At 39.1% G+C, this 69,810-nt stretch overlaps 3 long non-coding RNA genes across 4 annotated transcripts; 1 reads left to right on the top strand and 2 right to left on the bottom strand.

Annotated features, from left to right (window-relative positions):
- Positions 1 to 9,178: 9,178 nt before the first annotated feature.
- Positions 9,179 to 17,773, top strand: LOC115927257. The gene is made up of 4 exons (XR_004065527.1): positions 9,179 to 9,279; positions 11,521 to 11,627; positions 16,451 to 16,522; positions 16,863 to 17,773. It is a non-coding gene; the product is annotated as an uncharacterized LOC115927257 (long non-coding RNA).
- Positions 17,774 to 20,496: 2,723 nt separating this feature from the next.
- On the bottom strand, positions 20,497 to 22,860 carry LOC115927258. Its single transcript, XR_004065528.1, has 2 exons — positions 22,714 to 22,860; positions 20,497 to 21,344 (listed from the first exon to the last, which is right to left on the bottom strand). It is a non-coding gene; the product is annotated as an uncharacterized LOC115927258 (long non-coding RNA).
- Positions 22,861 to 49,218: 26,358 nt separating this feature from the next.
- Positions 49,219 to 54,334, bottom strand: LOC115927256. 2 transcript variants are annotated; one of them, XR_004065526.1, is made up of 5 exons: positions 54,244 to 54,334; positions 52,125 to 52,227; positions 51,485 to 51,579; positions 50,586 to 50,711; positions 49,219 to 49,759 (listed from the first exon to the last, which is right to left on the bottom strand). It is a non-coding gene; the product is annotated as an uncharacterized LOC115927256 (long non-coding RNA). The 2 variants fall into 2 exon arrangements; XR_004065525.1 differs by having other exon boundaries at positions 50,608 to 50,711.
- Between the last annotated feature and the right edge of the window lie 15,476 nt (positions 54,335 to 69,810).

Below are 69,810 nucleotides of genomic sequence, written 5' to 3'. Positions count from 1 at the left end.
GGGGGGGGAATTCATTCAGACAAGGGTTAACAGTCGAGAGCGGTACAATAAATCGTCTTATTTTCCTAATAATTTAAGGAAACGTCTATGCTTCCGCGCTTCACGCGGTAGGCCTATCACCCACACCCCCTATTGAGCGCGCTTCGCGCGCCCTTTGAGTGATTCGCCTGCTCACTACCGCCCCTCCCTAAAATGAGATCCTAGCTCCACGCCTGCATTAAAATATATATAGCTATGATGCTGACTAAGTTGACGAAATATTTCGTTTATTTATGTCGTCGCAAGTACTATAGATAGTCCGTAGGAAAAACAATTTAGCCTTCGGCCCCGGGTATATAGGGTTAAATTTGTAAATATTGGGACAATTTATTTTGCCGGTAATTGGGGGCTATTTTTGTCGGTAATCGTTGGCCTCTACACCCCCCCCCCCCACTAAAAAAAGGTCTAGCTACGCCCCTGACCATTATGGCTTTCATCGAAAGGGTGCGGTGCGGCGCGGCGCGGTGTGGTGTGCTCAACGCACCCATTCGATAAAAGAGGGGGGGGGGCTTTTCTCGAAAGGGTGCGTTGAGAGCCGAGTACCGTTTTAACACACCCTTTCGATAAAAGAGGGGGGGGGGGGGTTTCTCTAAAGGGTGCGTCGACTAGTCTTTCGCATCAGTCGTTTAAAATGAGGATCTCGGACAAAAGGTAATAGTTGCCAATTTAAGTATATCGAAAATGTATTAAATAAAATGGAATGGTCTTGATTACAGAGTGGTCTCTTTCGTTATTACTATGTTGATGGGGGAGACAGAGAGAAGGAAAAAAGGGAAAGGGAAAGGTGAGATAAAAGGAAAGAATAAGAAGAAAAGAGGGAAACTGGGGGGGGGGGGGGCGAAGGGCTCTTGCCTCCTCACCCCCCCCCCCCCCCGCCAAAAAATAAATAAGAGAGAGAGAGAGAAGGGAAAGGGAAAGAAAATATAAAAGGAAAGAAAGAAGAGGAAGAAGAAAAGAGGGAAACGGGGGAAGGGCGAAAGGCTCTTACCTCCACCCCCCCCGCCAAAAAAATAAATAAGAGAGAGAGAGAGAGAGAGAGAGAGAGAGAGAAGGGAAAGGGAAAGAAAGAAGAATAAGAAGGAAAGGGGGAAACGGGGGAAGGGCGAAGGGCTCTAATTGCCTCCTCCCTCCCCACCCCCCCGCCAAAAAATAAATAAGAGATAGAGAGAGAAGGGAAAGGGAAAGAAAATATAAAAGGAAAGAAAGAAGAGGAAGAAGAAGAAGAAGAAAAGAGGTAAACGGGGGCGAAGGGCTCTTGCATCCCCCCGCCAAAAAATAAATAAGAGAGAGAAGGGAAAGGGACAGGTAAAGAGAAGATAAAAGGAAAGAAAGTAGAGGAAGAAGAAGGAAACGGGGGCGAAGGGCTCTTGCCTCCTCCCCCCTCCCGCCGAATAATAAATAAGAGAGAGAGAGAGAAGGGAAAGGGAAAGAAAATATAAAAGGAAAGACAGAAGAGGAAAAAGAATAAGAAAAGAGGGAAACGGGGGCAAAGGGCTCTTGCCTCCTCCCTCCCCCCCCCCGCCAAAAAATAAATAAGAGAGAGAGAGAGAAGGGAAAGGGAAAGAAAATATAAAAGGAAAGAAAGAAGAGGAAGAAGAAAAGATGGAAACGGGGGAAGGGCGAAAGGCTCTTACCTCCCCCCCCCGCCAAAAAAATAAATAAGAGAGAGAGAGAGAGAGAGAGAGAGAGAGAGAGAGGGAAAAGGAAAGAAAGAAGAATAATAAGAAGGAAAGGGGGAAACGGGGGAAGGGCGAAGGGCTCTAATTGCCTCCTCCCTCCCCACCCCCCGCCAAAAAATAAATAAGAGATAGAGAGAGAAGGGAAAGGGAAAGAAAATATAAAAGGAAAGAAAGAAGAGGAAGAAGAAGAAGAAAAGAGGTAAACGGGGGCGAAGGGCTCTTGCATCCCCCCGCCAAAAAATAAATAAGAGAGAGAAGGGAAAGGGACAGGTAAAGAGAAGATAAAAGGAAAGAAAGTAGAGGAAGAAGAAGGAAACGGGGGCGAAGGGCTCTTGCCTCCTCCCCCCCCTCCCGCCAAAAAATAAATAAGAGAGAGAGAGAGAGAAGGGAAAGGGAAAGGGAAAGAAAGAAGAGGAAAAAGAATAAGAAAAGAGGGAAACGGGGGCGAAGGGCTCTTGCCTCCTCCCTCCCCCCCGCCAAAAATAAATAAGAGAGAGAGAGAGAGAAGGAAAGGGAAAGAGAAGATAAAAGGAAAGAAAGAAGAGGAAGAAGAAGAAAAGAGGGAAACGGGGGCAAAGGGCTCTTGCCTCCTTTCTTTTCTTTCTTTTCCTTTCTTTCCTATTCTCCCTCTTTTTCGTTTTCCTCTTTCTTTCTTCTCTTTTCTTTCCTTTCTTTTCTTTTTTCTTTCCTTTTTCTTTTTTTTCTTTTCTTTCCCTTTTCCTCTCTTTTTTCCCCTCCCCCTTTTCTCATTTTTCCCGCCGGCAGCGCAATTTTACCGACAATATCCTGACAGGTGGGGGGGGGGGTGTCGCACCCCCACACCCCCCTTTGGAGACGCCCCTGCCTACGCCACTGTTGGCGACCACAAGGCTATCAATACAAATTAAGACATATTAATGAAGATCCTTTTTTAATGTTGCAGAGAGATAAGTATTTTCTCTATGAACTTGTTTAATGGACAATAAATAATATTAAAAACATGAATACTATAGCGGTATAATGATGAGAGAGATGATTTAAGTCAAACTTTTTTTCAATGTGATTGGAGTAGACTTGAGGGTGGGGGGCCGGGGGGGGGGGGAGGGGGCCCCCCCCTAAGATCTCGGCCGTTTCACAGCCGATCGCCGCGAAAATGAATATTTATGGTAATTTATGCAAACAAGGTCAGAGAATTCACATTTTTACCCATAAATCATATATAATTCATATTCAAGCGTTCTTTTTCACTACATATATTCGTTAGAATAATAATACGACAACAAAGTTGGAAGAGCCAGTTTATCCCTATGTTATCTCTTGTTTTGATAATTTGTATTTATGTATTATATTATTTTTGTTGTTTTATTTCATTTCTAACCACAATTTAACTATTTTGACCCAAAATCAAACACATTAATTTGAAACAAGACCAAATAACCAATGTTTTCTCTTTTTAAAAAAGAATAAATGGTATTTCCATATGTTTGGTACATAAATCACAAAAATGAGCGATTTTAGGGCTGACATGCAAAAACAAAAGGTCACGTGACTCCGCAACTATACGTCCGATTTTCAACAAAAAAATGTTTCACAAGATGCGTAAGACTCGAAAGAAAAAAGTCATGAAAGAAAAACTTTATATCTGCCGCGGTTCCGGAGTAGTCGCAAAATTACTAGAGAGCACTAATCTTTTTTGGGGCCCTCGAAAATTTGAAAAAATCGTACCCCCCCCTTGAACGCCAGGGGGGGGGGGCTATCTCCCAAAAACGGTAAATTAACGTGTGTTTTTTTTTACACGTTTTTTTCACAGGGCGGAGCCCTCAGAAGCTCAGGGGTATTAAACATCAAAATTAACGTCGGATGAGCATAATTTTATACCTTATTTGTGACAGTGGCAGGACACAATTTGGTGTTGTGTCCAGGGGGCGGAGCCCCCAGAAGCTCAGGAGTTTTGTACATTAAATTATTATCATTTTATACCTTATTTGTGACACAGGGGTCACGAATTGGCGTGGGGTCCAGGGGGTGAAGCCCCCGGAAGCTCAGGGGTTTGGGGCAATAAATAACGGTCAGATGAGCATATTTTTTATATCTATTTGTGACACTGGCAGGACACAAATTGGTGTTGGATCCAAGGGGCGGAGCCCCAAGAAGGTGAGGGGTTTTATACATCAAATTATCGTCAGATGAGCATATTTATATATCTATTTGTGACACTGGCAGAACACAAATTCTTCTTCCTCTTCCTCTTCTTTCTTTCCTTTTATCTTCTCTTTCCCTCTCCTTCTCCAACATAAGATGCAAGACGGATATAATTATATCGACTCACCTTCTTTCCAAGAACCATACGGGCCTGAAATTCCCCCCCCCCCCCCAGCATCTTTGCCTGCGACGCAGTCGAAACCTTCAAAGCCAGACTCTGGGAAGCCATCCAAGGGGGTAATATAATCATAGTCCCACCCCACAACTGCAATGTGGTGGGACTTAATTCTAAAATGTTCTAGAAGCAACAAACACTCTCTCTCGAACAATAACGTTCTTATTGGTCATCTTTATATCCCTCTTGAGGATCAGGACCAGGATCAGAACAGATTCTCTCTCTCTCTCTATTATCGTTTTTTTTTGGCGGGGAGGGGGGGGGGGGGGGGGAGGGAGGAGGCAAGAGCCCTTCGCCCCCGTTTCCCTCTTTTCTTATTCTTTTTCCTCTTCTTTCTTTCCTTTTATATTTTCTTTCCCTTTCCCTTCTCTCTCTCTCTCTTATTTATTTTTTGGCGAGGGGAGGCAATAGCCCTTCGCCCTTCCCCCGTTTCCCTCTTTTATTCTTCTTCCTCTTCTTTCTTTCCTTTTATATTTTCTTTTCCTTTCCCTTCTCTCTCTCTCTCTCTTATTTATTTTGTTGGCGGGGGGGGGGGGGGGGGGGAGGCAAGAGCCCTTCGCCCTTTGCCCTTCCCCCGTTTCCCTCTTTCCTTCTTATTCTTTTTCCTCTTCTTTCTTTCCTTTTATATTTTCTTTCCCTCTCCCTTCTCTCTCTTTCTCTTATTTATTTTTTGGCGAGGGGAGGCAAGAGCCGTTCGCCCTTCCCCGGTTTCCTTCTTTTATTGTTCTTCCTCTTCTTTCTTTCCTTTTATCTTTTCTTTCCCTTTCCCCTTCCCTTCTCTCTCTCTCTTATTTTTTTTTTGGCGGGGGGGGGGGGGGGCGGGGGTGGAGGCAAAAGCCCTTTGCCCTCGTTTCCCTCTTTTCTTCTTCTTCCTCTTCTTTCTTTCCTTTTATCTTCCCTTTCCCTTTCCCTGCTCTCTCTCTCTGATTTATTTTTTGGTGGGGGGGGGGGGGGGGCAATTAGAGTCCTTCGCCCTTCCCCCGTTTCCCTCTTTTCTTCTTCTTCCTCTTCTCCCATTCCTTTTATATTTTCTTTCCCTTTCCTTTTCCCTTCTCTCTCTCTCTTATTTATTTTTTGGCGGGAGGGGGGGGGGGGAGGTAAGAGCCTTTCGCCCTTCCCCGTTTCCCTCTTTCCTTCTTCTTCTTCTTTCTTTCCTTTTATATTTTCTTTCCCTTTCCCTTTCCCTTCTCTCTCTCTCTCTTATTTATTTTTTGGCGGGGGGGGGGGGGTGAGGAGGCAAGAGCCCTTCGCCCCCCAGTTTCCCTCTTTCCTTCTTATTCCTCTTCTTTCTTTCCTTTTATAATTTCTTTCCCTTTCCCTTCTCTCTCTCTCTCTCTCTCTCTCTTATTTATTTTAGGAGGCAAGAGCCCTTCGCCCTTCCCCCGTTTCCCTCTTTCCTTCTTATTCCTCTTCTTTCTTTCCCTTTCCCTTCTCTCTCTTTCTCTCTCTTATTTATTTTTTTGGCGGGGGGGGGGGGGGGAGGTAAGAGCCTTTCGCCCTTCCCCCGTTTCCCTCTTTCCTTCTTCCTCTTCTTTCTTTCCTTTTATATTTTCTTTCCCTTTCCCTTTCCCTTCTCTCTCTCTCTCTTATTTATTTTTTGGGGGGGGGGGGGGGGGGTGAGGAGGCAAGAGCCCTTCGCCCCCCCCCCCAGTTTCCCTCTTTTCTTCTTATTCTTTCCTTTTATCTCACCTTTCCCTTTCCCTTTTTTCCTTCTCTCTGTCTCCCCCATCAACATAGTAATAACAAAAGAGACCACTCTGTAATCAAGACCATTCCATTTTATTTAATACATTTTCGATATACTTAAATTGGCAACTATTACCTTTTGTCCGAGATCCTCATTTTAAACGACTGATGCGAAAGACTAGTCGACGCACCCTTTAGAGAAAAGCCCCCCCCCCCTCTTTTATCGAAAGGGTGTGTTAAAACGGTACTCCGCTCTCAACGCACCCTTTCGAGAAAAGCCCCCCCTCTTTTATCGAATGGGTGCGTTGAGCACACCACACCGCGCCGCGCCGCACCGCACCCTTTCGATGAAAGCCGACCATTATACATCATTTTCTAAGCGATGGGACTCAAAATAAAGAGTTCGCATCTTCCTGACGAAATACTCAATCTTTATGTTACTACTTGAAAGTGTGTCGTCTTATTTCTGAGTTCATTATAATAAAACACTACAGTTTGCAGTTGTCAGTATTTCGAAATATGTCAAATTATTTTACTTTATGGTTGTCAAATTTGGCATGTGCGTGCATGTATGTATGCATGTATAAATTTATGTACATGTGTTTGGGTATGTGTGTGTTTGTTGTTTGTTCGTGTGTGGGTGCGGGTGTGTGTATGTGTGTGTGTTGTGTGCTTGCGTAAATTAGTGTGGGCGTGTGCTCGTGCTAGTATGTGATGGCTATCGCCGATCATCCCCCACTCCTCGGTACGGATTTACGCCCCTGCCTGTAACTCTCTAGTGGACAAACTGTAGGCCTAACAACTTTATAGCAGCTTGCTTGGTCTGTCAGTCTCTGAACAGAATTTTGTAGTGCTTGCGGCTTCGGAAGCGATCAATCAAGTAAAAGTATGCATCTTATTTTTACGGAATAGACGCACGGCGTGATCAAATCAAGGCTACATGTACTATCGTAAAGAACTCGGAAATTAAGACCGTAACAGAAGTTCGGAACACGATCAAGATGACACACGCCGCGGGTACAATATAAAAAAAAGAAATAGAATAGACAAAAGAACGATTTATTTTCAATTGTGAGCAGCAAAATTGGATCATTAGGCCTATATAGGCATTACGAACAACAGATTAAAGCATAATAGATAGCGATAAAGGTATTGGAAGGGATTGAAACCCCCTCATCCTTTGTATACTGATGCGCTCTGCATGTGAATACTGATTGATATTTTCCTTCTAAGTTCTGTGAAACTGAAATTGAACTCATTTTCTGGGCCCCAGGAAACCACTCTTTTACTTTCGTTTCTACGGGATACTGACAGGCAACATCGATCGACGTAATGACGGGACAGCGCCCAAGAGAGAGACTGGCTTTCGCGATGGTGGTGATAATTGCATTGAATTTGTGTAATCCTGCACAACCGAAGGGTAATTATAACGTCTTATTTACGTCTTGTATTACGTCTTACTTTACGTCAAAAGACGTAAACATGCCCCGGCGTACGACGTCGTGAGGACAGAGGCGTCAATCATTGTTATCCTTTTTGTATAGTTACAGGTCAATAGTAGTTCCAAAAGAAAAAGGGCAAGAATGATAAAATATATTTATGGGGTTTTCGGTGTCAGAGAATATTATCATAATGTCCTTTTGTCGATTTGAGGTCTCCTTTGGGCTGTCATACTAGTCATATTGGACAAATCTAAAATGGCCGCAATTTGAGTTAAAGGTCAAGGGTAGTTTCAGAAGAAAAAGAGTAAGAAAAGTAAAAGTTTTTAGAAATATGGCCGTTTCAGGGTCAGCAAATCTGATTATGATGGTCTGTAATTGATGTGAGGTCTCTGTTAGGTTGTTACAATGGTCAAGTCCAATATGGTTGCCATACGGGCAATTGCTATGTGCTTACTTAGAGTTTCTTCTCGTTTGTGGGATATAATGTTGGGATTAAAATAATTTTATGGTTATATCAGTGGTTAACATGCACACTTTACATACCGACATTCATTAGTTAACCCCCACATATACACAAACACCGCACAAACACCACCCACACACACACGCACACACACACGCACACGCACACGCGCACACATACAAGCCATCATACGATTTAGTCTGTCAGTTCTGTTTATCGTAAGGAAATAATATTCTTGTCAATTTTGATCGTAAGAAGTTAAAACATGGTGGACATGGCTTCACCAATAATTATTTCGTGGTATAAATATTGTTGCTTTGTTTATGACCTGACGTTATAAATTCTTTAATTGTCAGGGTATATTTCTCAATTACTTATTTCACGTGAGTTGTAATTCTACTTCTTTCTCAGTTGTTATATAATACAGTTCCTTATATGTCATTTTACCTGGATTTTATTGTGTTTTCCATACATAATCCTGTTTTCCATACATAATCCTAGAATGGATGTTAAAAAAAAAAACCTTTAGAGTACTGTCATCTGACAGGCTCTTTTATTTATGGTCTGCGTGAGTCACGGTATCCCTCCAAAAGAATCATAAAACAAATGGCGACTGGCTGAACAACACACGTGCTTCTTAACCTCTCCAAAAGATATATTTGTATACACTCTAGATAACATCTTCAAACAATCCACAAGTGGCAATTATTCCTGAAAGGTTTACTTCTCAATTGGAACATGTTAGTTTTCCATCATGACCCGCCGTAGCCAGAAAGAAGGAGCAAAGAAAGCCAACAAGAATGAGGGAGCAAACTTCTCCATCTTAGACGATGAGCTGGATGGTGCTGCTGCCGCTCCTGACGGGCCAGCTGAAACCTCAAATCCCGTAGAGGAAGATGACTTGGGCTCTGTCACCCCGTCTGCACTAGCTGAATATATTAAAGGTGCATCATGCAACTTCGAACAGATGATGAACAAGGCTATGAAAAATATGTTGGAAAGTCTTCAGAAAGTGGAAAAGGCCCTTGAATTTGAGGGTCTCCGGATCAATGATCTAGAACAGAAGAACAAGGAGCTGAAAAGCAGACTAGGAAAGATGGAGAAAGCTTATAATGATCTGGAACAGAGAGTTAGTAATCAAGATCGTGAAGCCAACAAGGCTGAACGATTCTATCGGAGAAATAATCTGCGGATCGTCGGGATTGAGGAATCAACAGGCGATCAAACAGAGGATTGTGTCGTGAAAGTGGAAGACATCTATGGTGGCCCTGAAGGGACATCGCGAATAGACTAAATCGCGAAAAATTGGCGATAAAATTCACGATTTCGTCAATTTTATCGCCAATTTTTCACGACGAAATTCACGAAATTCACGATATCGTGAACTTTATCGTGAACTTTTCACGATAAAATTGACGATATCGTATATTTTATCGTGAAAAGTATACGATAAAGTTCACGATAAAATTGACGATATCGTATATTTCATCGTGAATTATTTTCTCCTGGCCTGGGCGGTTCGTAAACAAAACCAGCTAGGCCTAGATCTATAGCTTGATTGAAGACGATTATTATGACGAGACATTTTTAAGATGATCGATTTCTGTGAAAATGGTAGGTTTAACTTCATATTATGCTCTATTTGTATTTTATTTTTGACAAGATAGGGATAAAAGTAATTGCACAGCGGAAAAATTATCCGGTATGCAATTAATGGTCTAGAGATGCACTCAATGCATTTTCCCATAGGCCATACATTCATTTCCATGTTGTAGAGGTCTAATAGGTCTAACGTTAGACCTAGTATTGAGTAATGTATTAAATTGATCTCGATCTAGGCCTACTTTTATTAGTAGGCCTACGAACTAGCACACTCAATTTCTCAAACTGAGTCAACAAAGACTGACAGAGTGATTGCAATAGCACACTCGTAATCGTCGACTAGATCTAGACGCAAACTGAGCTGAGCTGAGCTGATTCAATTCGATGTAGGCAAGCACCAGATCTATAGATCTACAAATCATGATAGATATATACAAGGGATCGTTTAACAATGTTAAGTCTGACTCTGAGATGCAATCATGCCATGGCCCTAGATCTATGTGTTATTTATAATATTATTATGTCTGTGATACAGTGTAATATCATTATTTTATGTCATGATTATACTAAGGGGCGCTGGTCCGAGAATGAGGATCGTCTGCATAAACAAGGATATCCTAGTCGTAAAAACTGACAAATTGCGTTCGTGAACGTCTTTTTTTATCGGCACTCTGCAGGTTTCAGGTTCCCAGCGCGGGCATCGGGGCATGCAAAAAAACAGATTCCTTGTAAGAAAATAACCCCAGTCTCCTTGGCACTTGTTCAGAAACGTGACCCGTAACTCCGGCGTGGAGATACCCTACTATAACATACCCAAATTAAAGTAAATATTCATTAAATGTCCAAATAAGATCATGAGTTAAAAGTCGCTATGTTTATTACCTGTTTCGTGTCAATTTTTTTGTCATTTTTGGAGTATTTTTTTGAAAAACAATGATATTACTATACACTTTTTCTCAGGTTTCATGGCAAACCGCTGCACAATACAAGTGCATATCGATGGTGAGTTGCGGGCGGCGCACGCCTGTGTGAAGTTATCTACCATAATGAGGATCCAAGACATTACTTCACACAGGCGCGCATCTGCCCGCAACCCACCATCGGTTTGCACTTGTATTGTGCAGCGGTTTGCCGTGAAAAAGTGTAGGTATACTGATATCATCGTTTTTCCGAAAAATACTCCAAAAATAACAAGATTTCTAAACAAGCGCCATCTTCTTTTATGGGTTGTCCGTCTTCTCGAGGATTTATCGCCCCTTACATGTATGTGAAAGTCTCTGTACAAACTTAAGTCAATGTAAAATGCATCGATAAAAACATCGCGGAATCCGTTTTTCGCATCACCAACGCGCGGATTGGAAATTGGAAACGTCTGCGAAAATGCAGACGATCCTTATTCTTGTACCAGCTTCCCTACTGAATATTGAAGCCCTAATCAAATTTCGCTTCAAAATGATCATGAAGTGGCTCAAAAAAGTAATAATCTTTGAGTGACCGGTTTTACCATACTTATTTTCCTGAATAGACTAGGCTTAGGCCCTAGTTTATAAAAACCATTAAGAAAACGCAAAGTTTAATTTCGATTTCCAATCATAAATAACTTGATAATCAGACAGACGATTGGTTTGTAAAAGTCACGGGATTCCTGACCGACCTTACAGAGGCTAAGCTAAAGGTTTAAAGGTTTAAAATTATGATTGCAGCATGAGCTAAATCCATGATTTTGTTTCAGAATCTGAGGCAATGTTACCGAGTCACTTTAAGTTAGATCTATATTACTATTAGGTATTTACTAGTCTATTTAGTGAATTTCGGCTAGCACCCAGGCCAGGGGCCCGTTTCTCGAAACCGTCATAAGTCTAACTTCTTGACCAAATCAGCTTTAGTAAGCTACTTGTCCGCTACATGTTTAACTAAGATCTCTTTGCCAAGATTAAGGACAACATCCTGACTAAGTACTACCGTATGTATTTATGACGCCTCTGACACGGTTATATATCTGTCATAAACTTGATAAAAACATAAAACTCATAACTTTTTAGTTGATGGGCAGCGAACTCGTAGAGTCCTACGATGCATGAAGTCTAACCGTAAACGCTAAAGGGTAATCCAATCACAGTGTGATTATCTTACAAAAATTCATCTCTTGGAGTAAAAAAAAAGTGTTATGATGTTTTTCTTTTTGTTTTATAATGTGCAAAGTTTATCACTAGATTTTGTTTGCATATGTTTCTTTTATTATTCATTCAACAGATTACCTGGTTGGCATTCATGCAAGCAAGCCCTACAACTTGTAGTACAACTGCCATGTATCAACACTCCATACAAACCAGCTCAGGATGATGGGAACTAAGCTGAATGTATCCTTATTGAGTGTATGCGTTTAAATGATAACAAAATAAAAATTATCTTAGATAATGATGGGTTATAGATTGCTAAGCTGCTGTTACAGACACTGATGTTGTTTCCCTTCATATCCCTCGCATTCCCTTCTCTTTAACAACCCCTGGGGGCTGGCCTAAGATGTTGTTTTCTTTAAGAAGGAGTGTTACTACAGTCGAACGGCTTGTAATGCTTTTTTTTTAATTGTCCTTGCTAAAAACCTAGTTGATACATATGATAATATAGTTGGGAGAATTCCGGAATTAAGCAGATCATTTTCTATGCCTCCGCTACAAAGTAGCCGGAGGCATTATGTTTTCTGGTTGTCCGTCCGTCCGTACGTCCGTCCGTACGTCCCGTTCTCGTGATCGCGTGATCGCGTGATCTCAAGAACCTATTGATGGATTCCCTCCAAACTTGGATCATGTATGTATCTAACAGAGCCAATGAACTGATTAGATTTTGGGGTCACGAGGTCGAAGGTCAAAGGTCACAGGGCTCATTATGTACCGGTATACAAAAATAGCTCGTGATCGCGTTATCTCAAGAACCGATCGATGGATTCATGCCAAACTTGGGTCATGTATGTATCTAGCAGAGCCAATGAACTGATTAGATTTCGGGGTCACAAGATCGAAGGTCAAAGGTCACAGGGCTCATTATGTATACAAAAATAGCTCGTGATCGCGTTATCTCAAGAACCGGTCAATGAATTCCTGCCAAACTTGGGTCATGTATGTATCTAACAGAGCCAATGAACTGATTAGATTTTGGGGTCACGAGGTCGAAGGTCAAAGGTCACAGGGCTCATTATGTACCGGTATACAAAAATAGCTCGTGATCGCGTTATCTCAAGAACCGATCGATGGATTCCTGCCAAACTTGGGTCATGTATGTATCTAGCAGAGCCAATGAACTGATTAGATTTCGGGGTCACAAGATCGAAGGTCAAAGGTCACAGGGCTCATTATGTATACATAAATAGCTTGTGAATGCATTATCATTAAAACCGACAGATGGATTACAATCAAACTTGAATTTTAAAAATTGCTTCCGTTTTGGTTTGTAAAATTGCTCTATGGCGGAGGCATCATTTTTGACTGCGCGCAGTCAAAATTCCATCTAGTTCAAATTTTGATCATTAATGATAGCCTGTTTTCACTCAAACTTTCAGATTATCTTTAAATGTATATTGAGCATTGAAGTCACTACCTTATCACCATTTTCTCTCATCTGAACAATGTTAACAAGAACCTTAAATGAAGCTTGCACAAGAAATACTTTTATTTGTAAAGGTATGAACTAGAAATGTCCAATAGACACCAGTTTAAATATAAAAAGGACTACTTTATTTTTAAGACCTGTTAGAATTGTCAATGGAGAATTGGGCAGTTACCCTTTTTGTTTAAAAGTTGAAATGCAGTGTACATACCACATGTATGCTCATCTAAAGGTCTGTTAAAATGAGATCTGCTTACTATTCATAAGGACCGCTATTCATAAGGACCGCTTTCATAAGGACCGCCATTCATAAGGACCACTATTCATAATTTGAGAAAAGGGTCATTGTTCATTAGGGTCATTATTCATACATGTAAGAACCGCTATTCATAATCGAATAGGAGGGTTGCTTTTCATAATGTGAGAAGAGGGTGGCTATTCATGATGCGGAATGAGGGTCGCTATTCAAAATACGAGAAAAGGGTCATTATTCATAAGGACCGCTTTCATAAGAACCGCTATTCATAAGGACCACTATTCATAATTTGAGAAAAGGGTCACTATACATTAGGGTCATTATTCATACATGTAAGAACCGCTATTCATAATCAAAGAAGGGGGTCGCTATTCATAATACGAGAAGAGGGTGGCTATTCATAATACGAGAAGAGGGTGGCTATTCATAATACAATAAGAGGGTTCGCTATTCATAATACAGAAAGGGTCGCTATTCATAGAAATTAAATAAGCAAACAAAATTATATTAAAGGTAATACAAAGTTTTGGTATGGGGTCATGAATTTGGTTCAAATGAACATATTGGAAGCATATGCGATCCTACAGTATTCAGTGATCGTTGTCGCGGTTGAAATCAAGTTTAAAGAAGAAATTGTAAATAATTAACTCTTTATGTTGTATAGCTCCCTCTAAAGGTCAAGATATTAATTTAGCATTAAAACAATGTTTCTTGACTAAAATCGACCGATTGGCTATTCCCGTTTGGAAAATATATATCACAACTGCATATTCTGAGATGTTCATTTTAGCAGCTACCATTGGATGGCCGTATAGGCATTGATATTCAAATTTTCTCGAAAGCAGAAGTGTAGTGCTTGTAATGCATCCTTAGGGCATCCAAATATATCAACATTTTCAAGAATCGCTATCCGGCCATTTTCAAAATTCCCAAAACTTTGTATTACCTTTAAGAAAGGGGGGAGGGGGGGGGGGGGGAATTACACCGGTGAATAGGATTATATGTGTGTTGGGTTTTACTGTATTTTTTGTCACCACAGGAGCGGGGCAGATTCATAAGCTACATGAAGGTAATGGGGATGTCTCTATATAATCATCAAAGATAAAAGGTACAATATACTTTAAAAAAAGACATACCGGTAATACAGGGTACGCCATCGTTCGCATAACGCCTAATGGTCACAATATCATATCTTAATGGCTTCAAATCTTGAAAATCTAACTTCCTTACTTATATGGAAAATATATCTTGCTATATTGTGTATAATTTATGAAAGGATGGTATATAACCAGGCGCGGATCCAGGGGGGGGGCCAGCAGGCCCTGCCCCCCCCCCCCCCCAAAAAAAAAAAAGAGAGAGAGAGAGAGAGAGAGAGAAGGAAAAGAAGGGAAAGAGGGGAGAAAGGGAAAGAAAGAAGAAGAAGAAGAGTTGCAATTTTCCCGCCAACAAGTTGTAGTTCAGGGGGGGGGGCAAAAAGCCCTTGCCTCCCCCCTTTCCCCCACCCCCTAAAACAGGGGGAAAGAAGGGAAAGGGAAATAGGAGAGCTAAAAGGAACAAAAAAGAGGAAGAAAAAAAGAAGGGGAGAACAGTTACGATTTTTCCCGCCAATAAGGTGTAGATCAGGGGGGGGGGGGGGGGCTTGGTTTATTTCTAATTCGATAGCGGTGATTTACAAATGCTGCTGAAATGACATAATTTTCAGAGATTTTTTCCTCAATGTTTAGTAAATTATACTTTTTTATGTGTTTGTTGGAAAATGGCGAATTCATGAAGAAAGTAAGAAAGAATAGTGAATTAAATGCCTAAAACCCTTGAGCTTCGGTGGCTCCACCCATCGACCCCACCAGGGCCCTAAGGCAGGCCCCTGCATGCTTATGTGACCGTTATAAAATGCCTAAAACCCCTGAACTTCCGGGGGCACCGCCCCCTGGATCCCACGCCAATTCGTGACCTGTCAGTGTCACAAATAAGGTATCAAAATATGTTCAGTTGACTGTTATTAAATGCCTATACCCCCTGAGCTTCTGGGGCTCCACCCCCCGGAACCCACACCAATTCTTAACATGCCAGTGTCACAAATAAGGTATACAAATATGCTCACCTGACTGTAATTATTGCCCAAAGCCCCTGAGCTTCAGGGGCTCTGCCCCCTGGAGCTAACCTAATTTGTGTCCCGTCAATGTCACAAATAAGGTATGAAAAGATGCTAATCTGATCGTAATTTATTGCCCAAAACCTCTTGAGCTTCTGGGGGCTCCGCCTGTGGACCCCACGCCAATTTGTGACCTGTCAGTGTCACAAATAGGGTATAAAAGTATGCTCATCGATGGTAATTTAATGTATAAAACTCCTGAACTTCTAGGGGCTCCACCCCTTGACCCCCGCAGGGGCTTCCCCCAAGACCCCACACCAATTTATGCAATGCTCTACCTAATCGTACATACCTACCCCCCCCCCTCCCTCACCTACTTTAGAAACGTTCAGCAGGGCCTGCATGTAAGAGTGGGGTGGTGCGGATCTTTTTTGTCTATCCCCTTGACGAAAATTGTTGGTAATATGTACTTGTCCTAAGGGAATGCTGCAGGGAGGGTGGGCCGAACGGCGCAGCGTGGTCGGACTGATTGTGGGTAGGGGTGATGTACATTATTGTAGCACGCCTTTTTTCTTTATTTCTTAAAAAAAAAAAATTGTTTTTAATAAATGTTTTCGACAAATATTCAAGGCCATGTATCATCCCCCCCCATCGCTATGCCACAGCCATGGGAGTGGGGGTGTCCCCTTTTCAAAATTCCCCTTTCTTGTTATTATTTTGTTTGCTTATTTAATTTTTATGAATAACGACCCTCATTCCGTATTATGAATAGCGACCCTCTTCCCGTATCATGAATAGCAACCTTCTCCCCGTATTATGAATAGTGATCCTCATTCCGCATTATGAATCGAGCAAGGTTACCATTTCTATAATATTGGCATCAAGAGAACTGTACTGGTACATTGGTATGCTTACGAGTCTTAATGTTCTTTTAATCAGGAACAATGTCACAGACCTAAATGTATGACCTTTGAAATATTTCAAGTCATACATATTTTCAAGTCATTGTAAATGTGCAATTCATTTGATTTCAACCCTAAAAGTGTTCAGCAATACTTCACTTTATGTGTAAACCATTGGTAGGATCTTAACACATGAGTAACTAGTATTCCAAAGCTAACCACTTGATATAATAGATGTTAAAACAGTTATTTAGTGTATATGTGGATGCTTTTCTAAGTTTAAACAAAAATTGTTTTGCTCCTTGATTTCACAAATTCTATAACGCACAGTACTTTACCAGATTGCCTCTTACGGTAGCAGGGTATTCATGGAGCATTATCGAGATGGTATCAGGAAGAGAGGTATGAACTATGAAACAATTTTTTTATACGTGATGTTTTTGTATTTTTTATAATTTTATTCATGGATGTACCTAACCCGAAATATAAATCTTTCAAAAACCTGGAACATTTCTTAATAACATAAAACCAACCTTCATGTATCATTGCTTTGAATGGCATGCTTATAAAATATCTGATAATGCTATTGCATAATTTTAAATCAACTGTTGGGGGCTCCTGTTTATGTATCATTATATGATTGTTTTGCACATGTAAGCGTTGCTGGGTGGAATATTATTATAGTATATATTTAATTGTATTTAGGTTTTAAACTGTGATATATTTATCTTTCCCTTTATAGTGTTCGGCAGGTGAAGCGCCACTGCCCAGAATCATCTGAGCAGGACATTGCCCGAGCTATTTGTCCGATGCCCTCTCGCCTTATCCTTGCTGATCACACTGTCCAACACTACAATGTCATCAAGCTGCTCGGAGTGTTTATGCAGTCCAATATCAAATTGTGTCCTTGTAATGCCCTTATTTAACTGTTTAGCAGCTCAATAAATAGTGTACATTCAGAGCTTCTTACTAAAGGTATTACAAAGTTTTGGTAAGGGGTCTTGAATTTGGTTCAAATAAACATATTGGAAGCATATACTATCCTACAATAATCAGTGATCGTTGTCGCGGTTGAAATCGATTCTAAAGTTATGAAATTGTAAATAATTAACTTTTTATGTTGTATAGCTCCCTCTCAAAGTCAATATATTAATTAAGCTATAAAACAATGTTTCTTGACTAAAATCGACCAATTAGCTATTCCGGTTTGGAAATTATATATCACAACTACATATTCTAAGATTTTTATGGTCGCAGTTACCATTGTAAGGTTAATTGTTCAATTTTTCTTTGAAAAAATACATCAGTACAACAGAATTTAATCAAATTTGGCAGGGATTATTCATGAGAAATTATAGGTTGTTGAGGTACCTTGCCCCTCAACGGAACCCCCGAAAATGTCCATACATGTATATAGCAATTTCTTTACTTTGACTCTAAAACTTAATGCTGGCACTCAATAAAATTTGACATTTGAGAGGGGATCTGAATTTGTTTGTATCGATTACCTTGCCCCTCATGAGGACTCAGGGGCAGTGCTCCCCTAAGGGTCTCTTGTACGTAGTGTTGCCAGATGTTTATGCATGAGGGGGGGGGGGTATATTAAAAAAATAATCATCTGTGGTACATTTTCGATGTAGGTACCCAAGGGCACAAGTGATAATATAGTAATATAATATAGTAAGTGATGTGGCCACTAATTTTACAGGCTCTGTTAAACACAAGGTACATTGATCTCTTGTTATACATGTATGTTGTAATGAAGGTATTGAAATGATATTGATATGTAATTATGGTTCAAGGGGAAAAAATATTTGCGTTCATTCCAAAGTTTTCTCTCCACTATTTATACATGTAAATTGTTTAGCAATTGTTCAGCTCTCACATTGCTGAAGCAAATGGTTATTTGATGCCAAATAAGATACTCATATGTTTGCAATTTTCCATTCTCAAATAAGCAGGGGCGGCGATCCCGGGGGGGGGGGGGGGGACGGGGGGGACACGTCCCCCCTCAATTTTTTTTAGGGGGGGGATCTTCCCCCCCTGAAAAATTGAAAAAGTGAGAAAAAAGTGTATAGCAAATACTGACTAAAGACTGCAACAAACTTTTATGCTCTGGAGGGCCCTAGAGTGCAGCGTTTAGACAAATAAAAGTGCAAAATTCTTCCCGCATAATATTCTTCGAAGTGTACAGTAAATATTCTAGAAAAGTGAAGTGTGAAAAAGGTATATTGCTTGTTTTTATACTATTCTTTTGCTAATTAAAGTATGTAATTTGTTAATACAACAAAACTTCAAAAACCTGTGAGGGGATGGTCACTTCCGTAACCTCTACCCCTCTCGTTCTCTTTGCTCCCTCGCCTTGGTCTTATGATGAGGGGGGGGGGGGCTTGGGGTCAGTTGCCCCCCTAATAAAATTCAAACTTGATTTATTTCTAACTCGATACCAGTGATTTACAAATGTTGCTGAAATGGCATGGTTTTTCCCTTAGCTTCTGGGGGCTCTGCCCCCTGGACCCCACCAAGGGCCCTATGGCTGGCCCCTGTTTGCTCATCTGACTGTGATTGAATGCGTAAAACCCTGAGCTTCCGGGGGGTCTGCCCCCTGGACCCCACCAGGGGCTCTAAGACGAGCCCCTGGATGCTCATCTGACCGTTATTAAATGCCTAAAACCCCTGAGCTTCATGGGCCTACGCCCCTGGACCACACCCCAATTGACGCTCCACTTGTTATGCTCGCTTTGCTCTACCTAATAAAATACTTTAGCCTCCCCCTCTATGATAAACGTTCCACGAGGCCTGCATGTACAATGTTAGAGTGGGGATGCAGATTTTTTTCTCCCCCCCCATCCCCCAACGTTTTTGTTCAATATACGCCACTGCTCCCCCGTCCCTCGCATTTCGTCCCCCCGGTCATGAAAAGAAATCGCCACCCCTGCAAATAAGCATTACCGCCAATTATGTTATTAAATGTACTTCTTCTGTTTTGTCTTTCACATTTTTAAGCACATTTTTTAAATGTTCTTGAAAATCTATTACAAAAGCTGTGTGTATCAACTACAGATCTATTTTCCTATGTTCATACTTGGTTATACAGTTTATATTAAAATAACCTAACAAAATTAATGTTACCATAATCATGTTTGGTGTTGGTTATTACTTCATGTGTCAACAAACACTACACGTTTCAAGTGTAATCAGTTTTTGAGAGGTTTCAAGAAATGTAAAGTGTTAGCAGCCCAAATTTTGTGGCAAAAATTAACACACACTTCTGCAAATATTTGTAAAACAAATATGTTTGAAGATTAATATTGATGACAGAATGCCCTATTTGAGTTTACTGTTGTAGGCAGAAAACCCCAATTTCAGTTTCTTAAATTTTGCAGCAGTTTTTGTTTCAATATCACTTTATTAACAATCATGATTATAGTACATACAGTTGTATAGATACTACAAGTAGAAAAGAGAAGAAGCCCAGGTCATGTTTTATTATTAACAATGCAGGGCTAATACTTCATATTATTCATACTGAAATTTGTGATGCATAATGTCAAAGTAATACAGATCAATGCCACTGTGGCTCCAAACAGACAATGTTACATGCATTCAAAATGAATATATAGAATTTAGAAACAATATATGTGACTGATATGTGTAAATTACATTATAGAGAGAGAAACAAATTAATTTTATCTGAACTCTACATTCATAAAAAAGCTGTAGAACAAGTATGAATGATGAATCAAGCATAACAAGAAACGGGACCAAGACGAATGATAGGAAGCAGAAGGAGAAGAAGAAAAAAAGAATGAGAGAGGAAAAGGAGTAGGGGTAGGAGAGAGAAAGAGGGGCAGAAGAAGAAAGAGAAGAAGAAAAATAGACAGAAAGAGAATAAAAAGAAGGGAGAAAAGAGAAGAAAGGAAGAAAAGGAGGGGATCAAGAAACAGGAAGAAAAAGAGTAAGAATGTGGAATATGCATTTTTAAGACTACAGAAGGCTGTGGCCCTCCCAACATGGCTTATCCTTAGAGCAGTATATTGAAAAGGAAGAAGTTACTGCAATCTTTGATACGGTGTAAAATACGTTCAGAAATTATACAGACGTGTCCTTGTAACAAACACAATCGAACAAGATCAAATAATTGGATCAAATTACCATACAAACTGAGTGCTTCAGAGCATGTTTATGGCTTTTTGAAATGATGTTGCTGCATATAGAGTTTTGGCAAGAACTGGATTAGGAGTTGAATGATCATGATCAGTGATCGTAACTTGGTCAACATCCCAATTAATTCCTAATTTAATTCTTCCTTTTCTTTCTACTGTGATTCACGAGAGACCAGACAGCTATAGTAAAAAAATAGTGGACACAAGATATATCATTTAAACCATGAGCGTTTATTCAAATCCGTGCTAAAATCTAGCCGGGATATTCCAATAACAATTAAGGTAGTCTATTTATAAAGCGAAAGACTGCCGCTTTTCAAATTACACTACATTATCATCAAACTTGTCAAATGTGTTGATGTTATTGTCAATGATGATCGATGAACCGACGATGTCAAAGAAACAATTAGGGTCTATTGTGTCGATGACGACAAAGGTAGAGTTTCTGATGATCTCGAAGAAACAAGATTTGACGATGTGGAAAAGAAGACCCAAGTTTCTGACGATGTCGAAGAAACAAAAAGAGACGATGTGGAAAAGAATAGCAGAGTTTCTGACGATGTGGAAGGTAAGCGTAAATCCTGACCTTCAAACAAAGAACGGAAATTGACGGTGTAAATATACAAACTGGGGTTTGTATACTGTCAAACAGAAAGATGGCGTGGTCTTCATACACAGAAACGATGTCGATGATGGCAGAGTAAAGTTATCATGATGATTATGAACGAAGAAACGAATGGTCGATGTCAAAGGTAGAGTTCTGATGATGAATGAAGACGGAAGGTCAATGTTGACGATAAAAAAGGAAAATGGCGACCTTCAAACAACCAAAATAAGGTTTTCAGCACAAAAGTGATGATGCAGGCAAGTCGGTCAAACTGTTGCTTTATTGATATATTGCCGAAACAACACAATACAAAAGAAATATCACTGGATACTGAATGGTGCCAAATAAGCAAAGGTCCTCCCGTTACCACTTTCTCCCATTGCCAAACAGTACTGTTGATCGATTAAATCCAATTGCGTCACATCTATTTCATGCTTGTAGTCAGTAGCTCCTGCAATAATAACATAAAGAATACATTTTTGATTACCGGTACACAGAGAAACAGAATTTAGACAATTATTTGGCAGAGAGATTTTCAGGATTAAATACAAGTTTGATTTTGCTCCAGAAGTTTAGATCTATCACTGCATCAGTGTCACAAATTATCAATTATCTCCAAGCTCTGATACAGTTTTACATATTGTTAGTGTTACCACGGTTAACAGTCCGTGTCTGCATGCATGGGCCTGGCCATGTACAATTTTTAGTTTATTTCTTAAATAAATATCTTTCAAACCCTAGCTGCTCTGCAGTTGCAGTAGCATCACTCTGGAAACAATATCTGACCTAGGCCACACATAGCAGCATTAGTGTACTTTTTTGTATTACCTCTATGAAAATTCAAATCGAGAGTCTACTGTCAAACTTGCTGATCATTTCAGTCGCTTCATACTCATTGTGTTCACGAGTGTGTAACTGTGTGCGATCGATTGCCCTCTCAGAGAGGTCAATACGCGTTAGCATTGTCTACTCGAGTGACCTAGGCTAGGCCCTTGCTTAATGAATAATTCATGTTGTTGCAAGCATTGAAACAAATATTAAAAATAAAATGTCTAGCAATGCAATAATCACTGAAGCCATAGAGCCTACGACTAAATCATCTTCAATACAATTCATACAATCATGCATTATTCTATAGACTCCATCTATACTAGGTACTAGCTAGCCTAGGCCTAGACCGAATTTTCCGTCTCTTTCGTTCGTTAGCCTCTTATTGGGGTAGGGTCGGCCGGCTCTCTCTTTAGAGACGGAAACCGTCTATACACATTCCCTTGATAACGCCACGGCCATTTCAGGTCGTAGCGTTTTGCCCCCCAAATCCCCCAAAATATCATTTTATCTCGTGCATGTTACATTGTAAATTAGGCCAGGTCTAGTGGAGCCAGACGTAGTCTCAGTGGAACAACCGACGATTATAGAGACTGAAGCTTTCGGTCTAGCCTAGGCCTTGGTCTGCAGCTGCATGCAGCTAGTGCACTAGAATGCTACTTATATTCTGCTAGCCGCTGCTACCCATTACTTATTAGTATTAGTTCTACATCGACTCTGTCAGTCTTTGTTGACTCAGTTTGAGAAATTGAGTGTGCTTGTACGTAGATCTAGGCCTACTAATAAAAGTAGGCCTAGACAATTACATTACTCAATAGATATTACAACATGGAAATGAATGTATGGGAAAATGCATTGCCATTGAGTGCATCTAGGTCTAACAGTTAGACCATTAATTGCATACCGGGTAATTCTTCCGCTGTGCAATTACTTTTATCCCTATCTTGTCAAAGATAAAATACAAATAGAGCATAATATGAAGTTAAACCTACCATTTTCACAGAAATCATCGTAAAAACGTCTCGTCATAATAATCGTCTTCAATCAAGCTAGCTAGGGCTGGTTTTGTTTACGAACCGCCCAGGCCAGGAGAAAATAATTCACGATAAAATATACGATATCGTCAATTTTATCGTGAACTTTATCGTATACTTTTCACGATAAAATATACGATATCGTCAATTTTATCGTGAAAAGTTCACGATAAAGTTCACGATATCGTGAATTTCGTGAATTTCGTCGTGAAAAATTGGCGATAAAATTGACGAAATCGTGAATTTTATCGCATTTTTTTCACGATTTAGTCTATTCGCGATGTCCCTTCAGGGCCACCATAGACATCCTCAGTACGAAATTTAACATGAACATCAAGGTTGAGCGTGCTCATCGTGATGGGAAGAAAGGAGATAAGCCACGACACATTTTGGTCAAGACATTGTCAATACGTGAGAAGGTCGACATCATGAAGAAGTCAAGGGAGGCCCTAAATAAGGAGAAATACTACATTGTCGATGATCTGACGCTGGCAGACCTTACAGAAAAAAAGAAGTACAAAAAACAAGTACAAGATCTGTTCATGAAGGGAACTAAACTACGCTTTTATGCAGGAGTTTGGAGGGGTGATGGAGGTGTTCCTTATTTCTCTGCTTAAATTTAGTTTTACTATAGTGCGACTTTAACTGACCACCCACTAGCTGGCTCAAGGACACAACTTTCGGTTTTATTTGATTTATGGCTTACTTCTCAGAAATGAGTCATGGCTTCTTGCATGTTATCAGCACATGTGTGCTCTTGCTCTCTTCTTCATTTTACCTCCTCTATTCCATTGCTACTAAAATTCTTCATGTGATTTGTGTTAGCTGTATTTTCACATTTTAATGTTTTTAGGAGTTACTTTTACTACTGTTAACATTAATTTCTCTTAACATATAGTTGCAATGACGAACCTTCGTCATTGCCTTGTTTTCGTTCACATTCTGCCCCATTAATATTTTCCTCCTTATATTCCTCGTCAGAAAATCGCATTCGTTTTGCACATGATGCTTGTTATTCCTAGTTAGGTGCTTTCCTCATGTCCTTTTCCTTTCAAATTTCGTAGGCATCATCTCTAGCATCTCATCAAGGTCACCTACTTTTTCGATTTTCGAAATCACTCATGCATGACCGTCCAGGCGCCATTTTGTCCGTTTCTGGTCCATTTTAAGGCCTTTCTTTCTTCCTTCCTATCTCCACTATCACAGATCCTACAAACTTCTAACAAATTCCTCTAGATAGTCTGAGAGATGTTCTTTCATCTGCGACACATGACTTGACCTTCAAAATGCCATCTTCATACTCGAAATTCAAATCTAAAACCGACTCCGTCAAAAATCTCTCAAGTTCTTGAAAAATGGACCCCTAAATAATCTAAAACTGCCATAACTTTCTCATATAAATTCCGTTTTGTATTTAAATCTTACAGTATCTTTATCTCATAATTGCACATAGCCATGCCAAATTTCACGCTCCAATGGCTTTGCATAACATAAATAGCGCCCTCTAAAGTTCTGGGAATTGGCTTTCTCTCTGTGGCCGTATCTCCATAATGGCTTGGCAAACCCGTACCCTTTTTTGGATTTACATACTTGAAGATATGCCCTTTCCAGCCATATACAAAATTATATACCCTATCACTGACCAAATTTGAGAAAATTGCCCTCCAAATTCGCCATTTTCAAGAAAATTGAGAAATAACTTCAACTTGCTCTAAAATGGCGATCGTTATACCTACATCAATGAAACTTTGCAGACATATGTATCCATATACGTGACAACTGTTTACCAAGTTTGGTAACATTCGAATATGTCAGCGCAAAGTTATCGCCCAAAATGATGAATTTACTATGGATTACGTAATAGCGCGTTCAATGCGCGCAATACATTGAGCGCAGTTAACAATGGTGTCAAACTGACCGCAATGAAGAGCCCTTTCGGATGATACCAAGTATTATATATGTTCACACAGAAAATTGTGAGTAAATCGCATTTGAACAAAGATCACTACACGAATTCCGCCGAGTTTCCGCCCGAACCTAACACGTTTCGGCTATGACGTCATTTTTTCAGACTGCTTTTCGCCCCTTAAACGTCCTTTTTTTTCCTTGAAAATTAGCAGTGACATGGCGAGTTCCAATACGCAGGGCACCTCTTGGCCGGATTTTTGAAATTGGTCAAGGGGGCCATTTAAGACGCCATTTTGTCCTATACATCTATTTTACATCACGTGTTTCGATAGGATTATCATAGAAAAAAAAGAGAGTGGTTTACAATAACAACCATGAAATTCTCTTTCTAATGATACCAAATACGGCCAATAAAGAGACGTAAAGAGAGAGAGAAAAAACAATTTAACTCCGGCCATAGTACAGATCCTGCACGTTTTCCGCCCATTCATTACACGCATTGTCTATGGGGCATATCGGGTTCACGCTTTTGGCCCCCACAACGAACTTGATTGCAATGTCAAACATGCACCAAATCCCATTGGTTTGTGCACGCAGTGCTTGCGAGCCCTTTCTAGGTTCTTTCCCCTATCCCAATTTCTTTCAAACTTCGTAGGCATAGTACCATCCCATCAAGGTCACTGTTGATGCCTTTCTTTCGCCCTACCTATCTCCAATATCACAGAAGCTACAGACTTCGTGCAAATTGCTCTGGATAGTCCGAGAGAAGCTCTTTCGTTTGACATGTAGAAACACGGCGTCATTGCACGCACATCGTTGTGACACGATTGCATTTCTAGTTTCAATTATGTTTGTATTTAATTATATTTTATTTTTTAAGACTTGCACCCATTCCCCGACCCCCTTTTCCTGCTATCATGCATTTTGTAGACACATTTTTGTTATTATGTCATGGACAATATATTCTTTGATGTTTCATGTAACTATATATTATGTTCAATATTGATGAATTGAATGAATCATTGGATGACAAAGTGGATTGTAAATATTATCTTCCTCATGAATTTAATTCAAGATTTGAGAGTGAAAATAATTCCTTTAGCTTATTACATACAAATGCACGAAGTCTTGTTAAAAATTATGAATATCTGAACATTCTGCTGTCGGCCCTCACCAAACCGTTTTCAGTCATAGGAGTCACAGAAACGTGGCTTAATGATACATCTCCATCTACTTTATGTAATATTGACAATTATTCGATTGTACGTTCTGATAGAAAAACCGGAAGGGGTGGTGGAGCTGCTATGTTTATCTCAAACTTGTTAACATACAAAATTAGATCTGACCTTAGTTTGAAGAGTGATGGTACTGACTCGATATGCATTGTCAATATGGCTCAAAGGAAAAACATCTTGATATATACAATATATAGGCCTCCGCATACAAATGTTGAATTATTTTTGGATGAGTTTGATAGGATGCTGCATAAGGTCAATCTAGAAAATAAGGATGTTTACTTGATGGGTGATTTTAATATTGATCTTTTCCAGGAAGATAATACTTTTCATAATATGTTACGATCAAATTCATTCAATGCCATGATTGATAAACCAAACAGATTGGCAAATAACTCTTCTACATTGATAGATAACATTTTTACAAATGTCACCAATAACTATATAGGCTCTGGCCTCTTGTATAGTGAAATCTCTGACCACCTTCCAATTTTCCTGATTTGTAATCATGTTCGCAATTATCCTGAGGACGAAAAGAATCAAGCTATGATACGTAAAATCACAGCTGAAAAAATAGCCATGTTTAATGACGAACTACTCAAAGTAACATGGAATGACGTGGTCGCATGTACTGACACCAATAAGGCATATGCACTTTTTTGGAACTTGTTCTCCTCTCTTTTAAATAAACATATCCCAATGACTAAAAAAAGATCGGCAAGAAATAGAATCAAGCAGCCATGGATAACTAAAGGTATCTTTTGCTCTATTAAAAAACGGAATAGATTATATAAATATAGTCTTCGACACCCAGGAGAGGAAAGCTTGAATAATTACAAATCATATAGGAACAAACTAACCACCATTATTAGACAGTCTCGACAAATGTATTTTGCCAAGCAGTTTGAAAATGCAAATGGAAATGCGTCATCAACGTGGAATGTGATCAATCAAGCCCTCAAAAAACAAAAGAGTAAATCAAAGTGTCATATTACCAAAGATAATAATACAATGGTTGATTCAAAAGAAATAGCAAATTGCTTCAATGCTTACTTTGTTGGGGTTGGCCCCAATCAGGCCAATACAATAGCTTCGAACGGAGTCGACTTCTCACAATTTCTTCAAACTCCCTGCAACAAGTCATTATTTCTCAAACCAACAAACTTGATTGAAATCTTGAATATTGCACGTTCTCTTAAAATAAGCTATGCTAACGGTCATGATGGGATAAGCACATATCTTTTGAAACAAGTTATAGGAAATATAATAACCCCACTAGTGCATATTTTTAATCTCTCTCTGACGACAGGTACATTTCCAGAAGCATTTAAGATTGCTAAGGTTGTTCCGATATACAAAAAGGATGACTCTTCCCAAGTCTCAAACTATCGCCTTGTTTCTATTCTCTCGAGTTTGTCCAAAGTATTGGAAAGACTTATATACAATAGGCTATATTGTTTTCTAACAGAAAATGACTTACTGAATCAGGATCAATATGGTTTCAGGAAATACCACTCAACCGATTTAGCCCTTGCACAATTATATGATAAGGTTTCGAATGCTTTGGCGTCTCGAAAGCATGTTATTGGTGTATTCATGGACTTAAGCAAAGCATTTGACACTCTTGATCACAAGGTACTATCAAGCAAACTTCATTATTACGGAGTAAGAGGAGTTGCTCTTGACTGGTTTAATGATTATTTGTCAGGTAGAAAGCAATATGTAAGCTACGAATCTGTAGATTCATCATTATTGCCTATGAAATGTGGTGTCCCACAAGGATCGATACTCGGTCCTTTATTGTTTCTACTGTATGTTAATGATATCTCGAACTCAACTACATCATTACAATATATTATATTTGCTGATGATACTAATGTGTTTTGCTCCAATTCCGATTTTCGATCACTTCAGAGAATTCTGAACACCGAGCTACCTAAGCTGTCTTTGTGGTTTAGGAGCAATAAATTGTCTCTGAATCTGAAAAAAACTAATTATATCCATTTTCAAAGCAGGAAAAATGCAACTGATAAACCTATACCAGAAATAGTCTTGGATGGTGAATATTTGGAGAAAAAACAAAATACCAAATTTCTTGGAACTATCATCAATGAAAATCTGAAATGGAGTGATCATGTACATTACGTTTCAAAGAGAGTGTCACGCACTGTTGGTTTACTGTATAAGTTAAAACATTATGTGCCTTTGAATATTCTATATATGCTATACAATTCCTTGATTCTTCCTTACATGTCTTATTGCAATATACTGTGGGCAGACTCAAAAGTATATACTGATAAAATGCTACTTTTACAAAAGAAAGCGATTCGTGTGTGTACCAATTCTGGATATCGCGATCACACTGATCCCCTATTCGCGAGGTTAAAAACTCTGAAAGTAACTGATATTAACTTTTTACAAAAAGCACTGTTCATGTTCCGTCTACATAATGATTCCCTACCTTCCCACTTCCCACCAATGTTTTGTTTGAATAGAAATATTCATACAATCAAATAAATACCATTTATGTAATCCTAAAACAACAATGGCTATGAAATCTATAAGACATTCTGGTCCGGATATTTGGAACTCACTGTCCGTTGACATCCGTAACTTGAAGTCAGTATATACTTTCAAGAAAAGTGTGAAATCAATTTTATTGAGCAAATATTGACAAATCTCTTAAATTAACACATGATATCATATATGTTTGTCAGCATTTCCTTGATATAGCAGGAAAATCCCCCTCCCATGCACCCTCTATCCCATTTTTTTTTGGTTGCAAGTCACTGTTTATTTTTTGTTATTTTCCCCCAATTATGTTTTGTAATTTACTTTACTTTACAATCGTTATGATTTTAAATGTTTCTGGGCTGCAAGCGTATCGAGCTGTCACGCTTAGGCTGTAGCCCTTCTGTATCATCACCTCTTCGAGCGTATGTATCTATGATTTACTGAATGTGGAAATGTAATTTAACTTATGTTTTATACTCATGTAAAGACATTGTCACATTATTGTTATAACCTATGATGATTCAGTAACCAATAAATATTTCAACTATTTCAACTAAATATTTCAACTATTTCAACTATTTCAACTAAATATTTCAACTAATATGTTTGATTTGTCTATTCCATATTGTTCATCTATTCCTATGTTAGGTGAAAATAGTTACAGTTAAACAGTTGTGTTTAAAGAGACAAATACAAAAGCAAGGAAGGCTTTTCAATATTAAATCTTTGGTCAGAAGTGATACTGTCATGGTTTGTGTACAGTTATATAATCAGTAAGTTCAACTAGGCACAACAAATAAATGTAGAAAGGCAAGGCGGATTTCCAATATGGAATCTTTGGTTAGAAGTGATTACTGTCATAGTTTGTATCCAGTTATACAGTCAGTACGTTCAACTGGGCACAACAGTGCTCTCGATATATGACTGTATAAATCTTGGCCTGCGCCCATACATTTCAGCTTTATGTTCTACTAGTCGTTCCTGTCAAATGTTGTTGCTACATCCGCCCTCTCATTTGCAAACCATCGTTTCACTGGCGACCCATACGTGATCTAAACCCGACCAACCTGCTGAGTGGCAGACACCCTTCATCAAAACTGTTTCAATTACTGTCTCCCTTTCCTTCATATTTCTACGCACGTCTTATCTTTCAACTGTCATCATGACTACTGACGATCACACCCATACTCAACTTCTTCAACTTCTGCTTGCCTTTCATCTATGATGATCTGTCTCCAATGTTCACCTCAAATTTCCTCCTTTCTGGCATAATGATCCTACTATTTGGTTTGCCCAAGTCCAGGCACAATTCATGACCCGAGGCATCACCGAACAGAAAACAAAGTTTGTCTACGTCGTCGCCTCCTTGCAGCCGGAATATGCCCAGGAAATCCGGGACTAACTGACCTACCTTCCTCAGGAACTGCCCAACGTTAAACTGAAAGCATAATATTGATACAGACGAACTCCGCCTCTGGGCGAAACCGCCTTGGTCGGCCGGTGCTGATTTAAGAGGAGTTTGAGAGATCGCTAACCCTCCCAGTTATTTCGCAAGATTAAAAAACTGCTGGGGCAAACAAGTTGGAGGAGAACATTCTGAAACAGCTATTTCTCCAGAGGCTGCCCAATGCCCACACAATTACGTTCAGCTTCTTCTAGAATCAACTGGGGACTCAATGGAGATCGATAAACTCGCTGATTTGGCCCATAAGATCGTCGAGACAAATTCTCCATCTAATTTTCATCCTATCTGTCTTCGTCCTAGTCTTCTTCTTCTTCTTCTTCTCCTTCTTTTTGTGTCTTCTTCTTCTTCACACCCTACTCCTTTCCTGGAAGTGCAGGGAATGAAAGCGCAAATATCACATCAGAAGCAAGACCGTCAAGAGCGAAGCCCCAGCTCACAATGCCATGCTGGAGGGGAATGCTATTATATTATCACTTTCGTTTTGTTAGCGAGCCAAGAAATGTATTCATCCCTGCACTTTCAAATCAACTTTTACAAACCAGGGAAACGACCCAGCCAGCAACTAGCATCGACAAATCCCACTGGCACCAGCCAAAAAATATCACCTTTTCGACATTACGGATTGGAAACGGGAATTAGATTTCTCGTAGACACTGGAACTGAATAGCGATCTTCCTTCATCCGAATCCGAGAAACATATGCACCCTTCTTCGGTATTTCCCCTGCAAGCAGTTAATCGCTCAAGTATTACTACTTACGGAGAGCGAAGCCTGACTCTCGACGTCGGGCTACGTCGAGCTTCCAGGTGGATTTTAATCATTGCCGACATTATCCTGCCACTCCTATCGTCGGGGAAGACTTTCTCCATCACTTTGGTTTTCTGGTAGATGTGCGCAATCTCAAGATTTTCGATTCTACTACTAATCTATTTGTAAGAGGCATCCTTTCTTTTCTCCTTCTATCAGCCCTATGTTTGTCAAGGCAGGCGGTCAAGCTGCTTACAAATCTCTTCTTGACCAATTTCCAGACATCACACGCCCAGTCTACTAGGAGGCAAAATGATAGAATAAGGCATCGTCCGACCTTTTGGCAGCAATTTGGCTTCCCCATTTCATATGGTGCCCAAGAAAACCCCTGGAGACTAGAGACCGAGCGATGACTACCATGGACTAAATAGGAATACAGTGCCTGATAAATGTTCTATTCCCCATCTTCGAGATTTCACCTCAGCTCTAGCAGCAAGAGAGTTTTCTCCAAACTCGATGTCATAAGAGTGTACCACCAAATTCAAGTCGATCCAGTAGACGTACAAAAAACAGCCATCACCACACCCTTTGGGTTATTTGAATTTGTGCGCATGCTTTTTGGGCTACGAAATACCGCATACACTTTTCAACGGTTTATTGTTCTTTTTTTTACACTGGCAACATTTTGCTTAACCCCGTACTATAGGTGGGTTAAGGGGGGGGGGGGACTTAGCCCCACCTATAGTCCGGGGTTAAGCTTAATCCACTTTCTGTTCAGATTCGCATTTACCAAAGTTGGCTAGCCCCACAAAATAGCAGGGCCAGCTAACCCCGCAATTGTGGTGCTAACTCCTGCTAACTCCGCAATTGTGGTGCTAACTCCTGCTAACTCCGCAATTGTGGTGCCAAGCAAATGAATGAGAACAGAAACGAACTAGAACTGCAATCGTGGCACAACGATATGCGTGCAATGACGGGCGATGTGGCACCAACGGTCGATTATACGAACATAATCATAAACAGTATGGTGTCTAAAATGTCCCCTTGATAAATTATAAAAACGATTTCAAGAAAAATATAGATCGTTCTGGTGGCCAAAATCGTGAACCCGATTTGCCCCATAGACAATGCGTGTAATGCATGGGCGGAAAACATACAGGATCTGTATTATGACCGGACTTAAATTGTTTTTTTTCTCTCTCCTTATATCTCTTTATGGGTCGTATTTGGTATCATTGGAAATAGAATGTCATGGTTGTTATCGTAAACCACTCTCTTTTTTTTCTATGATAATCTTATCGAAACACGTGATGTAAAATAGATTTATAGGACAAATTGGCGTCTTAAATGGGTCCCTTGACCTAAATAAAAAATCCGGCTTCGAATTGCCCTGCGTATTGCAACTCGGAATGTCACAGCAAATTTTCAAGGAAAAAAGAGAACGTTTAGGGGGCGAAATACGTGTTATAATCGGGCGTATCATTCGAAATGGCACTTCATTGCGGTCAATTTGACACCAATGTCATCTGCGCGCAATGTATTGCACGCATTAAACGCGCTATTACGTAATGCATTGTAAATTCATCCTTTTTAGCGATAACTTTGCGCTGACATAATTTAAATTTAATAAACTTGAAAGAAAGTTGTCATGTATATGAATATATATGTCTCCCAAGTATCATTGACGAAGGTCTAAGGATCGTAATTTTAGAGCAAGTTGAAATTAGTTCGCAATTTTCCTGAAAACTGCATATTTGGAGGGCATTTTTTGCACATTTAGTCAGGGTTAGGGCATACAATTTTGTATTTGGCCTGAAAGGGCATATCTTCAGGTATCTAAATCCCCCCAAAAAGGGTACGCGTCTGCCAAGCCATAATGGAGATACGGCCACAGAAAGAAAGCCAATTCCCAGAACTTTAGAGGACGCTATATTTTTTTGCATAGCCATTGGAGCGTACAATTTGGCATGGCTTTTGGAATTATAAAATAAAGATATTGTGAGATTAAAATACAAAACTGAATTTATATGAAAAAGTTATGGCAGTTTTATATTTTTAGGGGTCAATTTTTCAAGAATTTGAGAGATTTTTGACGAAGTCGGTTTTAGATTTGAATTTTGAGTACAAAGATGGCATTTTAAAGGTCGGATTTTTGGTCGCAGATAAAAGAACATCTCTTAGACTATCTAGATGAGTTTGTTAGAAGTTTGTAGGATATAGAATAATGAAGATAGGAAGGAAGGGAGAAAGGCCTTAAAGTGGACCAAAAATGGACAAAATGGCGCCTGGACGGTTAGCATGAGTGAATTCAGAAAACGAAAAACTAGGTGACCTTGATGTGATGTTAGAGACTATGCCTATGAAATTTGAAAGGAAAAGGACATGAGGAAAGCACCTAACTAGGAATAACAAACACGACGAATGCGATTTCCTGACGATAAGGAAAACAAGGAGGAGGATGAGAACAAGAATATTAATGTGAACGAAAACAAGGCAATGACGATTTCGTCATTGCAAAAATGGTCCAGTACTACGCAATGGAGCGTATCGCAGCTGGCCAGATGCGAATTAAGGAGCCCACTGTCCAATCATAATTATAGTCACGATATAAAGCTAGCCCGGGGCTAACGAATTGCAGTGAGAACAGCGTGAATTTTCTTATTCCGGAATAAGCGCTAGTACGGGACTAAAACAGCGTGTGTGAAAAGCCAAAAAAGTTAGTCCGGGGTTAAGGATAGTACGGGTTAAGCAAAACCAGTGTGAAAAAAGTATACGTGATCAAGGTAACCCGTGGTCTACCAGTTGTGTACGCTTACATCGACGACCTCCTCATCGCGAGTGAGACAGGACACAGGACATAAGAGGAACATATTCAACACCTCCAACTAGCTACTGTTCTCACGACTCTCGAAATACAATGTCGTCATTAGCCCATTCAAGTGATAATTTGGCGCATCTTCCCGCATCTTCTTCAACCAGGAAGTGGACATCGTTGAAGCCTTCGGACAGGATGGTGACGTAAAATCGATAAAAAAACAACATCATAATCAGATTATCTGACCCCAGAAACCCCATGAATTGATTTACTGTCATCATACTAGCCCTTTTCCTTTTGGAACTACACCTTAACTCTAACTCGGATGGCGGCCATTTTTTATTTGGCCAATATGACCAGCATGACAGCCCCAAGGAGACCTGTAATTGATGAAAGAGCATCATAATCAGATTTAAACTTTCATCATACTAGCCCTTTTTCTTTTGGAACTACACTGCAAAATCCAGGGTGTTAAATTTCGAACACCAGCACGGAATTAAAAAAAAACACCCTTGGTGTTAATTTCACGTCCGTTCACGTCCGTTCAACACCAACAGAGTGTCGAAATATTTAATTACAGGTTGATGTTCCGAGTCTTGGTATTATGGTGTTGAACTTGCGCATGCGCATAAGTAAGTGGATTCGAGCAAAATCATTGGACGACAGTTGTCATATGATATGACGTCCTATCGTGCATGCGCATGCGCGAGCTAGCCGTCAAGAATCTTTGCGGGATATCGTGGTTATGGAATTTGTTATCAAGGTCTGAATATCCTTTTTCATCAGCGCAATCATGCCGTCAAGTGTAAAAATTTGTTCTGCAGACAGAAAAGTTAGAAAATTGTTACCACTAAATCCAACAGACATCGCAGGATTCTTTGAATTGAGTGTTAAATCATTGGTTTTGATTTTAACCAAAAAATCAGGATTAAATTTTACACACCACTGGTGTTGAAAGAAATGGTAATGGATTTTTTAACACCAAAACTAGAATTGAAATTTAACACCAAGTTGAAATAATGGTGTTAGATTTAAACACCATAGGCGGAATTACTTCAACACAATGAGTGGAATTTAATTGTTTAATTCCAAACCCTGGTGTTGAATAACACCATCTGGTGTTTTCCGATATAGATACCGGGATGGTGTTAAAATTAACACCAATGGTGTTAAATTTAACACCATTTTTTTTTGCAGTGTACACTTGACCTTTTACTCAGATGGCGGCCATTTTGGATATGGCAAATATGACCAGCATGGTAGCCCCTAGGAGACCTGAAATTGATACAAGAACATCATAATTAGATTTCCTGACCCCCCCCCCCCCCAAACCCCATAAATGTATCAACTATTTTATCATACTATCCCTTTTCCTTTTGGAACTGCGTTTGACCTTTAACTCAGATGGAGGCCGTTTTGGATTTGCCCAATATGGCTGTCCCAGAAGGCGCCCTTCTTGACGCCTGGCAGAAATCATAATAGTATTGTATAAGTTACCTCTGGGCCAAATTTGGTGCTTTTAGAAGAATCTGCACCAAAATATCCCGAACAGCCTCCACTACAAGGGAAAGAATGGTTATCGCGATGGTGGTGATAATCGCATTGAATTTGAAGGAATATCATGGTAATTAATCGCTTTAAAAGCTTTGTTTTTATTACTATTTTTTGGGGGTATAAAAATATACGTCTTATTTACGTCTTGTATTACGTTTTACTTTACTTCAAAAGAAGTAAACTTGCCCCGGCGTACGACGTTGTGAGGACAGGGCGTCAATGATTTTTAAAGCATGAGATTGGGGGGGGGGGGGGGGGGGGGGACACATTGGAGTAAAATCTGAACAGGGGTGTCTAAAGTTGAAAGATAATAAATCAAACTCATTTGGCGCGATTTGGTGCATACTATCTAGTAATATTTGACTAAAAATGATTAACTAGATTCCAATGGATTTTTTCTTCCTGGAAGGGGATTATCTTATGTCACTGTTACAAAGAAACATTTGATACAAATAATACAAGCGTTATTATTTACTATCCCAATAAACAAAACACTAAAAAGTAACCTCTTTTGGGAGTGTATTTTAAGTGATTTTAAAGTATGGTGCCTTTTGAACTAGATTTAAACGTTATCGACACGTGCCTTCATTTAAATAAAAAAAGGTACTCCTGTTCACGTTTTCATCTAGCCTAAAAACCACCAATTTATCACGCGACTGAAGTAAAGTGATTCCACTTACCTCTGTAAATCAAGTGTTTATGACCAAATAACCACTTGACCAAGCAACGAGTTTTTTGTCCGTTAACCGATGGTGGTGATAAATACGTAATTATTTGTTCTTGTAAGCACCTTTATCGATTGGTTTCACAGGTTATCCAAGGTTGATGGTAATAATCACGTTACTTACACCGGCTAATCGTCTTATTGTTCTGTCCGTGAATCTCTGGTTATATTAAATTAGTAATTCTGAGGTGTCTTACACACCTCTTTAAATGGTTTCAAAGTTACCATAACTTTCTTGGTTATGATCACGTGGCTCACGCTGATTACTAATCTAAGCTGTGAATCCGTGATTTATTTAGGTGTGAAAATAAGTAATTATTAGGTGTCTTAAAACACCTTTTTAAATGGTAGTCAAAGTTGCCATAAGTTCCGTGGTGATGATCTCGTGACTCAAACGGATTATTAATCTAAGCTGGCATACGTGACTTTTAGGTGTGAAAAATTAGTAATTATTAGGTGTCTTAAAACACCTATTTAAATGGTAGTCAAAGTTGCCAGCAGTTCCGCGGTGATGATCTCGTGACTCAAACGGATTATTAATCTAAGCTGGGCATACGTGACTTTTAAGTGTGAAAAATTAGTCATTATTAGGTGTCTTAAAAACACCTATTTAGATGGTAGTCAAAGTTGCCAGCCCCCCCCCCCCCCCAACGGAGCAAAATGAGTGTGCATTTTTCCAGTTGCACCAGTTGATGACTGACTGTTGGCATATTTCCAGTTGAACCAGCTGACACCAATTAATTTGCATATTGAATATGGGGTGCGTGCAGATCTATGTTTTTAAACAATTTATCTGAATTTACAGCATATTTCTTAATTACTGATGATTTAGTTATATGCTATTCATTTCGAAAATACTACAAATATAAATTACCAGTTATTAGGACATTTCGATACTTCGTATAAATTACATTTAGTTAAACATGAATAAGGGAAACATTAACTATGAACAAAATAATTTCAATAAAATACAAAAAATTTCGATTAATTAAATTATGTTAGTCTACTTATTACCAATGCCTTTACATTGGAAATACAGACGTACCAGTATTGAAGTGTTGTTGCTGTTCAACTGGTTGAAAGTTTTACCAAATGGTTCTAATGGCTCAGCTAGACCAGTTGAATTCTAACTGGCCTGGATCAACTGGATCATTTAGCCCATTTCAATTTCCAGGGTTACCAGTTGGCATTAACTGGTTCATCAACTGGACCAGTTGCAACTAGCTTTCTCTTCTGGGATGTTTGCACCCCCCCCCCCCCCATCCCCTCTAATCCCAAACTGCTTCCGGCGCGCCTGGACGTAATTATGGAAGATCCAAGACACGATGTTCAGAAACGGGATGAGGACGCAATTATTTTGATTCATTTATTGTGTAACATTTGCGTAATTATTGGGTTGAATGCGGGTTACAGTAACATATTGCCTCTTCGACGTAAATTTCACGTGAATGAAGAACATGATTCATCTCAAGTCAGCCTCGTAATATTCACGTGAATTTCACGCAGATACTTTGACTAAAGCTATCACTAACGCTTCACGTGTTTCTGTGACGCGATAATTTCGTTTATGAAGATGTAATTTCATAACCAAACAAACACGGGAGTATTAGGTTTACAAACCATGGTCTCCAAGGTAGGGATAATCACGTTATTATAATGGTGATATTGCAGTGACAATTGCGTGATTTAGTGTACGTGTGTTTTAAGTTACCTAGTGCAATAAAGGTATTAACACATTTACGTAAATGTCCGGTGTTTGAAGAACGTAACTCTCCTCAAGTCGATACCTTGATATTGACGTGATTTTCACGTGATTTTGTTTATTGGGATGTGAATGATTCCATGGAGTATCTTGATATCAACAGCTCGGCTTAAAATGAGTTACTACATATACCTGTCTTGTTATCAGGGCGGCCGAGTGACTTCCAAAGTGGGGGGGGGGGGGGGGGGGGACAAAAAAAGGAGCTAAATCCACTTTGGGTACTTCTGAGTAAATCACCTTTTTTTATTTCTCCACTTTCCCTTTAGCCATGGACCTTAATGTTTTAATATATTTTAAAGGTGTCACCCTGGACCAATAATATATGATAAGAAAAAATCTACCAGTTTTCCCTGATTTTTACTAAATTTTTAGAAGTTTTGTTTTCGTGGATCTAGCTCCTTTTGGAATGAAACATGATATTGTACCTGGAAAATTCATATTTTCTCAATAAAGTCACTGAAATGTATTCAAATTTAGTAGCAAACCTTTCCTTTTAAATAATAATAGTGAAATCGCAACTGAAAACACCTTTTGAAAAGAAAGTAAACAACATATCACATTTTCATTCCAAAAGGAGCTAAATCCGTTTCATTCCAAAAGGAGCTAAATCCATGTTTCATTCCAAAAGGAGCTAAATCCACAAAATCTAAAAATTTAGTAAAAATCGCAAATAGCTGGTAGATTTTTTTTCTTATCATATATTATTGGTCCAGGGCGATACCTTTAACATATATAACAACATGAAGGTACATTGCTAAAGGGAAAGTGGAGAAATAAAAAAGATGATTTCCTCAGAAGTACCCAAAGTGGATTTAGCTCCTTTTGGAATGAAACCGATTTGGATTTAGCTCCTTTTGGAATGAAATATGATATTGTATCTAAATTTTTTCATACTTCCTGGTGAAATTTTCGAATGTGATATAGTGCATTTTGTCCCCATGTAGGATAACACTATTTTAAGACAAATAACTCCATTTTGATAAAATATGGATTTAGCTCCTTTTGGAATCAAGCTCTTCAAATATGTGTCATTTACTAATTATAATTGTGATTAAGTTATGATAAAACATCGATATTCTATGTTTTTTTTCTTTCTGGGACGCACTGTATAGTGTCAAACAAACCTACACCGTTAAACTTCAAGCTCACTCAAACATGATATATTGCGACAATTTCAAGGCTACTCATTATTTCTAATTCATGTATATTCAAACAGCAACAGTTTCCATATAAAATGTTCTTCTCACTTAAATCATTGGTCTGGAAACAGTTATTTGCCCATTGTTGTATATCGTATTATATTTTCACTAACGATGAATTTTACATTGTAATGCAGTTTTCAGGTTTCCCAGGTTCATTTAGGAGAATAGAAGATTGATATTGTTAAGTTGTTCGATAACATCAATCAGTTTGATTTGATTGGAGATATGTCTCATTAATGAAACAGTGTAAAGGCTGTATAACTATAGTTTCAAACAAACCTACACCATCATACCTCAAGCTCAATCAAACATGATATATTGCGACAATTTCAAGGCTACTTATTATCTCAAGTTTATTTATATACAAACGGCAACAGTTTCAATATAACGTGTAAGTTCTTCTGGTCTGGAAACAATTATTTGCCCATTGTTTTATATTGTATTACATTTTCACTAACGATGAATTTTACTTTGTAATGCAATTTTCAGGTTTCCCAGGTTTATTTAGGAGATTAGGTCGTTAAGTTGTTCGATAACATCACTCAGTTTAATTTGATTGGAGATATGTCTCATTAATGAAACAGTGTAAAGGCTATATAGTCTCAAACAAACCTACACCATTAAACTAAAAGCTCACCGACAAATGATATATTGCGACACTTTCAAGGCGACTTATTATTTGAAGTTGATGTATATACGAACGGCAACAGCATCAATATTAAATGTATGTTTTTCTCACTTTAAATCATTGGTCTGAAAACAATTATATGCCCATCGTTGTATATTGTATTAAAATTTCCATAGCGATGAATATACATTGTAATTAAATGCAATTTTCAGGAAAACCATACTTGTAATTTATTAAATTTGTTATATGATACTAAAGCAAATCGTTACGCTTACCGATAGTATTATGTAAAGTACGTGTCAAGTAATGCAATCATTACGTGCTATTATTGAACCCGATTAGACATTTAAAATGTATTAAACATGTATACACGATCAGGGGCGTACGCAGGATTTTTTCAAGGGGGGGGGGGTTTAAAATATTGGGGGGGGGGGGGGGTAAGCGGACACTTTTTTTTTTTTTTGGAGGTCAAAAAAAAATCGCAACGACTCAGCCAGCCGAAAAGTCGCTCAGTGGGGGGGGGGGGGGGGGGGGGGGGGGCGGTAAGCGGTCTCGAAATTTCATAATTTGACATTTTTTGTCGTTGGGGGGGGGGGGGGGGGGGGTAAGGTCTCCTTATTTAGGTTAGCCGTGAGTACAATTTTTTTTTTTTCAATAATAAAAAAAAAAAAAATAAAAAAAAAAAGAACTAAAGGGGGGGGGGGGGTTTAGGTTTTTTAGGGGGGTTTACATACATAAAAATACCAAAGGGGGGGTTTGAACCCCCAACCCCCCCCCCCCCCCCCCCTGCGTACGCCCCTCCTGTACACGATTGCCAGCAAGTAAGTTTTTTAACAAAGAATTCAGAAATTGAACAACATTTTACATTTTAATCAGGAAAGATTAGAAGATGCTTCCAAGCATGTCCTACACTCTCAGTTGTCTTCTAAAGTCTTCCATATAAATATATTTAAGGAGGTCAATAATCAATATGAAAACACCCGTTTCGTAAGGTTGACACATCGATATATATTGTGCACACATGTAATAATTTGACAATATTTGTTCTTTGGGGGAGGGGAGGGGAGGGGAGGGGACAATCCAGAAAGGGACCTATATGTGTAAATGTGGGTACTGGCCAATGGAATGTGGACTCAAATTGAGGTTTATTGATAGGTCGCTTCACAAATATGGCATACATACTTTTACACAGTCCTTTTTTTTGGATAATTTTTGAGCAAAACACAAAGTAGGTGGAGCCAACGTCCGCACACGTCACATCGCACCCATGTAGGTTTTGTGTATGTGTCCTTCCCTGACTTTTCACACGACATCATGTCACAAACTGCACGCTCGCGATGATGATATTGTGCACATATTTCATCATGTCTTTTGCAAAATGCACACTTCGCAAAATGACACTTCCCCCCTCAATGTTTTTTTTGCGGTAAATTTGAAAAAGTGCAGACAAAACAAGTGTATAGCAAATACTGACTAAAGACTGCAACACACTTGTTGGAGGGCCAAAGAGTGCAGCGTTTAGACTAACACAAATGCAAAAATCTTCTCACTCGGTCGCTACGCTCACCCGCATAATAACCTTCAAAATGTACAAGTAAATATTGTAGAAAATATGTAAGATGTTGGTATCACGTAAGGGTATTTTACACTGTATGTTTACAAGATTAAGAGTTAACTCATAGCCTGCCTTAATGCACGCTATTGCTTTGTGCTTTGTACACGCGAGCAAGCTACTGTTACTCTGCTTCTTGCATGATTGCACGCATTCCTAATAGCAGTTATTGTTCATGCCCATTGGACTGTGCCAAGTGTTTTGCAAGCGCTATTGGTAGTACCATCGCGTTAATCCGATTATCTCGTTATAAATTTGGCACTGGGGAGGGGGGATTTGTGGATTGGCACAATGGGGATTAGCCCTGTGGAAGGATAAGAGTTAAAGAAAAAGATCAGTGCTAACAAATGAATATTGAGCTTGCTCTTTTAAGAAGTCCCTAATTCCTGCCTACTTACTAAAAAATCACTTAATAAACATTTACAACCCTTCGGACTGCACACAAGATACCGGCGAAGTAAAAGTGAAGTGTGAAACAAGTATTTTGCAAGTTTTTATACTATAGTTTTGCTAAGGAATGTAATGTTATAATACAACAAAAATTCAAAAACCTGTGAGAGGGTAGTATAGAGCTATACAGTGCGTCCCTGAAAAACACGATCCGATAATTATCGATGTTTTATCATAACTTAGTCACATCTAGAATTAATAAATGACACATATTTATGAAGCTTAGATCGTCCTCTTTCATTTGATGCAACTTGCATGATGCATATTTCACGCATGAGGGATTAACATTAATTTGAAAAGAGGAAACCAAAAAGTCTTTTGGCGGACTGTATCTGAATTTCAAAGAGAAAATCACATTTCTAGAAAGTTGAGTTTCTGCTCTTTCATATCTTCCAGCTTAGTATTATTTTCTTTGCTAACATATTCATACCTTTAAAAAGAAAATTTAGAAGCGACTTGAATAAAAAAAACAAAAAACATGTGGGTTCATAACCGAACCATTGACAATTTTTTGAACAAAATAATTATTAACGAAGGAAGATGGATTTATATTTGGAGTTCTGAAATAAATAGTATTAAATGAAACAATAGGAGTGATCGAGAGGGAGAAAAAGAGAGAGGATGGCATCTCGGACATTCAGTGTTGCCTTCGCCCAACCCCGCCGGTCCATATTATGGGCGGGTTCTAGGACAATTATCCCCGGCAATCACCCTCCGGAAAAATACCGTCGGAGAATTACCTCCCGAGGACAATAACCCCCAAGGGCAATTACCTCCGGAAAATCATCCCCCCCCCCCCCGAGGAAAATTATTTCCCTTAATTTAACGAGCGACCAAGAATAAAAAGGGAGAATATGTTTTCAAAATGGTAAACACTTAGAGCTAGAAACGATTTTAACCTATTGTCTCTTAGCACCTCGCCGCCGAATATACATGAATAAAAAGTGATATAATCGATTATGACCTAGGTACACGAATAGGATATCCGGGTCTCTGGTTGCCCTTATTTATCAAGTTTTTAAATGTAGTGAGTGTGGTAACAATGTAATTTCGAAATAAAAGGTATAATATAAGGTTTGAACGCTTTGATATCAAAATATTTTCAGCGAGCGAGGAAGTAGAATACTTTAAAGGGATCCTTTAACAATGTTAAATCTGAGATGCACGGCCCTACGTGTTATCAGTGTCTGTAATATGGTGTTATAATGAAGCCCTAAAGAATTACGCTTCAAAATGATCAAGAAGTGCCTCAAAAAAGTAAAAACCTTTGATTGACCGGTTTTTATCATACTCGTTTTCCCCAATAGACTGTAGTGTTATGAAAATCGTTCGGCAAACTCAAAATTTGATTTCGAATTTCAATCATAAGAATCTTGATAATCAGACAGGCGATCAGCTTGTAAAAGTCACGGGGTTCCTGACTGAACCTAAAGGTTTATAATTATCATTGCAGCATGAACTAAATCCAGGATTTCGTTTCAGAATCTGAGACAAAGTTACCGAATCCCTTTGAAGCAATAACAGATTTCAGAAGTTGGACTCAAAGTTGCCTAATATATATGTACATGCTAATAACGAAGCAAATTCTTTCTGTTATTTTTACAGTCACTGAGTTGCCAGTGAACTGCCCGGACTTGAATGTCACAATAAGCATTGATCCATACTAGGCGACGTATCATTGAGCTAAATCAAGGATTTATTAAAGGATCTAAGACAAAGTTACCGGATCCCTTTAAGATACTAGGGGAATTACATGCTCCAACCGTTTTTCATATTTGTTTTTCACAAAACCAACGTTTTCCAAAATGTGTTTTTATGTAACTAACATTCTTTTGGGGCAACCCGGTTGAAAAATAATTCTGTAGAGTTACAAAACTAAATGAGATAAATGTACCACAGAGCTTATATCTATATTCTTTTGACATGGCACCGAACATATAACTTGAAAGCAATTTTTATTTCAAAATAAATTACTGTGCAAGAAAATATATTTTACTTCAGCCTGATAAGATAAATATAAATATATATTTATATATAAAACGTGAAGAAAACCTTCATTTCGAATAGATCATGGATGAGGGTCCAATATACATGACAAGATAAATACAAGATCAGCTGATTAGAGAAGTTACAGAGAATAGATAAATAAAAAAAATCTTAAATTCCTAATGTCTGTGTTGGGCCATTTTGTGGGAGACAGGCTATAATGCGTACTCATCTGCGCGCAATGTATTGTCACATTTCTAAGAAATGTGAATTCTGTACTTTACTCGGTGGTAGAACTACAAGGGAATTGGGAAACATGCATCCCCCCACATTGAATTGAATAATTTAAGAAGACTAAATGAACTTTATAAATACTTAAGAATATGAAAATTTATGAATTTTTCTGTAAATAACAATTTGGAGAGAAGCTCGCATAATACGTCACAGTGTTAAAAAATCCTCGGGGGTGGGGTAATTGTCCTGGGGGGGGGGGAGGGGAGTTTTCCTTGGGGGTTAATTATCCTCGGGGGGGGGGTTGTCCTCGGGGGTAATTGTCCTGGGGTAGTTGTCCTCGGAGAGTAATTCTCCGGGATGGGGAGGGGGATTTTCCGGGGGGGGGGGGGAGTAATTGTCCTCGGGGGTAATTCTCCGAAAGTAATTTCCCGCTGGGTAATTGTCCTTGGGGGATTATTTTCCGGGGGGTAATATTCCGGGGGTAATTTTATTTATTTATTTTTTATTTATTTCGCATCTTTATACAGAGTATCATGTTCAGCTATATACTCATTACGAAACATTGTTAAAACATTAAAATAGGCTGGTTTACAACAGGGCTCTGTTTAAAAACAACATACAAATGACAATGAACAATTATATAGAAATGACAGGGTACTTTTCCGGGAGTGATTTTCCAGGGGGTTATTGTCCTGATACGATATGGGCGCATTAAACAATAGTGCGTTAAAGCCCCACTGCACTACTTAAAGCTACTTGTGCCCTCTATACAGTAAACAATGCCTAATCGATGCCTGTTGGTCCCCCATGATCCCCTTTTTCTTATGTTAGTTGAGAGCTGATTTGATGAGATAACCACCTGTCAGTGACCTTGCAGGGAATTCTAATCCCCCTGGCCAAACAAGTGCTGACGTGCTTAAATGGATGTCACGAACAATAGACGTATCAATGCTTGCCCTTTGTTCTTCGACCCCTTCCCCACCCACTCCCCCCCCCTCTCTCTCTATATTAGCCCATTCCTTCCGACATCACAAACGAGGATAAAATTCGAAGACTCGACCCGTTCGCTGATTTGAAGTGCGAGCGATCAGCGGGCCGCATAATGCGTGTGCGTTCAGCCTGGTCAGGGCCTTCGACGAGCAGGAACCTAGCGCATGCGCAAATCATTTGGCAATCTGAAAATTAAGTTACTTAGGAGGAACAATGAACCTGGCCGGGGGTAGGTCGTTGTCTTGGTTATAAACTACGACAATGGAAGAGCGGAAGTGAGGTAAGGGTATAGATTGATTCACAATGAACTGACATTGATGATACTTGTATACTACATGCAGGCGTGTACGCAGGGGGGGGGGGGGGGGGTTAAACCTCCCCTTTGGTAATTTGTACGTGTGTATTTTGGAGGAAACCCCCCCCCTCCCTTTGGTATTTTTTTTTTTTTTACGAAAAAAAAAAAAAATAATAATTATACCAATGGCCAATTTTGCCCCCCCCCAACGGAGCAAAATGTCAAATTTTCAAATTTCGAGACCAAAAAAGGTGTCCTCTTACCCCCCACCCCCCCCCCGCTTATTCAGCGGCTGGCTGAGTCGTTGCTATTTTTTGGGGACCCCCCAAAAAAAGAAGTGTCCTCTTACCCCCCCCCCCCCCGCTTATTCAGCGGTTGGCTGAGTCGTTGCGAAATTTTCGGCCCGATTTAAAAATGTTAAATCCCCCCCCCCCCCTTGAAAAAATCCTGCGTACGCGCCTGACTACATGTAAATCGGATTCAGATAACCCTGTTTTTTCGAGGGGTGGGGAGGGGGGGGGGTCTTGTTGTTTTGCAGTTTTCGTTACTGTTTTTAAAGAATTTTAATGGAATTACGTTCCGACGTACTCCTAAATCTAAATTGTTATTAAACATATAACGCAGAACCAGATTTTACCCTATCTGAATAATCATTCAAAGATATAACAATCATGCAAGATAAAGGAAAGAACAAGAAGATGTGATGAAGCAAAATGTCACAGATGATTATGAGCAATTATTGTTTCTCTTTATTTTCCTCTCTCTGTATCTCTCTCTGTATCTCTCTCTCTCTCTTTCTTTCTCGCTCGCTTTCATTCCGAAAGTATTCATTTTGATCCTGAGATAAAGTTGATATTATACCATAACCTCCAACTTGTTATATCTCCCGCCCCCTCTCTGTCTGTCTGTATGTCTGTCTTTCTCTCTCTGTATTTTGTCAATGTCGTTTTCCATCTTTATCTTTCATGTTGTTTTCTAATGCGCCATTTGCTTGTTTGCCGGTGTGACGGCAGATCTTGTTACCTTGGCGGATCGTGTTCTCGGAACAAAATCTGCCTAGCAGATATCGTGATCAGCAGCGGATATCGTACCCGCTACAACCAAATCTGCCGTTAGTGAACACGGCGGATAATGTGCATTGGCGGATTTTGTTCCTATATAGCTACAGGCAGTGGCGAACCTGGCATACCGCGTCAGGGGGGGGGGGGGGGGGGTTTGGGGGGGAGGGTGTTTTTTTTTTTTGGGGGGGGGGGAGGGTTTTCCCCATCCCACGGTATTTTGATGTTTGTGATCGCGCGATTTCATGCATACCCGTACCTTACTTATGTTTTGTTGATTTGAAAAGTCTTCATAATTCGAAAAAGATTGTTTTATTGGGAGGGGGGGGGGGGGGGGTTAGGGTTAGGGGTGTGACACCCAAATTTGCTGCCAACTTTTAAGGGTGCGACGTCATCCAAATTTGCCGATTAACAAATGCATAGCATCTACCACCCTCCTTCCCTATCCTAAATGTTAATTATTCCATGGTTTAATTAGGCTCTTATCAAATTAAAAAACCTTTTGAAGTAATCATTACCCCCTATAATATTGAAACATGCAACTAATTTGTTTCTACATGGTGATCGACCTGAAAACAAATACAAAAAAGTAATTAGCCCCCTTTTTGTATTTGAATCCACATATCAGTGATAAAAAAATAATCATGCGAGCGCGAGGCATTACGAACTGATTTTTCCCTCAACAGTGACAGGAACTGGGCTTATGAAGCCCTTCAAAATTTCTGTCGGCAAATGCGTCACTCTTTTACGGAGCCCGGGAAGGGACATGGTAAAAATATTTTTATCTCGTTAAAACGAGATAGTTATCTCGTTTTAATGAGATAGTATCTCGTTAAAACGACATAGTATCTCGTTTTAATGAGATAGTATCTCGTTAAAACGACATAGTATCTCGTTAAAACGAGATAGTTATCTCGTTTTAATGAGATAGTATCTCGTTAAAACGACATAGTATCTCGTTTTAATGAGATAGTTATCTCGTTTTAATGAGATAGTATCTCGTATAAGTCCATTGCATACTGGAACCGGGTGGTCCCTGTATTAACCCAGATAACAATACGACGTTACGCCAACGTGGGGCCAACGTAAGCTGTTACGTTGGTCCAACGTCGCCAACATGATGTTGGGCCCACGGCTTTCTTGCCGGCGGGCCAACGTTGGCCCGACAGTGACAAAATGACATTAAGCCAACATCGGGCCAACGTTGTGCCGACCCCTATCCGACCATATGTGCCGACGTCTTTCCGACATTGGACCAACGTCGTCCCAACCCTTTTTTAACCATGTGCCGACGTACGACCAACGTTATGCCAATCCCTATCCCACCATGTGCCGACGTTGTTCCGACATTGGATAAACGTTATGCCAAACCTTATCCCACCATGTGCCGACGTCTCCTCGACATTGGCCCAACGTTATACCAACCCCTTTTCAACCATGTGCCGACGTCTCCACGACGTAGGACCAACGTTATTCCAACCCCTATCCCACCATGTGCCGACGTAGTTCCGACATTGGACCAACGTTATGCCAACCCCTATCCCACCACGTGCCGACGTCGTGGGCTGTTACGTTGCGCCATCGTCGCCAATGTGATGTTGGGCCAACGGCTTTCTTGCCGGCGGGCCAACGTTGGCTCGACAACGACGAAATGACATTAAGCCAACATCGGGCCAACGTCCCCCGACGTATGACCAACGTCATGTCAACCCCTATCCCACCATATGCCGACATAGGACAAACGTAATGCCAACCCCTTTTCCACCATGTGCCGACGTCTCCCTGACGTAGGACCAACGTAATGCCAACCCCTTTTACACTATGTGCCGACGTCTCCCCGACGTTGTCCTAACATAATGCCAACCCTTTTCCCACCAAGTGCCGACCCCTCCTCCACCATGTGCCAATGCTAGACCAACGTTATGCCAACCTCTTCTCCACCATTTGCCGACGTAGAAGCAACGTTATGCCAACCCGTATCCCACCATGTGCCGACGTTGTACCTCCCTTTCCAGTTCATGCCAACATCCTTCTGACATTACCAACACCAACTCAAAAACATATTCACACCAACATCAGTCGTCCGTTCATAAGAACATCGTCAAGATCATACTACATCGGACATGTACAATCATTCAAATACATGCATCACAACGTGACAAGAAAAAGCCAAGTAGTTAAAGATTGGATTAAATAAATAAACAGAGCAAAATCCACAAAATGAAGATAGTAACAATTTCATCAAAATTAGACTGAATTTGAGAAAAGTTCATTATAGAACTCGACTTAGATCCCTCTGGAAGATATGTATAATAACAATATTGAAGCAAGAGGGACATGTTATTTTAATTTCGTCATGTCTATTATCTTGTACATTTTAATCACTATCAAAACTTGATAACAACTTATTTGTCCCATTTTAATGAAAAGTTCACCATCTTGCTTCTTAGAATTTGCTCTGAATACATCCCCCCTCCCTCCAAAACAAAAGAACAAGGAAAATAAACTGATTTTGTGATAAAACATACTTTATTTTATGTGTAATAAACAAACTGTTGTAAATGTGAATACAATTATTGTACATCTTTCTTTTGTATTTTCGTGAATTCGAAAAAGATGTAAACGTAGTTTCAAGTTCAAGGTATCTCAATGTGTCACAATATAGGCCTACTATCAATGAATGCTAGGACGATAGGAGCTGTTATAAAAATGAATTGTCGCTTACACGTAACACAACATAACATACTGAAATTCATTGTACGAATATAATAAACAATCCTCACAATTTCCCGAGTAAAACAAAAAAAAACTTTCTGGCAGACGAACACGATTGCTTATGACAAGATTCCTCTACATATGTACAGCACAAAAATATAAAGAAATTAATAAAGTGTCCACCATTTGCATGCCAAGAACTAGGCAATTAATGTAAACAATGTTCCATAAAAAATAAAAAAAATAAAATTCAGAGAAATTGCCAACATTTTTTATGCTTAGGCATTTCAGAGATGCTGATACATTTCGTCGCCATATCTATTGTTAACACATCTACAAACTTTTTTTTTAGGAGGGATAGTATACATTGCTTGAATGTGTGAAGTAAAGCAATCGCTAAATGTTTATATAACAAGAGACGAAATTTGAAAGTGAAGTAAGAAAGAGCAGAGCTTGTAAAGGGAAAAACACAAGTTTCTTCACTCTGATATACCACTTTCAACATTTCTTTAAATTGAGAAGAAGGTAGTACGAAAAACATTCAGTCACTTAGATATATGAAACATTTTGTTCTTACCTTTGAAATTCTTTATAGCATGCATTTAGTTGACACGTTATACAGGCATTCAAATCAATTACGATCTTCTTCGACTCATGGTATAGCTCTCTTTTTAAAATTGGGCCATTAGTGAAATTTCACCACAATAAATAACAAGTAAAGATGCATAGCACACTATTTAATAACAAAAGTAATTGTTTATGTTTGTGTACAAAACATAATGCCTGCAGAGCTGGCTAGCAAGCACCGTAGCTTGCCTAAGCGGAGATCGTTCTTGATATAACATCACTAATCCTTTGGTCAATCATTCCGAGGAACTCTGAGAATTTTAAGGGCGGGGTCCACCATTAGACGAGCAACTTGGAGAGGTTTTCAAAAAATTGTAAAAAATATAAGGAGGCATTTATTTATGAAACAATTGTTATTATGTTGCTTTAAAAGGGTCTTGATACAAGACATAAAAGTTTTAATTTCCTAAGGCAATGGACCTTTAAAGAACGGGTTAGTCGGAATCAAAATCTTGTCTAGCTTGTGGTGGTACAACTTCGACATCTGTGGCAAAAAAAAAGAAGAAAGAAACCAAACAAGATTTAAAAGCAGATCATGGAAACATCACCTTGAAATAGTATGGATATTCATCAAATAGTACGGCATTCAAGGGAAGTAGTCTTGAGTGGCACATCCTCCCTAGTTTTGATGAAATTTCATGAAAATAACTTCGTTCAAACTTTAGAGCGAATGACCCAGATGTATGGAAATTAGAAAGGAATGGATTTCTTTTATTTTTGTCTTGTTTAATTAGAATAGCATCAAACACTCTTCTTAACAAAGGAAATATTCATTTGAGGTAAAATGGCAGTAATATTCTTCAATAGAAAGAACCAATTTATAGTATCTGTTTGCTCAGTGTTGAGATGCTTGATTGATAACAGTTTAACGCCCCTCTTAAGTGTTGGATCCCAAAATTAGCCAAAGAATAGAAATATATATGACTGGAAAGCCAATACAAAACTAGACAACTTTGCTGGACACAATTTTTCTTCATAACGATTGCAGAAAAAGTTACAGCCCTTTGAATTAGGAGTGTCTGGCAGAATGCGGCAAAATTGTCACTCCCTAAAATAATGGGGCACACAGGGGTTTCATGGTTGGTCGCACAAAGAGTTACAAATGTGGAAGATGTAAACATGGCCATGAGGACGGAAAAAGCTGCAGAGGATCCAAGAAAAATCATTCAGGAGTGCATGGAGGCATGGCAGAGAAAGATGGGACATTGTGTAAGACTCCAGTGGGATTGCTTCGAAAGGGAAAACTCAAAGTCTGTAATTTGGGTATATATTTCTTTTTTGATATCAGTCCTGGAACTTTTCTGACACACCTCGTATATCTGTTCCACTTACTTGGCATCTGTGGATAGCATCCTTGAAGAAAATGCCTAAGAGCAGGTTGGTGAGTTGAAGGTTAATTCTTCTCAAATGCTGCCTCAATGTTGCCAAGGAAAATGCTGAAAATGAAAAAAGGAGGGAACAGTGACGACTAATGATGCATTTTTTTTGGGGGGGGGGGGGGCTTAGGTAGTGACTAACAATTACCTACATTTCTTGAAATATAATAAAATGTTTAGTCTTTCTGTTTTTTGAAGAGGTACATGTATGAACTTACTATAATATGCAACTTGTGAATAATTTACCTGTTGCTGATTCTCACTTGCAGAGAGTTTGAATTAAGTTACATTGAGCTCCTATCCTCATGGATGATTCCTATAGTCATACATATATCGGTTACAATCTGAAAATGCATTTTTTTTTAAAAATACATGAAACATTTCATTATTTACTTCAATCGCATTATGGTTAATGTCACCACTCCAAGCACTGCCATTTATTTCATCATTGGCATTGAATTGCCAGTGACAGCTTACCATTTCCATAGTCTAGTGCCATAGACTTTGTACATGGTGAAGGTATACACATGGAATGAGAGGTGAATCGAACCACACTTTAGCCCCTTTCTTTTATCTTTAGAACAATCTTAAGACATTTATTGAGTTACATGCATGATTAAAAATTGTACATCCATGGGTAGAATTTTGAATGATTCCTGCCAAGTTTGGTTACATGTGATCATGCATTTTGACCAAAAAAATTGATAAATCTGTTCCCTTTTCCATTTAGCCCCCACCCCTGATCCTAATGAACCCACCCCTGATGAAGGTGACAATAGCTAATCTTGAGCCTTCTGTTCATTGAGCTTCAAATCAATCCCAGAAAGTCATACCTGAATGAGATTAGCTGGGTGGTCAATGCTGTGCTGGAGGCTAGGGTGTGTATGCATGGGTCACAGCTGCAGAAAACACCCTACAAAAATTGTGCCTAAAAAGAGAATTTAAGAAAAAATCAGTAAGTGACCTGTGCAATTAATACCCATATCAGGGCTGCACAAGAATTAGGTCATAAGTTTCAAGAATAAGGTTATGTGCCAACTAATGCCCAGAAAATTGGATTGTTTAGGTCTATCCTAAAGGTACGCTACAGCTCTAAGAGTCTATCAGTTCAGTACGTACCATCTACAGGTCCTTTGGATTCAAAATTACTGAGTCTGTACTCTAATAAGTAATCAATAGTCTGTCCATCATCAAAGGTGTTCAAGTCTAAGATTGAGAAGAGCCACCTACGATTCAACTATCTATTCTTTGCGCCCTCTCTCATCTGCTGCAATCATATACCAACTGGTCCAGCATCGTATACATCCAGATCCAGAAATCGTTACAAGTGTTTTCAAAACTTTTTCCTAGAACTTACATTTCATTACCCCTCATCTTGCTGCCTATTCTTCTATCTAATTTAATTTCTTATTTCAATTCAGTTTCTTTTTTTAACACTTACACTGAATAGGATTATAAGAGGAATTATCTTACTTGGAAACTCTGGATAGAACCCTTGTCCTTGTCCTTCAATTGGTGAGCTGAGCCTGAGGGATATTTCTTCTCAAATGCTGCCTCAGTGTTGCCGAAGAACACGCTGAAGACAGAAAACAAAGAAGCAGTGATGATTAGTGAGGCAATTTTTTTGTTACCAAAATCATTAGCTACTCTTTTTTGGAAGATGGGAGATGAGTATGTGGTCCATGCATGGATGGACCATATACATACATGTATGATATAGGGTCTAGAGTCTACTCCCAACTAACTTATATAGATGTAGATCCTACACATGTATTAACACTTATGTATGACATTAGTTTAAGTTTGTCGATGTTTTAGCCAGGCATTAAGTTACTGAAGAAATACAATAAATACAAAATTAAAATATTGAAAACACAATCAATAATAATAATAATCCGCTTTTTTATAGTGCTTAAGAGTAAGACATTAATAATGTATCTAAGCAGTTTACAGATTATTATTACCCCGTCCCCGGTCATCGGATTCAATCAGGATTGCCCGCACACAATGTATGCACATTCTCCACTCCCTGGGGGAGTATTCCAGCCATGCATGCAGTCTAGGTCTAGTCCTTATTTATAATATTTCAAAACTTATTGATTTTCTACACTCGTAGTTACTAGTACAATAAACCACCCCTGCAGGCATGGGGCTCACTACGTTAGCCCCATGGTGTATACCTATCTTAAACGCACAGGCAACAGTGTTTTCCCCCCCCAAAGAACTGGTTAAATAAACTTTTCATGCACACTGGTTTTTGTTTATTAATCTTACTTTGCATTTGTCAAGTAACTATTTCAGCAACATTTAAACATTAAAATATTGTAAATTTACTGAGAAAAAAAAAATAAAAAAATAATTTTATCAAATAGCTCAACATCATGACATGTTAGCAATGAAAGTTAATATGAAGACAGTAAATTTATTAAATAAATAAATCCTCTATTTTTAGTGCTTCAACATACTCAACAGTGTTGCACTGATGTTTTTTTATTAGCCTCTAGATACGTAAATGTAAACATTTTGACAAAATCCCAGTTACTGTTAATGTTATTACATGGCTAGAAGTGTAAGGACTAAGGGTGACAATAAACCTAGACTCTACTAGTAAACTGGTACCTAGCAAATAATTTGAACAACATAGTCATAGAATCTATACTGTGGCGGAATCAAGGGGGGGGGGGGGAATCGGCCATGGCCCTCCCCTTCTCCTTTTTGTTTGCTTGTCAAGGAATATTTTGGGTAGATCTAGACTAGACTCTAGATCTAAACAGACACTTGAAAAAGCTAAGGATCATTTTTTCCACTTTTTTCGCTGGTCAGCGAATTTTTCTGGTGCCTGATGAGGCCCTGAGGCTGAGCAGACTTCGGCCTAGACAGGAATAACCATCTTTCTGGGGGCATTCTTTTGACAAAATGACAGAGCTCAGAGGCATTTAGAGAAGCCAGATATGCAATCTCAGCGGATCCAACCGTCAACGCCAAATAGAGGCTGATATTTCGGTCCAACTTCGGCCCTCCCTTTTGAAAAATCCTGGATCCGCCGCGTCGCTGAAATAGATCTAGATCTATACTAAGACTAAGTTGCGGTGTATTGCACATTGCATAGTTGAATCTAGATCTAGACTCTACACACTAGACATCAATAGCCGTGGAATATGAGGTTTTTTTTTTTTTTACAATTCTGACATTTGCTTGCTTTTTCCTCGTATAGAGTCTAGATCTAGACTAGATCTAGATCTAGTCTAGATCTATACATACGAAAATTCCACACTTCTACTGCAATGCGAGCACGTAAAAAAGTAACGTCTAGATCTAGTTTACTTTGTCTCTAGCTTGCAAAATGACCACAGCCTTCCCAGCAGGCCAAGCCCAAGGCCAGGGTCCCAGACCCAGACCGCGGAGAGCCTGAAGCGTCGGGCCCCAGAACAGGGCGCTTCCGATGGGGACTGCAGTCTGCTAATTGAGCAGTCTTAATTCGTTACACAGATCTAGAACTGATCGCGAAAAAGAGCAAATCTGTTAAATTAGCTGTTTGTTCACTTTTACATTGAATGACCCGGCCATAAATAAGTAAAAGAAGTGAACTAACCTTCAATCCTCGCGATTGCAACCGGCAACTTCTGGTTGAATTCAGTCGATCTACCGTAGACGTAACTTAGTAGTACCATAGGTGGTAGGTCTATGGTAGTCATGGTAGTACATACGTACATACAAGGCCTGGCATGGCATGGCCGCGCCTGGCTATATACGCTATTACTGCATTAAGCAGCGAGCGCGCTAGTGCCAGCGCGCGCAGTCTAGTCTAGCCTCGCGGGTATTATGTTGTTAACCCGTGGACTACTGAATTCTCTCACTCCCATAGGCTTAATACAGGGACCACCCGGTTCCAGTATGCAATGGACTTATACGAGATACTATCTCATTAAAACGAGATAACTATCTCATTAAAACGAGATACTATGTCGTTTTAACGAGATACTATCTCATTAAAACGAGATAACTATCTCGTTTTAACGAGATACTATGTCGTTTTAACGAGATACTATGTCGTTTTAACGAGATACTATCTCATTAAAACGAGATACTATGTCGTTTTAACGAGATACTATCTCATTAAAACGAGATAACTATCTCGTTTTAACGAGATACTATGTCGTTTTAACGAGATACTATGTCGTTTTAACGAGATACTATCTCATTAAAACGAGATACTATGTCGTTTTAACGAGATACTATCTCATTAAAACGAGATAACTATCTCGTTTTAACGAGATAAAAATATTTTTACCATGTCCCTTCCCGGGCTCCGTACTCTTTTCCTCTTTCCTTCCCTACTTCTTTCATTTTTTGTTTCTCTCTCTCTCTCTCTCTCTCTCTCTTTTTTCTTTCTCTTTTTCTTTCCTTTCTTTCCCTTTTTTCTTCTTTTCTTTCTTTTTCTTTTTCTTTCCTTTCGTTTCCCTTTTCTCTTTTCTTCTTTTCTTTCTTTTTCTTTTTCCTTCCTTTCTTTTCCCTTTTCTCTTTTCTTCTTTTCTTTCTCTTTCTTTTTCGTCGGGGGGGGGGGGGGCAATCCGGCCCCTTCCCCCATAGGTACGCTAGTGGCTACAGGACATGGTCTGATAATTCTATCGTGAATAACATGGCGGATTGCTAGACTTAAATTGTCTGATTTGTTCGTATTGGACATCGAATCTGTAGGCTATTCCGAAAAGCATCCCCCCTTTATTGCATTGACGCCCACAGGCGACAAAGCCTTGTTGTCTCTCTTTCTTCTTGTCCATTCTTCTTGTCCATCGTTCTAATTTTATGTTAAAACCAGCATAATTGACATTTTGGCATTTTTGTTTTATTTATGCCCGAGTGGGTCTAATGGCCTCTAGAGGCCTATACATAAGACCTCCTCCCCAACTGCTGTTTTAACAGAAATAAATCATAATTTAATTACGTATTTATTTCATTTCATTAAACATTTTTCCTGTGATCCAGTCTCTGTGCTTTTTCATTTTCTTTCTTTTCATTTATAACTAAAATGAAGGCAGATATGGGAAGGGTCATGATTGGTCAGAGCAAATTAACATGTTTGTTTGGAATCTTTCAAACTTTTGTATTACTGCATTTGTTAGCCAAGAAAACCTTTTAGAATAAAACAACCTGACTCCCATAGTAGCGTTTTAAACATTGGTAAGCCCCCCCCCCAAAAAAAAAAAAACAAAAAAACAAACAGATTCCTTTGATTTTATATGATAAATTGCAAGAAATAGAAATTATCAACGGCTTCGATCATTTCTTTAAAAATAGATTTATAAGCTAATAAAACAATATAGACCTAATAAACTTAAATTTGTTTTACCCCTATTTTCAAACTATTCTCGAATCCTTACAGAGTATAATTCAGGTTATTTTGCCACCTTTAGAAGTTGTCCGCATCCAATAGACGAAAAGGATTATATTGTATTTCTTTATCAATTTAAAATTTGCCATTACTGTGCATCCCTTACAGATTTATAACATTTTTTTTTATCCGGTTGTACTGATTACGAAACTTGAATTGTGGGGCCGGGGGGGGGGGGGGGTGATCGAGGCTCTTTGCATCATCCCATATCCTCCCTTCATTTTTTTTTTTTTGGGGGGGGGGTGAACTTTAAGGTCACTCTACATGATAGAAAAAACAGATTTTAAATATCATAAACTATTTTCTTAATTGTAATGGGTTTCATCAGTATAGTTATTGTTCAATACTGTAAAGACAGTGTAGGACACGGGCGAGCTGATGTGGATAGCGAATTTTTGGAATCATTGGAATTTTTATTTCAAAATAATTATAGCGCAAATTCCCTCACAGTCATCGTCCTTTCATTAAAACTAACGGTGTAGCGTTTTGGGAAAATAAACCTTGAATTTCTGGTACACCTGCCCTCGCTTTCTATCAGCACAAATAGTGAAGATATAGCAATTCTGATACAGAAAGAGAAAAAGATTTGCGAGCGAGCGAGCAAGCCAAAATAATGAAGTTTTTTTCACAGAAATGTTTTTTCTTCTTTTTCATCCAGCATAATTCTATTGTCAAGGAGGGGTGTACAAATTGGCGATTATGGAGGAGGATTATTGTTTACTTTCCTTCATAAGACACAAAGTGTAATATACATGTTGGTCGCCTTTCTATCACAATGGATTACCATCTTTATCAGAAAGGAACTTGGATTATGATAATAATCGAGAACATACTTTGTGAGCAAGCGAGTGATCTGGAATTTTTTTTAAAACTTCGTCATAGAACGCTTGTTTTTATATCCAGAGATATTTTTTATTCATATATAGATTGACTTTTTGAAATAGTGATAAAAAATATCATCATTGTCTGGAATATACTGTTACAATGAAGATCCTGGTGATAAATACAATGAAAATAAATAGTGCTTGAATGAAATAAGTATAACTAGAGATGATATATTCCTTTCCCTTAACTAAGATATTACCTTTAAATAAACTGATTTGAAGTACGGTGTTAAACCTAGTGTTGGTGCTTAATTTCCCGTACAACACCTCTTAACTAAAACTTGAAGTCACACATATTTCTTTCACTACACAAGTCCACAACAAACGGGTGCAAACACACTTAAACACATGCCTGTTGTGGAAGGTTATTAATACTACTCGATCAATGGTCGAAGGGGTCCTCCAAGCAATTTTACACAACAATGGAGAAATAGGTTGCTTTAAGATAGGCACTTTGTTTGGCCCTCACTCCATCCATAAAAAGCAAAGTAAACACTAACAGAATCGTACGAGACTCTTTGCAATAAAATCTTTTTATTTCCCAACAATGTCTTTACAATCTTAATCTTTTGAATCTTACAAAAACTGCCTAAGCCATTAAATACAAGTTGTTCACCCCGTGGTTGGGTACTCTGCATACGCTGATAATTACATAATGGATTTTATTCAAAAAAATGGCTGAGGTGATGGAAATATATTACATTCTTTTTAAACCTTGCACTCAACAAATCCAATCCGTTCCTTTGAATTTCAAAGAGAGAGGACTTAGAGCCATAGAAATTAAATTACACATTATACAGGACATGATTAATCACTTCAACTTTCCTTGCCCTAGTATGGCAATCATTGTAAAAATGCTTAACACCTTCTTTTACTTCCCACAAAGTGACGAAAATTAAATAATTTTACGCTTAGGTGGCTTAATTCCTCTTTTAAGAGAAAACTCGTAATAAGAGCGGCCTCTTGCTCGAACTCGTACTCGCACTCAGCATCCATGGTGGTATACAGTATAGTACTACGGTACACATGCAATTGCAATCGCACGCAGCCTAGCCAGCATGCATGCATGCATGCAGCAAGCGGAGACAGTATACCACTCATAAAAACGATACCTTCAGAATGGAACGATAGCTGCAAAACGGAACACTATCTGCCAGCCACTCTGCGTGGTGGGTTACAATATCTGCCGGCAGATTTTGTGACGGAAACAATATCTGCCGGCGGATTTTGTTCCGCGAACACGATCCGCCAGTCAGGCGCGGATCCAGGATTTCTTAGGGGGGGGGGGGGGGGGGGGGGCCCACTTTTTTTTTTTTTGGTCCGAAAAAAAATCGTAACGACTCAGCCAGCCGCTAAATAAGCGGGGGGGGGGGGGGGGGGGGGAATGAGGACACTTTTTTTTTTGGTCTCGAAATTTGAAAATTTGACATTTTGTTCCGTTGGGGGGGGGGGGGGGGTGAGGTCACCTTTTTTAGGTCAGCAATTGGCTTTTTTTTTTTTTTTTTTTAAATCACAGAAAGGGGGGGGGGGGAGGGTTGCTCCAAAATACACACATAAAAAACCGAAGGGGGTAGGGTCAACCCCCTAACCCCCTCCCCCCCTTCCGTACGTGCCTACTCGTCTGAAAATAGTTTTTCCCCTCCCGCGCAAAGCGCGGAAGCTTTTACGTTTCATTAAATTATTAGAAAAAGAAGACGATTCGTTGTACAGTTTTTTACTCTTAATCCTCGTCTTAATTCATCCTCGTCTTAATTCATCCCCCTCTCCCGCGCAAAGCTCGGAAGCTTGTACGTTTCATTAAATCATTAGAGAAAGAAGACGATTCGTTGTACCGTTCTCGAAAATAATCCTCGTCTGAATACAGCTTTTACGTTTCATTTAATCATTAGCGAAATAAGACGATTCGTTGTACCGTTATGACTTTTAATCCTTGTCTAAATTCAGTTTCCGCCCTCCCACGCGAAGCGCGGAATCTTTTACGTTTCATTAAATCATTAAAGAAAGAAGACGATTCGTTGTACCGTTCTCGACTCTTAATCCTTGTCTAAATTCAGTTTTCCCCTCGCTTCGACGTTTCATTAAATTTTTAGAGAATGAAGACTATTCGTTGTTCCGCTCTCGAAAATAATTTAGTTTCCCCCACCCGCGCGAAGCGCGGAAGCTTTTACTTTTCATTAAATCATTAGAGAAAGAGGAAGATTCGTCGTACCGTTCTCGACTCTTAATTCTTGTCTAAATCAATTCCCCCCCCCCCTTCCGCGGAAGCTTCGACGTTTAGTTAAATTATTATAGAAAGAAGACGATTCGTTGTACCGTTCCCGAAAATTATCCTTGTCTGAATTAAATTCCCCCTGCCCTCCCCCGCGCGTAGCGCGGAAGCTTTGACGTTTCATTAATTCATTAGAGAAAGAAGACGGTTCGTTGTACCGTTCTCGACTCTTAATCCTTGTCTGAATTTCAAATATGTTCTTTGTCTATTCCCTTTTCTTCCTACGTCCTCTTCCTTTACAATTCTCTCTTTTTTGGCCTGTGTTTATTGGGGGACCACCCCACCGCCCCTGGCTACGCGCCTGCTGTCAAATGAACATATGTTGATACCTTGTCCGCCCCGGAAGCTCAGGGGTTTAAGGTTTTAATTTACGGTCAGATTAGCATTCAGGGGTCCGCCTTAGCGCCCTAGACGGGGTCCAGGGGGCAGAGCCCCGGAAGTTCAGGAGTTTAGGCATTTAATTACGGTCAGATGAGCATTATTTTGATACCTAATTGTTACAATGGCAGGTCACTAATTTGCTTGGGGTTCAGGGGGCGGAGCCCCGAAATCTCAAGGGTTTTAGGCACTTAATTACGGTCAGATGAGTATCGAGGGGCCCGCCTAAGGGCTCTTGGTTAGGTCCAGGGAGCAGATCCCCCAGAAGCTCAGGGGTTTCAGGCGTTTAATTACGGTCAGATGAGCATTTTTGATACCTTATTATTTGTGACACTAGCAGGACACTATTTGGCGTGGGGTCCAGGGGGCAGAGCCCTTAGAAATCAGGGGTTTTAGGCATAAATTACCGTCATATGAGCATCTAAGGGCCCGCCTTAGGGCCCTAGGTGGAATCCAGGGGGCAGAGCCCTTAGGATTTTAGGCATTAATTTTAATCATGGTCAGATGAGCATATTTTGATACCCCATTATAATGTGACACTGGCACTTAACATTTTTTTCTTTCTCGCTCTCTTTCTTTCTATTTCTCTTTAATATACTTTTTCAAAGAAAGTGTGGGGGAGGGGCTCGAGGATCCCGATCCCCGCCGTTCCGCGGGCCCTGATAAATATGTAGGCATCTCAAGAAGCATTTTCTTGCCTGGCTGTAAATTTAGGAATTTGTCATTTTCCAACAAACGCATGAAGTGAGGAAAATTATCTCATTTCAGCATTATTTGTCACCCACCGTTATGGAATTATAAATAAACCACGTTTGAATTCTGTTTCTCCAACCCCCCTCCCCTATCAGTATGACAGTGCCCCCCCCCCCCCGATCTACACCTTGTTGGCGGGAAAATTGCAACTGATATCCCCTTCTTTTCTTTTCTTCTTCCTATTTTGTCCTTCCCTTTATCTCCTCTTTATCTTTTTTCTTTCCCTTTCCTTCCTTCTCTTTTTTTTTATTGGTGGGGGGGGGGGGGAGAAGGAGGGAGGCAAGTCCCCCCCCCCCCGATCTCCTTCTTCCCTCTTTTCTTTTCTTCTTCCTCTTCTTTTTTTCTCTTTCTCTCCTCTTTCCCTTCTTTTCCTTCTCTCTCTCTCCTTTTTTTTTTTTTTTTTTTTTTTTGCGGGGGGGGGGGGGGGGCCAAGGCACGCTCGGCCCCCCCCCTGGATCCGCGCCTGCCGCCAGTCACACTAAACGCCGTCACACCGGCATAATTCCTTTCTTGAGATAAATTGTTATAACATGTCCCTGATGATGTACACATTATACCTTATATTCATTATAGCTAGGGAACGAAAATAGAGAACGAGCGGCTGATAATGTCGAAATGAGAAGAATATTACTGTACACAAAATATAGAAAGTACGGTACAAGTTTTGATTTTGAATGTAAATCTCTGTTGCATCTAAACAAAATTATACGTTCATTATATGTTATTGACAGTAGCAATATACATGGGACATTATATTTTAACACAGAAAGTTTTTTTTAAAGAAGAAGGTGGACAATATTTTAAAAGAAAGAATAAGGCTTTCGCTTTTCTTTATCTAAAAGAAAAATAGCATAAATACCCTAACAAAAACTGAAGAAATCTTGAAGAGAGAGACGAGAACAAATATGAAGAGGACACAACAAATATAATTTAAAAAAGGTAGGATTCTAGAGCGGAAGATGATAGGGGAACGTAATAGTTTGTAAGTATTGGCAAATATTGACAATTATACTTTGTAAGTATACTGACAAAGTATATACAAACAGGAATGACACAGAAATATTTGAAAGTATTTAAGACCTACCGGTATATAGAATATACGAAAAGAGTTATGTCTATTCACACCGGATCTGCGTAGAGTTGCGTAGTGTTGCGTACCGACTACGCCGAAGTTAAGCTGCGTACTCATGAATAAATTGATGCTTCGGCGTAGTTCCTGCGTAGGTTATGCGTAGGCTTGCGTACGATCGGCGTATAGTTACGTACCCTGTGCGTAGGCACCGCGTACCTTCGGCGTAGGCAATTGGCGTAGGGTTACGTACGGTTGCGTAGGCCTGGCGTAGGGTTGCTTACGGTTGCGTAGGCCTGGCGTAGGGTTGCTTACGGTTGCGTACGGTTGCTTACTTTGGGAGAAAATGCCATGTAAAAATGCAATAGACGCTCGTAGGAGCTGCGAGTATAGCCATTGGCGCTTTATAAACATATATAATAAAAAAATATGTTAAAAAACAGTTCAATTTATTGTATAAATGAACTGTGCAGTGTACAAAGAATTGTACATGTTATTACATGTGAAGATAACTTGATCTTAGGATAATAATAACATTCTGACAAACTGTGACATCCAAGGGGCAGTGGGTCTCTTTTGCATGCGTGAAATAGGGATGAACCGCCAATTTGCGTAAAATAGTGAGTGCAGAAAATAACATTTATAAACCTGCCATAAGTTTTAATAGCAAAAAGTGGCATTCGGTACACGTTTTTGACCGTTAAATTTTCAGTTTTTTAGTAGGTATTAGCAACTGCTGAGGTTATTTTGCAGTAATGTTAATTTGTTCAAGATTTAATTTTCCAAAAAATGCAGACATTTTTGTTGATGTACTACATTATTGTACTATGTATCATTCAAAAGGGTAATATATGAACTTTCTTTTGATGAACATTGCAAGGTCACGTGATGTGATTTGATACCTCAAAACGCCAACAAAAGAGAGCACTTATTTTGATTTGTGAATAAATGTGGACAGCAGTCTGATATTTGTTGACCATATCTCTTTTTTTCACTTATTTGTAAAATATCATTCCATAACAGTTTCCTGAAAGTTTGAAGACGATATCCATTGTCCTTGGTCCGTAGCGTATTTGTGTGTGACAATGTAATGATATAAATGTTAGTCATTTATTAAAATTAAAGAAATACTTCTGACATACACACTCACTCAGTCTCACTAACAGAGTGAGAAAAAATTATTTCTTTGCTCATTTCAATTAAACAAATTATATTACAAACATACAAACAGGACCACAAACGTACACACAAGCAAACAAACCGACACAAATACATACAGATTTCCACAAAACATAATAAAATTTTCGCATGAGGCATCAGTTTATGAATCTTATCTCTGTTTATTATATCAACAGCCTGAGATGTCAATTATCAAAAATTGAATAAACCATAACAAAACAAAACATGTCAGTCTGAAATACCTTGTAGTAGTACAAACAGAATAACAAGCAAGAATGATCAATGATCAATATCTGCCAAGTTTACATCCAGGTCCCAAAAAAAATCTTTATACCATACGTTTTTAATGCTTCGTCGGACTGGCGTAGGGTAGCGTATTGTTGCGTAGGCTTGGCGTACATTTGCGTAGGCTTGGCGTACAGTAGCGTAGGCTTGGCGTACAGTTGCGTAGGCATGGCGTACAGTTGCGTAGTAAAGTCTACGCCGAAGGTACGCGAAAAAAATTAAACATGTTTAATTTTTTGCGTTCATCTCGCGTACCCATTCGCGTCCCTCCGCGTACAGTTGCGTAGGGTTGCGTACGATCGGCGTAGGGTTGCGTACGATCGGCGTAGTCGCTACGCAACTCTACGCAACTCTACGCAACTCTACGCAAGGCCCGGTGTGAAAGCCCCTTTAGGCCCACCGGTACAGCTATGTTACCTAAGAGGAACAATGAACGTGGCCAAGGGTAAATTTCGTTGTCATGGTTATAAACTCCAACAATAGAAGGATGGAAGTAAGGTATTAGGGTGCGCGTGCTGTCATAAGCTTCTTCAGGGCGAGCGCGGATTACGCTGCTCCGAATGAAGTAGCAGCAGTATCAGTATTCTGTCTATGGAAAGGTCTCAGCGAAAGTCAATATCTGTGGGACAGACATCGCGGAGCTGTCATACGCAGCTCTACGAATTTCATGTGAGAGAAAAACTGGACATGGTTATGACGAAAAAAACGATTACAATGAAAAACACTAAAGTACAAAAAACAGGAGCAATGGATAATGATAGTATATATTTTGCTGGATTGGAGAAATCAAGTATATTGAATATTAATCTTGTATCGTGTGCAAAATTAACGCAAATTTTTAAACGAATGTCAATGATTTGTTACCTTCCTTCCATTATCCCCCACCAAAAAAAAGGAAAAGCCGGAGACACTCAAGCATACTTGGGGGAGGGAGGAAGAAAAAGAATGTATAATGATTGCAATTTTCAAATTTTAATGAGATTTATTGAATGGTAGAGCAAAATCAACCCAAATTTCTAAACGATTCTAAACGAATGTATTAATGATTTATTGCTTTCCTTTCATTATTCATCACCCTCCCCTCTGAATAATAATAATATGATGATGATGATTATAATAATGATTACAATTAGCCAGACAAACATTAGCGGGGTAATTTTCTGTGGGGTAATTGTCCTTGGGAGGGGGGGGGGGGATTTCCATAGGGGTTAACTGTCCCTGTGGTATTTGGCTGGGGATGATTGTCTATGAGGTAATTTTCCTAGAACTGAAATATTATTCTCTCTATATGGCATGCGAAGGTATTAAAAAACAAAATTAATCGTATTGTATCTATAGGAAACGAACTTGTTCCTGTGATACATAGTTTTATTGCTACAAAGTCTGTTCTTTCTCACTTTTTCCATCGCAAGCAGATCCGTGTTTATTTGACTCTGCTGGCCCGGAGGTGACATGTTCAAATGTAGTGGCTACCTCAACCTTCCCAAATTCCTTTCCTGTACTGATAAGCGGTGTCGATTACACCTACTCTGATGACAACCCTTTCACACAGGGTATTGCTGTCTATTTCGACTTCGATTGTGGTCCAGATGGAGACCTGCTCCCTCCTGGAATCACCTCTGTTTTTTTGACCGCACAGGATGCTTGTTTTCAAGAGACGCGTTGCTACTTCGGTGTACAGAACACACGTAAGTATGAACATTTTATACTATTTCCCGGCCGCTTTTATTTGTATTAAATTAGATAAAGCAGTTATACGTTGTATCTAATTCAACATAGACTGAGTGATTTCAAGTTGGGTGTTTAGGGCTTATTTAACTGTGTAATGGGTTGTCATTATCTGTTTTTTGAAGATTACCCCTGGTTCTGGTTAAAACCCCGTGAACCCGATGCAACTTTTAAAAATAACAATTTTTGCCTGAATGTTCAATTCCGAATGTATTCTCTCAAAATTCGTTCATTAATGCACGTTACTAATTCACTTTTCCCAAATAGACTATAGAGTTATAAAAACCGTTGGGAAAACTGTTATTGAAATTTTGATTTCCAATCATAAATATCTTGATAATCAGACAGGCGATCGGCTGGTTAAAAAAAAAAACACCACCACTTTGCTATTCCTAGGAAATGCCCCTAAAAGGTGGTTATTTCTTATTTATTTCCTTTAGCTATCCATGAAACATTAGCCATTCTGTGCTAGCTACTTGAATATTTTAGTGATTGGTTATTTTCTCCACCACTATTACCGGTCTTTTCCATAGATACAGGATGAGTTTGTGGACGTGCGTGGTTGCGCGTGTGTGTTAAGTTCCCTATCCGAAAAACATGACGCATTTTCCAACCTGGGTATCATTTGAGTCAGTTTGTTGGCAAAGGCAGGGGGGCTGATAATTCTCGCTAGACCAACTTGCATCTTCCTAATCACATGAATCAATTGGTTAACTTTTAAATGAAAATGTACTGAACATTATATTCCCTCTCATTTCTCTTTGAAAAGTGTGCTCAAAATTATGCATATAAACGTGGTCCTAAGGGGACTCCATCCCTGGAAAGCATGGACGCGCGACACCCTATCAATTCCCACCTTTTCCGTTATTTCCCTAAACATGACAGATATTTATATAATACCTTGCTACATTTCATCGACAGAAGATGGAGCTGACTAATTTGTTTATAGACATTTACGTATGTTTTCACAGTACTTAACGTAAACATGTTTTGTTTTTTAATTTGGCGCCCGGATATAAACTGAATTTAGTTTAATAAACCAATTTCTTGACAGCATAATTACAACTGGACAAACGAGACTGCGTTTCCAACATACCTCCGCCTGTATTCATTAACGATCATGCCTCGAAAATTATTCTTGAATAATCAGGAAGAGAACCAAAAGCCTATAATCACATTTCAAATTTTCAATTGATCCCTACGACCCTGTTATTTGACGTGATAATCACAAAATCTGATTTATGTGTAATCATATGATGCATGATACTAGTTACACATTTTAAAGTCACAGCTAAAATAATTTGAAATAGTACCATGTACATTTAAAGGTACTATGTCCCTTGTGCAGCCAACCTCAAATTCTGTAGAACTTTGCAGGAATTATGAATATGTCATGTATGTCCTATCTGTGAAATTTAAACGTTAGAAGTGTCCTAATATTCAAATTATGTAAGGAAACCCGTTTCCTTGATAGACTTCACTGTCAGACACTATTGAGTGACTGACTGGCTTTTTTTCTTCTTTGGTAATAACATAGTACATAAAAAGAGTTATAAAGGGTACATGAGCATTTGTCTACATCAATAACCCACTTCTTATGATGGCCAAGATTAAAGTGATTGAATCTTTGCGCAGCATAAAACGTATGACCATTCGGTACAATAATTGTCTGAAAATCAAGACTATTACTTTTGGGCTCTATAGCCCTAAAGTCGATTTGACAACTAATAGTCGTTATTTTCCCACTTGAAGACATTTTCAAGCCCCACCTTTTTTAGGGAAGTTCTAAATTAGTATTATCTTTCAAATGCAGTTGGAATTTAACTTTTTCATTTTTTGGCCTGCAAATGGGACATAGTACCTTTAATTGTGATTACCAGGCCCCCCCCCGTCCCCAATATATTGCCTTGCTTCGACCTTCGACCTTCCTAACCACAAATCTAATCAATTTGTCTCGCTATGGTATAATGCATACGAACACTAAATTTGAAGTTCATATAGTTCAGATGTCCTTTTATAGATCGGGATTGGGTATTTCTTTGTTTCAGATTCTAAACAAAATCATGGAATAAGCTCATGCGGCAATCATAATTATACAACTTTAGGTAAGTCAGGAATCCCATGACTTTTACCAGCTGATCGCTTGTCTGATTATTAAGATATTTATGATTGGAAATCAAAGTTTCAATAACAGTTTTCCCAACGGTTTTTAAAGCTCTACATTGTATCGGGGAAAATGGGTATGGTAAAACCAGTCACTCATAGATTTTTTTCTTCTGTTCCTAAAGATTTATAATTACCGTTGCAGCATGAGCAAAATCCAGAATTTTGTTTAAGAATCTGAGACAAAGTTACCGAATCCCTTTAAAGGAATAACAGATTTGAGAAGTTGGACTCAAAGTTGCCTAATATAAGTACATGTTAGTAACGAAGCAAATTCTGTTATTTTTACAGTCACTGAGTTGCCAGTGAACTGCCCGGACTTGAATCGTACAATAAGCACTGATCCAGACCAAGCGACGTATACTTTTATCCCAGATTTCGGAGCAGATGACGTCACCAAATCTGTAGATGGTTACAGATATCACGGAGGTGGTGTCTCGGTAATTCTTACTCTAGGAGGATCCCCAGTTGGGAGCAGTGTGTCCATAGGAACCCATGACGTGATTGCACTCATCTATGATGACGAGTTGAGTAAGACATGCACGGGCATCTATATCGTCAAAGGTAACGGGTGCATGGACAGCAACTTAAATTGTATTCATTTTATATCAATTATATTATAAAAGACTGAAGATATATTGATCTTATAAACTGTGTTTCATGTTTATATATAAGAAATTTAACTGTGGCTACGTTTCATTGATAGTATTATTATGTACTACCACAAAAAAGGACAATGCCAACAATCTGGCGAAAGAATCATCACATGATTACAAACAAGTTTTGTTCTAGCTCTTTGTCTTTCTTTAGATTCACTGCTTTGGAAGAATTCATGCCCTTTTAATAATTAATAACCTATTTGGCGAGGATGCGTGGTCTACAGAAGACAATTTCGTCCAGTCTTCTTAATCTACGACGCTTTAATCTAATGTAATGCACATACTGTTGAAGAGAAGGCACCGGTAATACGATTCCGTTAGAGTCTCGGAAGTCAATGGATTTGGTAAGACAGCTGAACAAACATTACAGTTTAAACACGTTTACTGACAATTTTATATTGAAAAACTTGCCTTTCTGCTTCTTCATGTTCAAAAATAAGCTTTTGTATGGTTTCAATTAACTATGCATTTATATATATATATTTTTTTTTTATAGACATAGATCCTCCTATCTTGACATGTTCCAATGTAACTCTCGACTTGGATCTCGATTCACCAAACACCTTTTCTGGATTGACGAATGGAACAACCTATACTTACACAGATGCAAGTGCTGACCCGAATGGGATTACCTATAACGTCTCAGAAGATGACCTGTTTCCTCCAGGATACACACCAGTAACACTGTTGGCAGTCGATACATATAACAACTCAGATTCCTGCCTATTCTACGTACAGAACACACGTAGGTCTGATGAGACATTGTTTAATGAAGATTATGATTCGTCCAGTGATATAGCAATTATTAGCGATGTTACAATCAATTACTGGAAGAACTTGCAACTGCTACGGGAAATGGTGCAAATTGCCACTGGGTTCTTCGGGATGTGTGATTCACCTTGACGAAGCATGTTGCACTGCAAATCTTGATATATTCCAATTTCTGATAAAGGTTCTTGTAACAAATTTTAGCAAGGGAATTCCTTACCTTACGAGCAAATGTTTTGTAATCAAGGAAATTCAAAACTTATTTTGTGTTACATCAATTAATACTTTAATACTGAGTTACCAAAGGTCTTTTATTATCAATGTAACTTTTTGCAGTTACCGAGTTGCCTGTGGACTGCCCGAACTTGAATCGCACAATAAGCACTGATCCAGACCAAGCGACGTATACTTTTACCCCAGATTTCGGAGCAGATAACGTCACCAAGTCGTTAGATGGTTACAGATATCACGGAGGTGATGTCTCGGTTAATCTTACTTTGGGAGGATTCGCGGTTGGGAGCAGTGTGTCCATAGGAACCCATGCCATGATAGTACTCATCTATGATGACGAATTGAGTAAGACATGCACGGGCATCTATTCTGTCAAAGGTAATGGATGCATTTAAGGACAGAAATTCTGTTCTATTATTTTATTATTAAAGACTGAAGATATATTAATCTTATAAACACTTTTTAATGTTCATGAGAAATTTAAATGTTGTGTCATTTTGTTGACAGTATCAATAGTATGAAGCAACACATAAAAGAATTGTCACATAATTTTAAAAAAAGTTTTTTTCTTCCCCACAGCTAAACAAACATTTCAATGTACACATGATAACTACCAATTTTTAATTTAAAACCCTGTGTCCTTTCTGTTTCAACATGTTCAAAAATTAGCTTTTCTATGCTTTCAACTAACAATGCATTGATTTTGTTTTTCTTCGTAGATACAGATTCTCCTAACGTGACATGTTTGAATATAACTCTCAATCGCGATTCACCAAACACCTTTTCTGGATTGACGAATGGTACAACCTATACTTACAAAGATGCAAGTGCTGACCCGAATGGGGTAACTTATAACGTCTCAGAAGATGACCTGTTTCCTCCAGGATACACACCAGTAACACTGTTGGCAGTCGATGTATTTAACAACTCAGATTCCTGCCTATTCTACGTACAGAACACACGTAGGTCTGATAATACAGTGTTTCGTGAAGATTATGATTCGTCCAGTGATATGGCAATTTTTAGCGATGTTACAATCAATTACTGGAAGAACTTGCAACTGCTACGGGAAATGTTGCAAATTGCCACTCGATTCTTCGGGAGGTGTAATTCACCCTGATGAGGCATGTTGCACTGCAAATCTTGATATTTTCCCATTTCTGATAAAGATACTTGAATTAAACTTTAGCAAGGGAATTCCTTACTTTAGGAGCAAATATATGATAATTACGAAATTCTAAACTTATTTTTTTGTAACATCAACTTATACTTACTAAGTTAACAACCGTCTTATATTATCATTGTAATTTTTGGCAGTTACCGAGTTGCCTGTGGACTGCCCGGACTTGAATCGTACAATAAGCACTGATCCAGACCAAGCGACGTATACTTTTACCCTAT

Source organism: Strongylocentrotus purpuratus, unplaced genomic scaffold (genome assembly GCF_000002235.5).
Source record: "Strongylocentrotus purpuratus isolate Spur 01 unplaced genomic scaffold, Spur_5.0 spur5_scaffold_20, whole genome shotgun sequence".
Classification (NCBI taxonomy): domain Eukaryota; kingdom Metazoa; phylum Echinodermata; class Echinoidea; order Camarodonta; family Strongylocentrotidae; genus Strongylocentrotus; species Strongylocentrotus purpuratus.
Note: the sequence above shows the minus strand (reverse complement) of the source record. Positions and strands in the feature narration are given on the sequence as shown.